The sequence below is a fragment of the Helianthus annuus genome, chromosome 2 (genome assembly GCF_002127325.2).
Source record: "Helianthus annuus cultivar XRQ/B chromosome 2, HanXRQr2.0-SUNRISE, whole genome shotgun sequence".
Lineage (NCBI taxonomy): Eukaryota > Viridiplantae > Streptophyta > Magnoliopsida > Asterales > Asteraceae > Helianthus > Helianthus annuus.
In genome coordinates, this window is record NC_035434.2 from 130,706,793 (window position 1) to 130,778,881 (window position 72,089).

General features: G+C 37.1%; 1 protein-coding gene and 1 long non-coding RNA gene across 2 annotated transcripts in view; one reads left to right on the forward strand and one right to left on the reverse strand.

Annotated features, from left to right (window-relative positions):
• Nucleotides 1–11,725: 11,725 nt before the first annotated feature.
• LOC110895447 lies at nt 11,726–33,535 on the reverse strand. The gene is made up of 8 exons (XM_022142766.2): nt 33,365–33,535; nt 33,076–33,283; nt 13,122–13,405; nt 12,836–12,975; nt 12,635–12,744; nt 12,409–12,521; nt 12,265–12,326; nt 11,726–12,200 (listed from the first exon to the last, which is right to left on the reverse strand). The coding sequence occupies exons 1-8, from the start codon at nt 33,533–33,535 to the stop codon at nt 11,726–11,728; spliced, it is 1,563 nt and encodes a 520-aa protein (XP_021998458.2).
• A 37,193-nt stretch (nt 33,536–70,728) lies between these two features.
• The window catches only part of LOC118486746, a 1,580-nt gene continuing 219 nt past the window's right edge, over nt 70,729–72,089 (forward strand). Inside the window, exons 1-2 of the long non-coding RNA XR_004879724.1 lie at nt 70,729–71,019; nt 71,695–71,774. This is a non-coding gene — a long non-coding RNA (uncharacterized LOC118486746). The remainder of the gene's footprint in view (nt 71,020–71,694; nt 71,775–72,089) is intronic.

Genomic DNA, 72,089 nt, shown 5'->3' on the forward strand with positions numbered 1-72,089 from the left:
CATTAATAGAATTTTCTTACAACAACAGCTATCATACCAATATCAATGCTGCACCATTCGAAGCACTTTATGGACGAAAGTGTCAAACTCCAGTCTGTTGGGCAGAAATTGAAGAAAAATAATTATCTGGACCTGAAATAGTACAAGAAACAATGGACAAGATTGTTCAAGTCAAGGAACGACTAAAAGCAACACACGGTCGACAGAAGAGTTATGTTGATAACCGGTGAAAGCCGTTGGAATTTCAAGTAGGAGACAAGGTGTTATTGAAAGTTTCTCCTTGGAAAGGAGTGGTAAGATTCATCAAAAGGAGAAAGCTAAACCCCAGCTATGTTGGACCTTTTGAGATTATTAGAAGAATAGGACCTGTAGCATATCAGCTACAACTGCCAGAGGAAATGGCAGGAATACATGATGTATTTCATGTATGCAATCTCAAAATGTGCTTAGCCGATGAATCACTAGTAGTACGTCTTAAGGACATAGAGGTAAATAGAAAGCTTAAGTTTGTAGAAAGGCCTCTACAAATTGAAGACAGAAAGGTCAAGAACCTCAAGCACAAGAGATTAGTTCTGGTCAAAGTAAAATGGGATTCCAAGAGAGGACCAGAATACACTTGGGAACTTGAATCTGAAATGCAGAGGAAATATCCGCACCTATTCCAGTAGACCTCAAGGACGAGTTCTAAAACAAGGTGGGGAGGATATAACAACCCTCCAAAATTATTTTCGACACCCCTAAATTATTTAGAATGTCCCTATACGTCTTAAAATACACCCCGTATACGAAAAACAGGCTCAAAATACCTTATATAATTAAAAATAAAATAAAAAACAAGAATTTGGGGTCGCTCATGGGCCGCGAAGACCTTCATGGTCTTCTACGCGGGGCGCGACAACTCGACCCCCAGGCAAGCCCCTGAGCCGCCACGTGTCCCAATCCATGTCGAAGCTAGTCTGTGACAAATCAAAGCTAGGCCCTACACCCCCTATGTCGCGGGCCGCGAAGACCCCTTAAGGATCTTACGCGGGCCGCGATAGACTGGTCGACCAGAACTATAAATAGCAACCATCGGCCTCAGTTTACAATCGTTCATTCACACAATTCTCTCTCTAAATTCTGAATAGTATGAGTAATACCCGGGCATCATATCCCTTAATTAACGAAATTCTGCCTCGTTGTAAGTATTTTAACCCCCGGTTACGTATTAGATACGCTACCTGATTGATCTAGCGCTCCGTAACGGCTATTGAGGCTTTGCCCGACGTAGTCGTTTGAGTTCTGTCTCCGGGAGGGTATAACTAATGTAAATATTGGGTTATTATACTAACGCGTGTGCATTGTGTGATTAATAGATAATCACCAGGAAACCACAAAGGAAAACCCTAAGTTAGCAACGTGAGTAATCCTCCTTTTTGCAAACCGTTTTACAAAACCTCAATGTTTTAATTTATATTTAACAATGATTGAGTATTTGTATTCTACAATTATCGTCGGTATGTTGGGGTTTTGTATACAAAATTTGTTATTACACTGTGAGTAGTAACATGACCACGAGTCGGGTTGACAGTACCGTGGGTGGTAATTAAAGTAGATGGAAACAAATGTAATTGCGAGATCGCCCTCAATACTGTAAACTGATAAAACTTGTCTTGATTAAATTGGGATTCACTCACCAGTATTTCTCATTAACAAAATGTTTTTAAACGCGTTTCAGGTAACAATATGTGAAAGTTAAATAGAAGTCAGCTTGATAACACTGAAGGCTTTGAAAAGTGGCTATAAAAGTTACCTAAATAAAGCAAAATTTGTTATTACACTGTGAGTAGTAACATGACCACAAGTCGGGTTGACAGTACCGTGGGTGGTAATTAAAGTAGATGGAAATAAATGTAATTGCGAAATCGCCCTCAATACTGTAAACTGATAAAACTTGTCTTGATTAAATTGGGATTCACTCACCAGTATTTCCCACTAACAAAATGTTTTTAAACGCGTTTCAGGTAAAAAAATGTGAAAGTTAAATAGAAGTCAGCTTGACAACACTGGATTATCAAGTATTTGAAGAAATTAAAGCGCACTCGTTTTTATGGATGAAAGGAAGGTCCAAATTCCATAATTTGGTATGGGAGAGATGGAGTGACTTCAATATCCGAGATATTATAATTTAATGTAATGTAAATCTTGTTTTCCGTTTTGTAATCTTTGTTTTAGTTTTAGTTTTTAGAGCATATGCATATGCTGACCCGTTTCTATAATCATAGAATCCTGCGGTTCAGAAAAAAAAAATATCATAACTTTTGTGGTGGAATTGTCCTTCGTGACTCTGGCTTGGAAAAAACATGTACGACGTAAGCTTCTTAAATTAATCATTTGGGCCAACAGACCCTTGGTTTATTATGCTTTATGCTACTCGGTATGACTTATGAGTGAAGCTCGTCCTTGGAGGATGATCCTTCATGTCAGCGTTACATAGGATAGGGCAAAGAGGATAGATCTAAGGAAATAGAGGATTTGCCAAAAATATATATGTATATGTTGTATGTATATGTGTGTGTGAGAAGAAGATGCAACAATTTTTGTGCTTTACCTCCCATCCCCGGCGTCCCTACCCCGACGTTCAAGATGCCGACGAGCCACCTGGAATGGTGTGAGGGGCGTCGCCGGGCCTGGACGACCCCCACACCGAGTGGTCTTAATACTTTATTTATTTACACCAATTATTCTAAATTGGATCATTTGCATAGATTTGAACCTAATACCCCCTTTTTAATTGAAAATGTACATGCCTATATCAAGCCTGCTAGCTCCACATTCATAAACCCTTTTAGTTTTATTATATAAACTTCTACGTGGAAGCATCCATTAAGGGGGTGTTTAGGATTCCTTCTCTTTTCTCCTTTTAACTTCTCTTTTTCAACTTTTTTAAGAAGTCATAAAAACTAACTTCTCCTTTTCAATTAGTTGGGCGAAACGGGTTAAGAAAAAATGTCTTATTTTCAAAGTAGACTTTGACAAAGCTTTCGACTCGGTGAATTGGAAGTACTTATGTTCTATCATGGAGCAAATGGGGATGGGGAAACGGTGGTGCGAGTGGGTTTCATCATGTTTACAATCCGGGAAAGCTTCGGTGCTAGTTAATGGTTCGCCTGCTTTGGAGTTTCCGCTAAAAAGGGGGGTTCGACAAGGCGATCCATTGTCCCCCTTTCTTTTTTTATTAGCAATGGAAGGTCTGAATGCCCTCTTGAAGGCGGCCAAGGTCAACGGTATCTTTAAAGGGGTGGGCCTACCCAATAATGGTCCCGTCATCACCAACGTCATGTTCGCCGATGATGTAGTTTTTGTGGGCGAATGGTCTTTGTCTAACATTGTGGGTCTTAAACATATCCTTAGATGTTTCAACTTGATCTCAGGCTTAAAAGTTAATTTTCAAAAAAGTCGGCTTTTTGGCGTTGGGGTGGGTGAGTACGATGTCCATTTGATGGCTTCCATTCTTAACTGTAGACATGGTAATCTCCCGTTTATGCACCTGGGCCTTCCTTTAGGGGCAAACATGAGCCTCTCTAAGCATTGGAAACCGGTCGAAAACAAGTTCCTCTCTAAACTTAGCTCGTGGAAAGCGGATAATCTATCATTTGGGGGGCGTTTGACTTTGGTTAACTCGGTTTTGGGTAGCCTCCCTTTGTACTATTTCTCTATGTTCAAGGCCCCGAGTAAAGTTATTAATAGCCTTGATAAGATTAGGCGTCAATTTTTATGGGGAGGCAATCCTCACGAGAAGAAAATTCACTGGGTTAGTTGGGATATTGTGACCAAACCGAAAGCGATCGGCGGGCTCGGGGTGTGTAATCTCAAGTTTCACAATTTAGCCCTTTTGGCTAAATGGTGGTGGAGAGCGCTTAGTGATCTTAATGCTCTTTGGAGGAACGCGATCTTGGCCATTCACAATATTCAAGTTCCAGCACCATCCAGATTGGCGTCTTGTAGTAATAGCGGAGTATGGTCTGGTATTGCGAAAATTGGGAGGGATTTCAGTAGTTTTGGTGTCGATCTGGGCGCCTTTTTCTCTAAAAACGTGGGAGATGGCCACCAAACTCTGTTCTGGAAGGATGTTTGGTATGGTAGGAGGACCCTGCAATCCTTGTTCCCGAATTTGTACGCGTTGGATAAGAAAAAGCTAAGCACAGTGGCTCAACGGGTAAAGCTAGAGGAGGGACGCATCACGGGGTTTATGTGGAACTGGACTAGGAGGAGGCTGGATCTAGTTGAGCAAACGGACATCGCTGACTTGTCTGATATGCTCGGTTCTTTTCCGTATATCTCAGGGGAGGATTTATGGGTCTGGGAGGGAGATTCGACTGGATCGTTTGTTGTTAATTCTGTTAGAAAGTTGCTAAACCAAAGGCTCTCTCATGTGGCCGATACTCGCAATTTTTTTTGGTGTAAATGGGTTCCTATCAAGATTTCTTGCTTTGTTTGGAGATTGGCTCTCAACAGGATTCCTTTATCATGCAACCTTATAAGGCGTGGAGTCCCTTTGGACTCGGATCAATGTTCTTTATGCAACGCACACACTGATTTAAGGGACCATGTTTTCGTGAATTGCGAGTTTGCTGCAGAGATTTGGAGGCGGATTTCTTGGTGGAGCGGGAGAGATTTTTACACGGCCGGCACGGTGTCAGAGTTATTAGCAAAAGCTGCAGACTGGAGGGGAAATAATGACTTCTAATCTTGGTTATGCAATTACGTATACATCTCTTTGGTCTATTTGGCTGGCTCGGAATGAAGCTTTGTTTCGAGGCATTAGGAGCTCGATTGACGACATTATGGCTTTGATTGTCTCTCAACTCTTCTCTTGGATTAAGAATAGAACCAAGCATCGTTCGATCAGGTGGACTACTTGGTGCGGGAGCCCGGACAATTGTTTTCAGTAGCTTCGTAGCTTCATGTTGTTTTCTGTCTCTTTTTGGTTTTCTGTTCTGATGTACTCTTTTCCAGCTGCGCGCTGGTTTTTTTATATATCTTTGCTTCTTGCTGGTCAAAAAAAAAAAACACAAATGCTCTTTTACAATATGTTATCCAAACACTATAAAAATAACTTATTAACTTTTATAAAATCAATAAGTTAAAAATTGTTCCAAAATAAGCTAACCCAAAATAACTTATTAACTTTTACAAATCAATAAGTTAAAAAATGTTCCAAAATAAGCTAACCTAAACACCCTCTAAGAAAAACCAATTAAGACATTCACTTGTCACACTAACGGATAGCTTTTTCCGTTTAAATACTTACACCTCCTAAGGGTTGAACTTTGGTCTTCTCACTAGAGATAATTTCTCTTGATCACTAGATGATAACCTAAGTGGTGATAACATGCTTGTTGGACAAAATATCCATCTAAATCTCATAATTTAATAGGTATTTTTTGAAGCACATTTGTAACTTTAAATATTGTAAAAATCTTAACGGAAAACATAAACAAATATTTGTTTTCCATGTGTTCCATTTTAAAGTATACAAAGCAAGAGTTAATTTGAATTATTTATCAGACTCATGGCATCTTTATATGTAAAGCAGTTTTACAAGTCTGAATATTTGTTGGTTCCACTCTTGGGAACATACAAGGCGCTGCTTGGGTGTAAAATCGTAAATAAAATGAAAGTGATGGGTAAAGCTGAATATGCGCCGAAATTCTAGTCTTCACACACATGAGGAGTTGCAGTAGCTGACCTCTGACCCACTGCTTTGCTCAAAACCCAATGACCCATACACCCCAACTTTCAATGAGTAAGATTAACTTTTTAGTTATTGTAATAAATAAAATAGTTGTTATAAAATTAGTGTTTTCTATCGTTGAAAAGAGCTACAAATTTAAATAGCTAGCCAAAAGCTAAATACAGTGTTAACTTATGGTGAAAAGTTTGAAAAGTTAAAATTGCATCACGCATATCATTAGCGCACTTGGGGCGGTCGCGTGAAACACCACCGCAAGCGGGGTGTATCACTTGGTGATGATGAAAATGGTCGTGATACATATCACGTTGGTGATGAAGTGTATCACTTGGTGATGGTGTTGGTCGTGATATATATCACGTTGGTGATGATGTGTGTTGTGTGTGGGTTTGATATTTGATGTTGAGGTGTTAAGTTGTGATTGAGCGTGATATTAATTTTGGATGTGATAGATGTTGCAAGTGTGATGAGTGAAATGTGATGGATGAGGTGTCAAATTGTGATTGGTTGTGATGGAATTTGCATGTGATGTTAGTTAGGGTGAACGGGGCGTAAGAGTGGAGTGAAATCGGTGACCCCATTCACCTAAGGGGAACACCGCCGCCATCCCTTAGGTGAGTGGGTGAGGGGAGTGAAATGGGTGGAGGTTCACCGAAGAGAGGAGAGGAGAGAGGGAGAAGGAAGGTGGGGCCAATCTAATTTCCAACCAATCAAACCTTTTCTTTTCTTTTTTTTTTCTTTTTTTTTTTGAATAAAAAAATAAGGGGAGTTAAGAGGGGAGTGCCGCCATCAATTTAGGGTGTTAGGGGAGTTTAAGAGGGGAGTTGACGTGGCACACGAGTATTGGTTGGGCGTAAGAGAGGGAACTCACCTATTAGGTGAGCACCCCCTTCACCCTTACGTGCCCCTTCCCCCCTTAGAGCATCCACAGTAAGTGGAGAAAAAACGGGTAACATGGCACGTGCGACGTACCCAACCATTTCTCTCTTATCCACTTACAACAATTTCTCCCTCTTTAAAAACAACACTTATATTCATTTCTCCTTCCACCTTCCTACACTCAGAACACATATTTTTTCTAGTTATTCCTCACAAACAAAACATCATTCTCTCTCCTTAAAAACAATTCCACCCAGTAACAAAAACAACTCCTTAAAAACCTGCTGATCTTCTGCGCGTCCATCGGAGATACCGTCGGGGTCGGAGCTCCGGCAACACCCTATTCTCATCATTCGGTGCTCAATATTAGATATTCTTAGGTGATTGTGGATCGATTTCACTGTGTGAACGAAAGCCCCATATCAATTTAGGAGAGTATAAGCTTATCTCCTTCAACTTTGTGTTAACTCGAACTAGGGTTCATGGTGATTATGTATTTGGGAACTAAGGTAACCGAAGCACGCGTGGAATTAATATTTATTTGTGTTAATTTATATTTAAAAAAAAACCATCACTGGCGATGGACATTTCCACTAAAATGTATCACTAGTGATGGAATAACGCTTGATAACATGGCAGAACTTGATTGGATATTGTGAGTGATGGAATTTCATCACTAGGGGAGCGCCCCTACCTCTTACAAGCAATGTTTTAAAAACCGGTTTTTTATTTATACCGGGTTAGGCTCTAAAATGGTTCAACCTGATCACTAGTTAACACTATAATTCCATACAATACAAATTATTCTAAAAAAACAATTCAATCTCAATTAAGATTTATATAACCGGTTATGTTTTTATCTAAAAACAATTGTTTTCTTGTAAAACGTTATGCATTTTGTAAGAGCATTTTTATTACTTATAAACAATATTACATTGGATGATGTGAGTAACAGTTTCAATAGTGATGAAATATTGTAATGGAAGGCACTAGGTTAATTACCAACAATGGAACGTCCGTGTTACCTTAATATCATTTTTTTATAATTAAAAAATCAAATTTTAAGATAATACAAACTGATTCAATGGTTTGAACCGATAGAACCGGATTTACCGGCGGTACATAAGACATACCGTATTTAGGTTTTACCGGCCTTTATCATACCGGACACGTGTCTGATATCCGGTTTAACCGGTATAACCGGCCGGTTCAGACCGGTATTTAAAACATTGCTTACAAGGATGGAATTTTTGTTCTGTTTTTATCCAATGAAATGAATCTGTTTTGATCTCCTCAATCAACCTTTGACATAGACATAGGTAAATTATTAAATATATTGTTATTTATTGTCCTAATGAACTATGTTGATGCTAAGAAAATAGAAAGAATCACAATTTTATTTGCTATTGGGACGGATACACCCGCATGCTACTTTAGGGCGTCCTCAACTGAGCTAACTGATGCTATCGAGATTTTTTACAAAGAAAGAATTTGTAGCCAAATGCTATTAGCAATGGACACAAGATTAGCAAATGGTTGGTTGATTCTTCGGGTTCTTTACAAATCACGCAAGCTGTAGATGGCGTATTAGCTTTGCGCCTCAAGAATGTTGTTTTGGACGAAAAATGGTATTGAGCCGCTTAGACCATGGGGTATGGTGGGGCGGGGGTTTGGGGGCATGAGTTGACACGTGAAGTTCGACCCCCCCCCCCCCCACACACCACCTAATGACGTGTCCGTGGGATATAGTGTTGGAAAAATAGGTGAAAATAACATTTTTCACAAATATAGGAAAATGATTTTTTACTATTTTGGACTAGAAATAAATATAATAAAATGTGCGGGTTTTATATATTTATTTGTGGGTTTGTGTTCTATGTTGGAAGAGCTTCGCAACGAACTAAACCACGTCCAAAACGGAGCTAAGATGAATGAGATATCAATGCTCAAAGTTGGGTGTTTGAAACATTGAATGCTGAAACAAAAGGGGAAGTTGCACCTTATCCCACATGGGATGAGAGATAGAACTTAAATGGGTATTTAAGTGATAACTCTCCATCCTTATTGTTTCATGGAAGCACACACTAAGCATACTCGCGAAGGGCGCGCACGTGGCGTGGACGATGAGGCGCAATGTGGCGCTTTGATGACACACGCGCGCGAGCCGCTTGAGAGCCGCCTTTGTATTTTTGACCACTTGCGCGTGGTGGATCACAGAGGCTGCAAGGACCAAGTGGTGAAGTGGCATGCAGGTTCGAGGGGCGTGACGTGGCAGTCCGCGCGCGAGTACACATGGCACGAAGGCGCGCGTATAAGCTTCCAGCATTTAATGACGCAGCAGTTTCAGTTCTGCATTCGAAACTGACGAGTCAAACAATTATAACTGCGAATTAAATGGCGTATTAAATTGCATTGAAGACGTTTAATGCAATTTAAACCTCTCCTTAATTCTTTTTGACTGTTTCGACTTAGGAGCTGTATAAATATAGCTCCATACCCAGCTGTAGAGACACTAGTAACACAACAACAACTCACTTTCTCTCTACAGCTTTTCTGATCTTTCTTTTGCAGTTTCAAGGTAACCTTCGGGTTGTAGGCCAACTCTAGCAGTACGCTGCTTCGGCTGTTGTACCCTGGGAAACAAAACGAGTACTTCTGAGAAACTCGGAATTTGTTTTAAGGGAAGCGTGTGTACACGTGTCTCAGCCACTCTGCTTCTACTCCATTCTTGTATTTTGGTTTATTTCAGTTGTAATTGTACTAGTATTTTTTTTAGCTTTCTTATTTCTGTATTGTATTCTTAATAATAAAATTTGTTTTTATTTTCTTTAATTACGCGAACGATCCCTACATATAGTGGGGCGTGGGTGAACCGCGTGGCATGGCCAACAAGCGAATAGGAGCCCACCACATAGGATCGATAGCTCGCCCCACGCCCGGCTTTAAACTCCCGCCCTTTAGACCACGACTAAACCCAAACACAACCGGGGTGGTGGCTTTAACATTTTCAACCAACCCACACCTCAATCCAAACCCATACGCTACAGTCTTACCATCCAAAACAATTCACTTTTAAAGGCGCCTATCAATTCCATTCGTTAGAGCATTCACATTCTATCCACCAAATCTTGGGAGATGGGTTTTTAAATTATAAAAAGTGGTTTAAGTGATTGTGAGTGGAGGAGAGAGAAAATGTTACTGTTCATCTGTATATTTGGGGGGACACTGTTCACCCTGTATAATTTTTTAATATATTTTGAAAGTGGTTGTGAGTAGAGGAGAGAGAAAATGTAATATATATTGAAAAGGAGAGAGAAAAAGTATTTGTTTTTAGTGGAAATATATTGATATAGGAGTTGTTTTTTAGTGGAATGTATGTATATTTTTAGTGGATTGGATGTGAATGCTCTTAGAACATCCACCATGTGAGAATCTTTTCTTCGTTCAATATGATAATTTGTGTGTGTCGGCATTGTAATAGTTTTTTTTTTTTTTTTTTTTTTTTTAATATTGGAGGTTGTTGGGCTTACTTTTCAAGCTCTAACAAGTAGGGATGGCAATGAGGCGAGTTTGGGATGACTTTAGGTAATCTCAATCCCAAACCTGAATAGATAAGCTTGTTCCAAACTCATCTCAAACCCGTCGAATTTCTATCCGGTAATTACCCGTTGAGTATCTGGTATACCCCCGGGTTTCGAGTAGACCCGCTAATTTAAAAAACTACCCATTAGGTATACCCGACCCAAAACTCGTCGGGTTTCTATCAGGTAATTATGTATCGGGTGTTGGGTATACCCTTGGGTTTCAGCTAAACCCGCTAATTTAAAAAAACTAACCATCGGGTATCCATCAAGAAACTATTAGTCAATTATATTTAGCTTTATCACTATAAAAATATATCAAATAACCACAATGTATATAAATAAAATACCAAAATGTATAAAAAGTACTCCAATAGATAACAAAAATAGGGTGTGTTAATAATATATATATACATATATATAGGGTCGGGATTTAGAGAAAACGCTCAAAAGTGTGAGAACGCTAATGAACTCTTAGATCAAAACAATCTATGGACTAGATGACGTGGTGGCATTTTCGTAAATAAAATCACTTTTATTAATCTGGCGCGCTTCATTAAGGGTAAAAGGGTCTTTTGACTTAACATAAAACGCCAAACTCACGCTATTAAAATCCGCCTCAACACACATAGCACACTTCATCATAATATAACGCCATAGATTTAAAACGCTAAACTTTGATTTTAACCGATAAAGCTGAACAAACAGTACCAAAACGACGTAATTTTGTTACTAGGATTTACTGCAATAAAAATCGCGCCTAAAAAACGCGCCAAAAACTTCCTATATAAACAAACTCTCAGAATTACTAAAATCCAAACCAAAACCACAAAAACCTATATTTCCTCTACACCATTTATCTTATAAACGCCAAAAAAAAAACCAAAATATCAAAGATTCAAATCCATGTTTCTTTGATATATACAATTTTATCAATAAACTTTCACTCTATGCAATAAGCAAGATCCTCAATATAAACGCCAAATTATACAAAAACCACAAAACTTCAAAAAAAAAGCCATTTCATGGAGATTCTGTTTTTTGTTCTCTATAAAGTTTAGCTAAACGGGATGGATAACATTGTTACACATCTTTGTTGACTGAGGATTAAAAATGTTATCCATTTCGTTCAGCAAAACATTATTGAGTTTAGCACGACCAAAAATATAAGTTTATGGAAGTTTTATTTAGTGGCGTTATTTTTTTTGGGCGTTTGATTTCCTTGCCCAATCTAATATTGTTTGTTATTTAACTTTGAAGAAGCATATTATGAACAAAGAGATAGAAAAAAGAAAAAGATGCAAAAAAAAAACGCCAAACTGAGAAATGTCTGTGTTCTATAGCATTGAAATAAAAAAACGCCAAAGTACTCTAAACTGTCTCAAAGACAACTGTATGTGATCTGTAAGAATGACAAATACAAAAAGCCAAACTACTCTTCACTGGCTCTCGAAGACCTTGTCGATCTTCTTTTAATTATGGCATGTTTGCATGTTGATGCGTAGTGTCCAAAGGCTTTGCAGTTCTGACACTATCTTTCTTTTGCCCCGGGTTTCGACTTTGATTTCTTTTTGTCAACTGTTATCTCCTGTTTAGATTTTAAGCGCTTTCGAGAATCGGAACCTTTGGATTCATAACCTACAGGGACTCTTATCGGATTCTTGTCATTTTTATATCGACCAGTTATCTTGGCAAATCTATCCCTAGAACTAGCGGGAGGAGCAACAATCTGCATATCTTGAACCTTCTTCATATAAGATTGAACATGATCCTTGTATAAGGATAGCTCCTCTTTATTACCAGATAAACGGTTCAAAGTGTATTCGGTTGAATAAATAACATCTCGTATCATACTTTGCACATCAGGATCAAGCTCGGTCATATATTCACGACTAATTGAGCATTCAGGAGAGCAGTTTGGGGAGGCCTCTTTGCGCCATCTATTCATAATGTATTGTTTTGGAAATTCCCTAATGTCCATAAGTCTCAAAACATAGAATATATGTCTACATAGCAAACCAAATTGTTCAAAACGTCTGCATGAGCAACTGCATGTGCAATCAGACTTACGGAACAACACCTGAAAAACGCCAAAAACAATATCTCTGTAACGCCATGCATAGAATGTTTGTCTAAAAAAAGAAAAGAACACATTGTATATGATAAAACGCCATTAACAGAAAACGCCATAAAAACCAAAACGCCATTATTTACCTCAAATAAGGATGTACAAAGCTGTTGGAAGTCATTTATATAAAACTTAACAAACCCACCAGGATGATCTTCGTAACGTTGATTTATGCAATCCGCAACTCCAATAAGCTCAGCTTGAACGTCACAAATATACTTTTTGTGTATATATCAACAGCTTGCCCTTCCAACACTTTGTAACTACTCTTCAACTGGGGTCTTTTGTATTGAGATTCATGATCATTTTTACGATGTGTGTGACGATGTGCTTCTACTGCAGTCTCATAATGCGTCATGAACTCAACACGAGTAGCTTTCGAATTGCACACTTGACCAAAAAAATGATTCTCGCTCTCCGACCTGGATGTTGTTCACATAAGACCAGACATAGGCTCCAATCTATAGTATGCAGGGATCCAAGATTCCCTAAGTGCAAAAAATATCAGATAGCCAATCATTATCTTCTAAATTGAATTCCGCAATAACCATTTCCCATTCTAATTCAAACTCTTCAGGTGTGAGAATATCCGTCCACACAACACCACAGATACGTTCTTTAAAATTGGTGGAATTGCATAGCCTAACACCAACCTATAAATAACACGAAAACACCACACATATAAAAAAACATAAGACAAAACTTAATTCAAAAAACAGTAACATGGTACAAAACGCCATGTATCTTAAAATGCATTGTATACTAAAATGCAAAAGGTAAAAAAGAAAAGCATAACAACCTTCAGATAAAGTTTATGCATCACATGCCACATGCATAAACGATGCCTCGTGTCAACAAATACAACAGAAATAGCCTTCTTCATCACTGGATCTTGGTCAGTGACAACAACTTTTGGTTGAGAACCAACAGCTTTAAGAAAAACTCTCAACAACCAAATATACGTGTCAGCAGTTTCCGACGCCAATAATGCTGCACCAAATGTAATATTGCAGTGATGATTGTCTATATCAGTGAACGGTACAAACACCATAGAGTATCCGCATATGAAAAACGCCATGAGAACTGAAACAATAATAAAATGCCATTGCATGTAAACTAATAAAACGCCATTGCATGTAAAATAATAAACGCCATTGCATGTAAACTAATAAAACGCCAAAAACAGAAGAAGTTGAGTTATAAAAAATTACTTGTTGGAACGATACGTGGCGTCAAACGAAATCACATCACCAAACACATGGTAATTACGTTTAACTTGATCATCACACCAAAAAAGACCCTTCAAACGATTGTCTTCGTCTGTGATGTAATCATACGAGAAATTAGGCTGGGAATGTTTTTTTTTTCATTCAAATGTTTCACAACCATATCAGCATCATATTCCCCTACGAACAAGTTTATTTGCCTCTTATAGTTCTTAAATTCAACTTTGCTTGCACCCACATCTTCAAAACCACCAAAACAAGTCTCAATAACATTAAATGCCTTGACAGGACCCAAATTCAGCTTAGACATGCTATGTGTAACATGCTTCTGGAGCTGAGTGAGGTGACGTTCAGTTGGAAGAAAATGCTTATCAAGACGTTCAACAAGTTCATGATTGTGCTCCTCGACAAACTTATACACCTTCCAAAATCCATTCTCATATTCTACACATAACAGTGCACCACAATCAGTCCTCTTGGAAAATTAAGATCGCACTACTCACTCTTTTTGATTGGGGTCCAACGTATCAACCTTCTTGTCCTTATATACCCCAGCTCTCGTAGACAAAAAATACTTAATATGTAACACACCTTTAGAGTTTGTCTTTGTAGTCCCTTTCCTAACTGAAAACCCACACTCCTTGGCATACTTAACATACATTGAATAACAATCATCAAGGCTTGAGAATAGCATGTCCTTTCTGGGCTTTAATTCTTCACTGACGTCAGGAATGATAAATGGTAATCCAGTTTTGGGGCAATGCCTTTGACTCGAGGAAGAGACTTCGTCTGAGAAAACACAGGGAGGAACAGAAAAAAAATCAGAAAAACAAAGTGATGTCTCGTAATAACATTATACATTAAAACGCCATTAATTGAAAAATAAACAAGACATAATAAACACATAATGAAAACACCAAAATTAACAAAACTAATGTTTCCACAAATTAACAAAATAGTAATAACTAATATTCACAAATACTACTAAATAAAATTCAAAACTAATCAAATAGACGAAAAACGCCAATGATCGAAAAAACATAACAAATACACAAGAACGTAAAACGACAATTAAAATTAATATCAAAAACTCCAATTGCAGTTATGAATAATAGATTAAATATCAATCAAAACGCGATTAAACTGCATAATTGAATAACGCTATGGAAAATCATACAACACATTATAAGTTAATAATATAAAAAAACGCCATAGAACAATGATAAAAGAACAAAACGCCATATCTGTTGCATGATTTGATTGAACGAAAAGAGAAAACGCCAACGAATTTTACTTTGTCGAACAGAATCCACGTTAAACCCCATAGATCTGAGAAAGCTTGCAAAGCAGGTAACAACTAACAATAAATCTTTGGAGTTTTAATTTGAAAGAGATTTATGACGCGAATAAGGAGGGAACGTATAAAAGGACAATCGTACCCCCGCATAACAATTAGGGCCCCCTGCCACGTGTTGGGCCAGGATCCGTTCTCACACTTTTCACCATTCTCTCCTGAACCCGTTTTCATATATATATATATATATATATATATATATATATATATATGGAGCCGCTAGAATGAAAACCACCCCGAGTTGTAAGAACCGCGAGAACTACACCCCACGGGTGGGCGTTCACCGTGATTTTTTTTACAACTAGATGTGTGTATTATAAACACAGCCGTAAAAAAAATTTAAACGCCGCGGCCGAGGGGGTAGTTTTTTACACCACAAGTTTGGTGAAAAAAAAAAGAAAAAAGAAAAAAAATTAAAAACACCAAACTTGTCGTGTAAAAAACTACCCCCTCGGCCGCGGCGTTTAAAATTTTTTTTTTACGGCTGTGTTTATAATACACACATCTAGTTGTAAAAAAAAATCATGGTGAACGCCCACCCGTGGGGTGTAGTTCTCGCGGTTCTTACAACTCGAGGTGGTTCTCATTCTAGCAGCCCCCTATATATATATATATATATATATATATATATATATATAGGGAGAAGATCATGCGAGAACCACCTCTTATTGTGAGAACCGCGAGAACCAATGTGAACACACCAAAAATGCCTAAAAATAGCTAAAAATCACACAAAAGTTTTTTTTAAATATTTTTTATATAAAAATCGCTACTTTTCGAAGCAAAAAAAAAATTTTTAATTTTTTTTTTGCCACTAAAAGTAGCGATTTGAGCATAAAAAATATTAAAAAAAATTAGATTTTTTTTTTAGATTTTTTTTAGATTTTTTTAGGTTTTTTGGGGGTTTAGTTTTTAGCATTTTAGCTTGAGGGGGGGGGGGGTTTAGGTTTTTGGGGGGGTGGGGGAGGGGGGCTTAGGTTTTTTTAGGGGGGGGGGGGGTTAGGTTTTTTGGGGGTTTTAGTTTTTAGCATTTAGCTTTGGGGGGGGGGGGGGTTAGGTTTTTTTTGGGTGGTGGGGGGGGTGGGGGTTAGGTTTTTTTTAGCTATTTTAGGTTGTATTCACATTGGTTTTCAAGGTTCTCACAATAAGGGTGGTTCTCGCATGAGCCCCTCCCTATATATATATATATATATATATATATATTTGTATTAAAAATACAAGAAATTATATTGGGAAAAAATGTACAGTTTATCGGGTAATCGGGTCGGGTAAACGAATATATCACCAAATTCCAAACCCGTCCCAAACACACGAAAAAAATAGTGGATAATGATGGGTTTAAACAAGTTGGTTTTTCCCTTTATCCTAGCTATACAAAATCTAGTTAGATTAGCATTGCTTGGTTAACAAGTTAGGTTAGCTTAGTTATATATATTGATGTATCGTGTTATGTTACTCCATGAACTAGTGTATCAAGTTTTGAGTTATTTTCTTGTATATCAATAAAGCTTTGGGAGTCATCCAAATTGTGTTTCGTCTTTATTGATTCTATGGACTTGAATTGGTATTAGAGCCAAGCTCAAGGAACCGAGATGTTGATACGAGCATTGATATAAAACTGATAAACATAACAGATACATGTGAACCAGAAGACAAAGAAACAAGATATGACATATGATGAGAGGCGCCAGAATTAAGAATCCACAACGATGAAAGGATACATGAGTACTAGATAAAAAGAGACCCGAACGAGACATGTAGACAAGTCAGTTGGATTAGATGTAAGAAATTGTCTACACTGTTCAAAAACCTGAGAATTTAAGGAAGACGACGGTGGTGTGGTAGCAGTAAACTACTTAGTTTCCACCAAAGGTGCAACAACAATAGTTAATTGTGGAGGATAACATGACCACGGAGTAGGACCTGAAGAGCCTGGCTGAAATGGTCTAAGTTAATATGTTTTGTTATAAAGGCCTAGTCTCATGTTTTGGTCTTCTTAAGTTACAATGGACAATGACACTTCCAACGGTTTTCTGTTTGTGAGATGCACATTTATCGAAGACAACTTTGGAGCTTGTCGAGATTGATTTAGGGTTTCTTAGGGTTATGGTGGGACAACAAGCACCACAAGAGTGGTGGATGGTGTAGACCTTATGTCTACTTGAGATATAATATGACTCTCTAATATATAGGAAAAATACAACAATCACTCCCTTCATCAAGGGGTTTAATAAAAATAAAAAAAATACACCAATTATTACCAAAAAAAATACACAAATATTCTCCTATATTATCTAATATCCCCCCTCCTCAATCTACTCGGTCAAGGACTAAGAAGAAGTTTTGCACGTAGGTGTTCAAATTGAGCAAATAGGAGACTTTTTTCGAAGATGCATGCCACCTAGAGATTGGTTGGAACAACTTGGTATACAACTTATCTGATGCAACTAGTTCCCGAATAAGATGATGGTCTAGGTCAATGTGTTTAGCTCGCTTGTGTGAAACAGGATTCTAAGTCATGAATAAAGAACTTTTGTTGTCACGTAGAAGAGTCGGACGGGCCAGTGGTAACGCATGAAGCTCTCTAAGGAGGTGAATGGCCCATACCATTTTTGCGGTCGTGTTTGCCATAGCACGATGTTTAGATTCGTAACTTGACATTGAAAAAGTAGGTTGTTTATTAGCACTCCACAAAATAAGATTACCACCAAGAAAAATGGAGTATCCATAAGTGGATCGTCTTATTTTTAAGGCATCTGGCCCAATCAGCATTAGAGTATCTAAGAATAGAATTTTTGTGCAGACGAGTGAAGGTGAGGCCAAAAGATATAGTTCACTTCACATATCTTCTTTTGACCGACTGATAATGTGTCTGAGTAGGAGCACGAAGGAACTAACTAACTTAAAGGTCAAGTAGTGCAGTGCGCCAACTACAGAACGATATAGAGTGACATCCTTGAATAAGGGTCCATCAGAAGTATATCATTTTTGTGATTTCTAAATATATATTTTCCTAGATATATACTTAGTTATTTTTATTATTGAAAATCAACCTCCAATATTTGTAATTTTTGTAACAATAATTATGGCAAATTTTATATTTAAAACCATGATCAAAAATTACTTGTAAACACTTGTTTAAAATTATTTTTCTAAGTGTTGAATTTTTACAAAAATTTTGCCATAGTTTCCCTTGAAAATGAAGGTTTCCATGCTTATTAGCATATCATTTTCTTTTAAAAAATTTATCATCAATCATCAACAATTATCCTACAACTTACCATGAGCCATAATATGCACTTTTACAAGATGGTATGAACTTGAAGTTTTGTAAAATCTTGTAGTATTTTACCATGACGTTTAACATAGTATACTAACACTAAAAACATGGTTTTTATTTCACAAAACTCATTTTTACAAGATTTCAATCTTTACAACTTGTGACACAATTTTACAAAAATTCATCTTCTTGGATTTTTCATGTTTTGCATACTTTATTGGTTCCATTTTAACACCTAAAACATATTTATTTTCTTTCAAAAACAAAGTCATGTAAATCATGAAGTAGACTTTATTTTCTTGAAACTTTTATTTTTGAAATCTTATATTTTTAAGACTTACAACTTGTAGGAATCATCATCCTACATAAAATCATGTTCATCTTCAAGTTTACACTGAACATAAAGGATGATCAACATAGATCTTTCAAGATTCATCCTCTTACTTGCTAGATCATGTTTTAAATCATCATCTAGCAAGCTTTTATGTGATGATCTACACCATACACTCAAGAAATCAACAAACATGTTCATCACACACATTAAACAACTTAGATCTTCATGATTTCAAGCTTTATGTTTATGTTTATGTTCATGTTCTTGTTTTGATGTGATTCTTTAAATCTTTAGTTACTACATACTTTAACCACTAAAATCAAGTGTAAAAACAAGATCTAGAGAGCTTACTACTAGCACAAGGGCTAGGGAAGAACAAGATGCAAGATGAAGAAGAAAAGAGGTGGGTAATAGCTCCACAAGATGGTCCTTCAAGTCTCCTTGCTTGCAACCTTCCTATGTAGCCTTGATACACCTTAGAGAATGCTTAGATTGCTTGGAAATTGACTTGAAATGGAAGTGTGTGTTTGTATGATGGAGGTCATAGGTTTGAGAAGGAGAAGGAGTTTCGTTGAGTGTTTGAATGATGATGATGATGATAAGGATTAAAGACTAAAGGTTTTTATAAACTTTTATTCAACATAACATTACACAATGGTTCATGTGTTTAGTATCTACACAACAATTATCCATATAATAATCAAGAAATGGTGACAATGGTGGGGCCCTTGTTGACCGTCCACCAGGGGGGTCTTGGTTTGATTTTGATGATTAGTTACTTAATCTAGTTCCATTTCAAGTCTTTAGTTAAGGGTTAAATGTTGTCACACCCCAACCGATGGCGGAAACATCGAGGTGCGAGCACTAGGCGTTCAGATTGATCATGAGAATTCCATAACGCTATTGTTTCGATAAAAGTTAATCGATTTCATGCAATAGTCTAACAATGTCATCACAAATATCACATTACAAACCAAATCATAAATTGTTCAAAAGACTAAATTAACTATGCGACGTTTCTAAGCATCTCCTAGCTTGATTTCCATGTTCCATCGCAACCTATCAGCCTGCAACATGTATTAAAAAATCAATACAAAAGTATTGGCGAGCATACAAGTTTGATAATAGAATAATAGATTAAAACAACTCATATCCACAATGTAAGTATAAAAATAGTTTCAGTCGTGCTAGTGTCGCAGTCTACGCAGTGATAGCCCAAGTATACTGATACTTTCGTGTTTACCCAAGACTTAAGGTAAACTAGAATCCTCCTAACAATACCCCCTGAGAATAATGGGAGAGGTGCACCCCCTATAGCGCTACTATTGTTAAGGCGGAACTACACACCCTGGATTAAACGTTGCATAGCATAAATAGAATACTAGAATGCACAAGTTTTCCCATACACATAGGATAGAGTTTAGATTGCAAAAGATTTAAGTTTATATAGAATACATGTTGCACCCCAAAGCTAAAAAATAAAAAGGGGATCGAGTATACTCACAGTGATTGCTTAACAGTCGCAACTGTTATTGGATCAAAGGGAGCTCTTTTAGAATTAGCCTGATTAGATTACAATAGGATAAGAGTCGGCAGAATACTAGGTTGAATAAAGTGTTGGAAACTGTCACTGGATCGGATGGCTGTCAGATCGGATTGCCAGTCGATTGGGTGACTTAGAGTGAAACGAATGACTGTCCGATCGGACGGCTGTTCGATCGGGTGGTCATCCGATTCAAGTGTTAAAGTTCAAGAATATAATTTAAGGGTTCTGGTTATCTTGATCGGGTGGCTGCTCGATCGGGCGCCTGCCCGATCGGGTTGCCACTCGATTGAAATCCCTAAAACTCCAAGTTTCTAAAAAAGTTACCAAGTGTTGGAAGGTTCCAAGGTTGCAAGGTATGTGTCCCTCAATCGGGTGGCTACCCGATCGGATTGATGTCCGATCGGATTGCCGCTCGATCGGGCGAAACTCGTCCCCATGAACGTTTGTAAAATTTTTATAAGTTTAACGGTGAAGGCATGGTACGTATTGTGACAATGGAGAACTCATCGTCGCACATCCGTTCTGAACGGGTAGGAACCACCCCAGTCCGATGAGTTACTGTCCGTGATAACGTTTATGTCAAACTCCGTATTCCGGCCATCATCTTCCGGTGGAAATCCATCCTTGAGCCGACTCTAGACTAATAATTAAGTCTATAGTCCGTTCAGGACCGGATCTCACCATTTAAAGTGAAACGTTGAAGAAAAGATTAAGAAACTTTAAGTTTTATCATAAAAATACTTAGATTTAGCTTGGATTTAGTGATAGATACATGGAATTCCCTTAGATCTTAGCTAGATCTCACCAAGAATGACCTCATATGATAGTTTCTACAAACCCCCATGATGACATCATCCTTAAGATCTCAGATCTGAGGGATTTCATGGTGAAAAGTGTGATTTCAAAGGTGAATCATGTAGAGGATGAAGTGTAGATCAAGAAAGTACAAGAATCTAGCTTGAAACGTACCGAAATCGCCAAGAAAATGGAGAATGTAGTGTGCGTGCGTCTGGTCAGACAGGGTTGTCACATCAGAGAATAAGGTGATGTGACAGGCCTATTTATAGTGAGGAAGGAACTTGAGGCGGTTTGGCTTGGATAGGGTGGTGGCCCGATCGGGTGGCAATCCGATCGGGTAGTAATCCGATCGGGTGGCAATCCAATCGGATTGCCACTCTGGCCAATCAAATCTTTCCGCGTTCCCATCTTTGATTCGTTTTGTGAGTTAGATTAAGTTTTCGTATTTATACAATAACTGGATTACATCATAAACATCAAAAGTTCCAAAGGTTAATAGATTCCGCCAGTGACAAGGCTCCAGTCTCTCGTTCAACCAAGAATCAAGTTTCACGAGTCTAAGGAGTCAAGCACCAAATAGATTTAGACATTCCAACATAGATTTAGACATTTCAAATATAGAATTAGGCATTCCAAACACATAGATATAGACATTCCAAAGATATAGACATTCCACACGTAGATTTAGGCATTTCAAGTATATAACATAGACTTCCACATAGATTAGGGGCTAATAATGACAAAAGACAAACTTCAGGGACTAATCTTGACAAAGTCCTAAAGTTTAGGGACGCTGGGCGTTACAGTCTCCCCTCCTTTAGGAGATTTCGTCCCCGAAATTCTTAGATGAAGACTGCTCGAAGAGCTGCGGATACTTGGCCTTCATATCACTTTTCAACTCCCAAGTGAATTCGGCGCCACGCTTTCCTTCCCATCGAACCTTAACAATGGGAATTTTGCTGCGCCTTAGACGCTTGATAGCTTGATCCATGATTTCGACCGATTTCTCCACAAATTGGACAGCTTCATTTATTTGTAAGTCTTCAAGGGGAACATGCAGTTCCTCGTAGGCTAGGCATTTACGTAGATTGGATACGTGGAACACCGGGTGCACATTGTTCAGTTCTTATGGCAAGTCGAGTCTATACGCCACCTTGCCAATCCTTTCAAGTATCATGAAAGGACCTACATCCCTTCTTACCAAATCGAACTACCCCCTTCCAGGGAGATACCTTGAGTAGAACTCGATCAACAACAGCGAATTCCAGAGGCGTGCATGTAACAACTCTCATCAAAAGTCATATTTATTAAAATAATTTGACCAATAGGAAACCCTAATTGAGACACCCAAGTAATTCTGCATAAACCCTAAAATTTCCAGAACAATCGGAATCAGGATCAGGGCCCCTAAAACTCAAGGAGGGGTAAACCCTAGTGGACGATTATCTTTAATTCTCGTTGTCAGTTAAGAATTTCTCGAATTCAGTGACTCAGCAGGCCTAGTCCCACGCGTGGCTACCCTATAGTAAATAGGTGTCCCTTACGGACCGTAAGGGATATGGCTTACGGTCCGTAAGCATGTCCCAAAAATTACTATAAATAGCAGACATTGGCATTCGATTTCTGCTGTTCAAACGACGCTCAAATTCTAAATTGACGTCGAGTTATGCCTCATCTACTGCACAACACACAAAAATTTACGAAGTGCTGCCGCAATCAGGATAATAACTCGATCGCTATTACGATACAACGTCTGATCGATTGTAACTATCCAACGATTATTTAAGTGCTGCTCAAATTGAGCTTATACTTTGTTATTCGTCGTGATTTCAACTTGAATATTTGAGTGCTGTTCGAATTCGGACTACGCTCTGTTATTCGTTGTGAATCCGTTGAATTGTTAAGTATTGCACTTATAAATCGTTGTAAGGGTTCAATCTCGTGAATTGTCGTAACTGCTAGCATTATTATTTAAATTAGGTTAATCTAGGCTAATCAGTAGGCTTATACACTGCTCGTTAAATCTGCAAGGTGAGTCATTCTCTTTTTATCAACTGTTTTACAATACCTCAAATTATTTTCAAAGGTTATAATTACAGGGATTAAGTCGTGGCTATCTTAATCACTGGCTAGTGGGGTATTGTGCACATTACTAATTTTCTCCCAGTTAGGTTCATTGACCTACTAGGGATAATCATCACTATTTAGGTTCATTGATCTAATAGTGGTATGACCATCGTCACCATTGTGACATGTCACCATTGTGACATAGCGCCAGATAAATATAAGATATAAACCATTGTAATCGCTCTTATGCTGTAATTTATAACTAAGGGTCATTTCATAAAACCTGAATGAACTCACTCGGTATTTCCCGCTGACAAAAACCTTTTTCAAACATGTTTCAGGTGATCTGTTGTGAGCTAAGAAAAGTGCCGTGGAGCACTACCAGCTTAGAAAAGTGGCTCAATGTAAATAAATAAAGAAACATGTTTTGAAAAATAAAGATTTCCCAGTGGAATCACCTTATTGTAAATTACAGGGTTTTTATCCCTAAATTATGTAAACGTGCAGTTTTAAATATAGAAAGATCCTGTTTTTAAAAGACTTCCGTTGTCGCCTAAATTAAATACCACGGGTTTTCTGTCCCGCGGCTCCTGGAACGGGTCAAACCGGGCAGGGGGCCGTGACAGAAAAAGGTGGTATCAGAGCCACTGATCAAGCCACTGATTTAAGCCAATGAAGTATTTAGAAAATACTTAATTAATTATTCTGTGATTATGTGTTTTATTATCCGATTAATTGTGAACAGTATGGGCAGATCGTTATATACTAGCCAATATAGTAATTAATGCAAATTCTTAAATAATTTGACCCATGTTTTAGCACCTTTATTATCTACAGTCTAGAAGCCTTATTCAGTAAGTAAATAAATTTATAAATAAAACCTAGGGTGTTTTAAATTTCAGTTATTTTGATAGTTACCCAGTATGAAATAATATTTAAAAGTTTTCTATCAAATTTTGTTATAAATTTTAACTTAGTAATTGTGTATATCTTAAACAGCATGAGTGACTTGTCTGATGCCCTTCAGAACTTAAATCTCTATCCAGTAAGAATAGAGGTTTCCAGAGATTTCAATAGATATATACCAGACATAGAGGAACCGATAGAATTCAACGCTTTACCTCTCGAGAAACCCAAGCCTAAGAAAATGGAAATTGGGGAAAGTTCTAGGCAAACTGAAAAGTTACCATCCCAGGAAGAGTTAAATTTTATATTAGCAAGCTATAGTACTATTAAGCCTGTTAATGAAAATGTGTTTATTCACTCTCTTGAAACACAACTACCAATTAACTTAGAACCAGCTATTTCAAACCCTTCAATCCACTCGCAACCTTTCGGAATAGACGAATGGTTAACTAATGAACTACAGTTACAAAACAATCCCTATAGGCTTTTTCCTCAGTGCAATCCAGAACCTCTACCAAAACCACCAATGAGTAACGAGAATATGGCTGAACTTCGCCACTTTGGCCAGGAACTAATGGATACTGGGAATAGGATCCAAGAGATTGGGGGACAGATCTTCTAGAAATACAGGGAACGCCGTTACTAGAATATCATCTAACAAAGGATAGGGGATTTATGGAACTGTGGTTGTGTAAAAGTAATAGTCAAAATCAGTCTGTAAAATAACTACAAATAAAACTTTGTAAGATAAAAGTGTGTATTGATGCCTACTATAAATTATAAAAATAGGAATCGAGAAATCGATAGTTTTGACTATATGTGTATTGTGAAATTTGTATGATGATTTTGTGTATAATTATTAATTATTTGCTACTAATAAATTATATATATATATACATATACATATATGAATTATCAGATGGAAAACGCAAATAATGAACCGGTTAATGAGGTTAATCAATCTGAGCAACAACCGGAGGATCAATATATGACTAGGCAGGATATAGAAAATATCGTTGCTCAAGGGATAGCAAACACTATTCCAACAATAATTGCTCAAGGGATAGCTAACGCTATTCCAGCAATCATTGCTGCTGTTAAAAATCCAATAGAACCGCAACAAATCGTTCCTAGCAAACGTATTTCTGAAGATAACTTCAGTAATAGCGTAAACAGAGGCAATGATCATGTTAATCATGATAATGAACCACGACAAGCTCCGCTCCCTAAGAAAATGAAAGTTGCAACGCCTGGTTGCACGTATAAAGAATTTCTTGCTTGTAAACCCACTGAGTTTGCAGGCAATGAAGGAGCAACTGCGGCACTGCGCTGGTTAGAGAAAACCGAGGCCGTAATTGCCATAAGTAAATGTGCTCAAGATGATCAGGTTATGTACGCGTCAAACCTTTTTAAAGAAGGGGCGCTAGAATGGTGGAATACGGTGTTACAAGCAAAAGGAAGAAGGATGGCGTATGCTATGAACTGGGAAGAATTTAAGAGCTTTGTAGAAAGAAAATTCTGTCCCGAATATGAAAAGGAGCAAATGACAAATAAGTTTTTAACCCACCGGATGGTGGATGTTGATTGTCGAAAATATACTTCAACATTCTTCGAATTTGCTCGAGTAGTACCAACCCTGGCTTCGCCAGAACCGGTACTTATTTCCCGTTATATTTGGGGATTGATTTCTGAAATCCGTAATATCGTCAAGGTGCGAAACCTCGCACGATTGATGATGCGGTGGACCTAGCCAATACTCTGACTGACGAACTAGTACGGACAAGAGAAGAAATAGAAGGAAGGAAGTAGCCCAAAAGATTACCCAAGGATTCCGTCCGGGTAACCATAATAATTTCAAGAAAGGAGGAAATGGGCAATCTTCCACTAGCCCATTTTGCGATTATTGCAAAAGAAAGCATTTTGGAAGATGCAAAGGATATTGCAATTTTTGCAAAATTCCGGGGCATCAAGAAGAAGACTGCATGAGGAAGAGATTTTCAGTCTGCTACAACTGTGGAGAAGCTGGACATCTTAGGCCAGATTGTCCAAAACTGAACAAACTATCTAACAATAAAGCCAAACCTGCAGAAGAAGCAAAAAGGAATGTAAGAGCCTTCCAACTGACTGCTCAGGAAGCAGAACTTATTCCAGATGTGATAGCCGGTACGTTCTTAGCAAAAGTATTATTTGACTCTGGTACAAACCAAAGTTTTATAAATACTTCATTCCATCAAGCTTTTAACTTACCATTAATCAAAACTTAGGTAAATCTTTACAGTCGAAACGACAAACGGGAAACCTGTTAGCATAGATAAAGTTTTGCAAAAAGGAAAATATAAAACTCCCAGGTCATAAATTCTTTGCAAATCTATTACCTATGAAATTAACTGAATATGTTAGGAATGGATTGGTTAGTAGCCAACCATGCTCGAATTCTCTGTTATAAGAACTTTATAGAAATTTAGGCAACCGTCGGAGAAGTAATTATGATTACAGAAATAAACCACGTAAGGTCACAAAGTTCATATCAGTAATGACAGTTGCTAGTTATGAACGAAAGGAATAGTATATATGATTTCAGTAAATCATTAGTACTAAGAGTAAAGAACTTAAAGAAATTCCTGTAGTTTCAGAATACCCAGATGTATTCTCAGAAGAATTATCAGGATTACCACCAGATAGGGAGATAGAATTTAGGATGCATTTAATTCCAGAAACTATACCAAAAACTAAGATACCTTATAGGTTAGCACTCACAAGAATATTAGAACTGAAAACTCAATTAGATGAATTACTAAGTGAAGGTTTCATACAACCTAGTTCATTCCCTTGGGGAAGTACCAGTGTTGTTTGTTAAGAAAAAGAAAGATGGATCGATAAGAATGTGTATCGATTATAGAAAATTAAATAAGGTTACAATTAAGAATCGATATCCATTACCTAGGATTGATGATCTTTTTGATCAACTTCAAGGCGCTAGATATTTTTCCAAAATAGACTTAAGATCTGGATATCACCAACTGAAGGTACAAGAGGAGGACATACCTAAAACTGCTTTCAGAACTAGGTATGATCATTATGAGTTTACAGTCATGCCCTTTGGATTAACAAATGCACCCGCAGCATTCATGGACATGATGAATAGGATCTGTAAACCATACTTGGATAAATTTGTGATCGTTTTTTTTCGATGATATACTTATTTGTTCCAAAAGTCAGGAGAAACATTGCAAGCACCTACATGCACTCTTAACGTTGTTAAGAAAGGAGAAACTTTACGCCCAATTTTCAAAGTGTGAAATTTTGGCTGCCAGAAGTACAATTTCTGGATCATATGGTGAATCATAAAGGTATTCACATAAATCATCATAACATTTCAGCAATTACCAAATGGAAGATTCCGTAATTCGCAATGGAAATGAGGAGTTTTGTAGGTTTAGCCAGATACTATAAGACGATTTATTAAGGATTTTTCCAAGATAGCTATATCATTAACTAAGCTAACCTGTAAAAACATTTAAGTTTACTAAAGACCTAAACAAAAAGAAGCCCTTAGGATCTTAAAGCGTAAATTAACAAATGCCCCAATTCTAGCATTACCAGAAGGAACAGAAGATTTTAAAATATAGGGTGATGCTGTGAAGCTAGGATTTGGATGTGTGTTAATGCAACGCAAAAAGGTAATTGCGTATGCATCAAGGTAATTGAAAAAGCACGAAGAAAACTATACCACTCATGACTTAGAATTAGGAGCCATAATTTTGCCCTTAAGAATTGGAAACATTATCTGTATGGAAGTGAGTTTACTATCTATACGGATCATAAGAATTTAAGATATATATTTGAGCAAAAAGAATTAAACATGAGACAAAAGAGATGGATGAAAATCCTAAGTGACTACGACTGTGATATTTAGTATCACGAAGGATAAGCTGAAAACGGCTAGAGATTGCCAGAAGAATTATACAGATAATAGACGAAAGCCATTGGAATTTCAAGTTGGAGACAAAAAGCTATTGAAAATATCTCCTTGGAAAGGAGTTGTTAGATTCGGTAAGAAAGGAAAACTAAGACCAAGGTACGTAGGACCATTTTCAATGATCAAACGTATAGGACCAGTTGCTTATCGTTTACAACTACCAGAAGAGTTAGCTGAAGTACATGAAGTATTTCATGTATCCAATCTCAAGAAATGTCTATCAGACGAATCCCTGTTAGTACCTCTTCAAGATGTAGAGGTAAATAAAAAGCTGAAATTGTAGAAAAACCACTACAAATAGAAGACAAGAAAGTCAAATTTCTCAAAACACAAACGATTAGTGTTAGTAACTTAGGAACTGAAATCAGAAAAGAAACGAAAGTATCCTCATTTATTTTCAGTAAATCTCGAGGACGAGATTTTTCTTAAGGTGGGGAGGATGTAACAACTCTCATCAAAAGTCATATTTATTAAAATAATTTGACCAATAGGAAACCCTAATTGAGACATCCAAGTAATTCTGCATAAACCCTAAAATTTCCAGAACAATCGGAATCAGGATCAGGGCCCCTAAAACTCAAGGAGGGGTAAACCCTAGTGGACGATTATCTTTAATTCTCGTTTTCAGTTAAGAATTTCTCGAATTCAATGACTCAGCAGGCCTAGTCCCACGCGTGGCTACCCTATAGTAAATAGGTGTCCCTTACGGACCGTAAGGGATATGGCTTACGGTCCGTAAGCATGTCCCAAAAATTACTATAAATAGCATACATTGGCATTCGATTTCTGCTGTTCAAACGACGCTCAAATTCTAAATTGACGTCGAGTTATACCTCATCTACTGCACAACACACACAAATTCACGAAGTGCTGCCGCAATCAGGATAATAACTCGATCGCTATTACGATACAACGTCCGATCGATTGTAACTATCCAACGATTATTTAAGTGCTGCTCAAATTGAGCTTATACTTTGTTATTCGTCGTGATTTCAACTTGAATATTTGAGTGTTGTTCGAATTCGGACTATGCTCTGTTATTCGTTGTGAATCCGTTGAATTGTTAAGTATTGCACTAATAAATAGTTGTGAGGGTTTAATCTCGTGAATTGTCGTAACTGCTATATTAGTTACTAACCCGTTTGTGTGTGTGCGTTATTATTTAAATTAGGTTAATCTAGGCTAATCAGTAGGCTTATACACTGCTCGTTAAATCTGCAAGGTGAGTCATTCTCTTTTTATCAACTGTTTTACAATACCTCAAATTATTTTCAAAGGTTATAATTACAGGGATTAAGTCGTGGCTATCTTAATCACTGGCTAGTGGGGTATTGTGCACATTACTAATTTTCTCCCAGTTAGGTTCATTGACTTACTAGGGATAATCATCACTATTTAGGTTCATTGATCTAATAGTGGTATGACCATCGTCACCATTGTGACATGTCACCATTGTGACATAGCGCCAGATAAATATAAGATATAAACCATTGTAATCACTCTTATGCTGTAATTTATAACTAAGGGTCATTTCATAAAACCTGAATGAACTCACTCAGTATTTCCCGCTGACAAAAACCTTTTTCAAACATGTTTCAGGTGATCTGTTGTGAGCTAAGAAAAGTGCCGTGGAGCACTACCAGCTTAGAAAAGTGGCTCAATGTAAATAAATAAAGAAACATGTTTTGAAAAATAAAGATTTCCCAGTGGAATCACCTTATTGTAAATTACAGGATTTTATCCCTAAATTATGTAAACGTGCAGTTTTAAATATTGAAAGATCCTGTTTTTAAAAGACTTCCGTTGTCGCCTAAATTAAATACCACGGGTTTTCTGTCCCGCGGCTCCTGGAACGGGTCAAACCGGGCCGGGGGCCGTGACAGTGCGCCTTTTATCAGCATAGCTCTTTTGTCTGCTCCTAGCCTTGATCAAGTTATCACGGATCTGAAGAATCTTATCCGTTGTCTCTTGAATAATTTCAGGACCAGTGAACTGCTTTTCCCCAACCTCATGCCAGCTGAGAGGAGATCGGCATTTTCGTCCATTCAAAGCTATGAAAGGAGCCATCTGAATACTGGAATGATAGCTATTGTTGTACGAGAATTCTATCAATGGTAAATGTACATCCCAGTTACCACCAAAGTCGATGACACAAGAACGGAGCATGTCCTCCAGGGTTTGAATAGTATGCTCGGTTTGTCCATCCGTCTGAGGATGAAAGGCTGTGCTAAGATTCAAGTGCGACCCATAGCGGACTGAAATGTTTGGCAAAGACCTGAAGTAAAACGACCATCACAGTCAGATATTATGTCAAGAGGAATGCCATGACGGCATATAATCTCATCGGTATAGATCATAGCCAGTTTCTCCACTTTATAATCTTCGCGAATAGGAAGAAAGTGGGTTGATTAAGTCAGATGGTCAATAATCACCCAAATACTATCATGACCGGCAGGTGTACGGGGTAACATAGTAATAAAGTCCATAGCCAGACTATCCCACTTCCAAATGGGGATTTTAGGCTGCTCTAAAAGTCCAGAGGAACGCTGATGTTTAGCTTTCACCTTCAGATAGGTTAGGCATTTTGAAACATACACAGCAACGTCCCTCTTCATGCCAGGCCACCAATAAGTCATACGCAGATCCTGGTACATCTTATCAGCGCCTGGATGAATAGAATAACGGGATTTGTGAGCCTCATTCATAATGAGCTCACGTAGATTATCGCGATCTGGCACCCAGACGCGATTGAGATAGTACTGAAGACCATTAGATTTAGTTTCAAGCTGATTAACGTTAGCGCCAAGAACCTTAACAGATAGACTTCCTTCATTAGCAGACGAATACTGAGCTTCATGGATACAAGCATGCAAATCACTAGATATACGAATAGCCTTGACATGAGTCTTACAACTAAGAGCGTCGACCACTACATTCGCCTTGCCAAGATGATAGCGAATTTCGCAGTCGTAGTCGTTAAGCAATTCTACCCAACGCCTCTCTCGCATGTTCTGCTCTTTTTGGTCAAAGATATGTTGAAGACTCCTGTGGTAAGTGAAAACCACGCACTTTGTACCATATAGGTAGTGCCGCCAGATCTTTAACGCAAAAATCACCGCACCAAGCTCCAGATCGTGAGTAATGTATTTTTTCTCATGCACTTTGAGTTGACGAGAGGCGTATGCAATGACCTTGTCCCGCTGCATGAGCACACAACCCAAACCTCGGTTCGAGGCATCACAATATACCACAAAATCGTCGTTCCCATCGGGTAGAGTTAAATCAGGAGCGTTATACAAAAGGTCCTTAAGGGTTTGAAAGGATTCCTCTTATTCGGGACCCCAAACAAAAGATTTCTCCTTTTGGGTTAGAGTAGTAAGAGGAACAACGATTTTTGAAAAATCTGCCAAGAACCGGCGGTAATAACCGTCCAATCCCAAGAAGGAACGTATTTCAGATACAGACTTAGGCGTACTCCAATTCTTCACTGCCTCGATCTTAGAAGGGTCGAAATGAATACCCGGACTACTAACAATATGACCAAGAAATTGCACTTCATCAATCCAAAACTCACACTTAGAAAATTTAGCATACAGACGTTCACCGCGTAAAAGTTCAAGCATAAGACGTGGATGGCGAGCATGATCGGCTTAAGACTTAGAATAAATAAGGATATCATCAATAAAGACTATAAAAAAACGATCCAAATAGGGTTTACAAACACGATTCATAAGGTCCATGAACACTGCAGGTGCGTTGGTCAAGCCAAAAGGCATGAGTACAAACTCGTAGTGCCCATATCGAGTACGAAACGCAGTTTTAGGAATATCATCTTCAAGGACACGTAGTTGATAATATCCAGATCGAAGATCGATCTTAGAGAAACAGGACACGCCTTGTAGCTGGTCAAACAAATCATCAATGCGAGGTAGCGGGTAACGATTCTTCACGGTAAGCTTGTTATGTTCACGGTAGTCGATACACATACGAAAAGAACCATCCTTCTTCTTGAAAAATAGAACGGGAGCACCCCACGGAGAGGTACTTGGACGAATAAAGCCCTTATCGAGTAATTCCTGTAGTTGGCTAGATAACTCTTGCATCTCGAAAGGTACAAGACGATAGGGAGCCCTGGCGACAGGAGACGCACCAGGTACGAGATCAATACGAAATTCGACGGCTCGAGGAGAAGGAAGACCAGGTAAATCCTCAGGAAAGACATCAGGGAAATCACACACCACCGGAACATCGTTTATGTTATTCCCCTTGCTCTTTTATTCCACCACGTGGGCCAAAAAGGCAGGGTTCTGTTTACGTAAACTTCGGTTCGCTTGTGTGCATGACATCAGCCTTAGTCCTTTCGAAGGTCGGTCTCCATAAACGTTTAGAATATCAGAAGGAAGAGGAAGACGAACGAGCTTATCATGACAAACAATCTCGGCATGGTTCAGTCCATACCGATAATAACATCAAAACTACCCAAACGCATGGGTATGAGATCAATAGAGAACACGTGATCGTTAAGAGTCAAGGAACAATCACGTATGATAGAATTAATAAGAATCGACTTACCATTGGCGACCTCAACAGAGAACGACTCAGGTAAATTAGAGCATGTATAATTTATCAAAGACTCAAATTGCATGGACACAAAGCATTTATCGGCACCAGTATCAAATAGGATCGAAGTATAAAGATTATTAACGAGAAACATACCATTCACCACATCATTGTTGTTGTGAGCCTGATTAGCATTGAGATTGAATGCTCGTCCAGGAGTTGCTGCTTGTTGTTCTTGGTTCAGCTGGGGGCAACGATTACGGAGATGCGTAGTATCTCCACACTGGAAGCATGCACGAACAACATTTACCGGCTTAGGGTTCTACAGAGGAGCTGGAGGTGCTGGTAAGGCTCCCTGAGCTGGGGCTTGTTGAGCTTGCTGGGCTGGCTAGCTTGACGGCAATAGGGAGTCATGTGACCATACCGGTTACAGTTGGTGCACAGACGACATGCAGAAGCAGTAGGATGATGAATGTTGCAAGATGCACACTTGGGATAAGACCCAGTGTATTGCTTCTTCGCTTCAGGGGCAGCAGGGTTAGCAGCAGCAGGAGTAGGAGCAGGTTTTGCAGCAGGGTTAGCAGCAGGGACAATAGCATTACATCCTGAACCCTGAGATTTCCTCTTCTTGTTCTTACTGCCACTTGGCTGCTAGGTAACTTAGTTAGCAGACTTTGAAGGAGCAGGGGTAGCAAATGCTTACCACCCACACGATTGTTGTCCAAACTTGCTGCCAGACGGTAGACTTCCTCAATAGTTTCTAACTGAGTTGCTTCAATAGAATCACGCATAGCAGGAGGTAGACCATTGATATACTTGGTTATCATCCGCTTAGGGGTCGAAACCAAGTGAGGGACGATAAGACTTGGCTGCTTAAACCGGGTAGTATAAGCCAAGTTGTCATCACCAACCTGCTTCAAATGCCAAAACTCTTCTTAAAGCTTGAGTTGTTCATGAGGAGGACAGAACTCAAGCATCATGAGTTCTCGCACCTCAGCCCACGAAAGAGCATAGGATTCTTCATTAGAACGGATGTTTCTCTTGTTCGACCACCACTCCAACGCTCTGCCTTGGAACATTCCAGTCGCACTCCTAGTTTTCAAGTGATCTGGGCACTCGCTGTTAATGAAGGTAACTTCGATGCTGTTGAACCACTCGGGCATAGCAGTTACCCCATCACTGCCCGTGAAAGGCTTAAGGTTGCAAGAGATGAAATGTTTGTAGCTGAACTTTGTCGGCTTTTGCTTTTCAGCCTTCGAATCCACAGAGGATGGAGGAGTGTTCGATCCTTGGAGCTCAGAGACGATCTTTGGCACGACTCGAGCTATCTGGTCGGCCATGAAAGACATCGTTTTTTCTGAGACTTCTCCCTGGATTTCCTGAGAGTGTCGGATAGCTTTCGAGAAGACATCCTAAAGATCCAATAAAAGGATCGTATAAGTCTAGATTATCATAGATTTACGCACGATAGACTAAGACTCAAGATTCACATAGATACCGCAAACTAACGACCTTCGCATGGCGCGTTGTACGTAGCTTGGTAACAAGTCAGAAACGCTTATATATAGGAAGTACCAGCAGCGTATCCACCACGCTTCGGGCACATCGATTTTGCCTCGTACTCGGCGTCATGTTACGTGTCGCAATTTCCAAACAATACTCTCATGCCTCGTACTCGGCGTCATGTTACGTGTCGCAATTTCCAAACAATACTCTCATTATACCCATAGACTAACTCGATAGATTTCAATAGATTAAACACCACACCCACGACCTTCAAATGGCACGTTGCACGAAGCTTGGCAGTATGTCAGAAGCGCTTATATATAGGAAGTACCAGTGGCGTATCCACCACGCTTTGGACACCATACTTCCACCTCGTACTCGATGTCATGTTACATGTCGTAATCCCCACTTATCATATATTAACATAGAATTCCATAGAATTCAATAGATTACGATAGGCTTCAAATAGTCTATAATAAACTCAATAGACTTCAATAGATTCGATAGACATTCAATAGATTACCATAGATTTCAATAGACCTTCCATAGACTTTAATAGATTAATCATAGATTTAGTATCAACAATTCTCAACTAACGAAATCCCGTATGGCACGTATTACGAAAGTTCGGCGACATGACAGAAGCACTTATATATAGGAAGTACCAGCGGCGTATCCACCATGCTTCAATCACGCTACTTCCCCCTCGTCATCGGTGTCATACTTCGCCAACCACAACATTAGGCTAATCAGAATAGATTTAATAACATAGATTGACCCAACTAATCCTCATAGATTATCCAATAGTTTATCTTAGATTAGAGTTGACAATCTATAGATTGACCCAACTAATCCTCATAGATTATCCAATAGTTTATCTTAGATTAGAGTTGACAATCTCACCACAGTCCACAATGACAGATTCCCACATGGCACGTTCTACGAAAGTTTGGCAACATGACGGAAGCACTTATATATAGGAAGTACCAGCGACGTATCCACCATGCTTCAATCATGTCACCTCCGTCTCGTCATCGGTGTCATACTTCACTAAACAAAATCCCCACCTAGGTTAACCAAATAGATTTACGTCATAGATTAACCCGAATAGATTTCACAACTTCAAAGCGAGCCTACAAACTACGAACTTCACTTAGCGCACGGTACGAAGGTTCGGTAGTATGCCAGAAACACGTATACATAGGAAGTACCAGCAGCGTATCCACCATGTTTCGGACATGCCACTTTCTCCCTCGTCTTCGGCACTAGGCTACGTTTCGTATTTTGTTTCTCAAATCACACATACGTAGCTTACACATAGACTTTACTAGAGTATATGATAGATTTCACATAGAGTACACGAATAGGCCTTCCATAGTTTTAGAATTCAACAATAGACACTAAGTTTCGCATGGCACTTGGTACGAAAGTTGGTAACATGCCAGAAACAATTATATATAGGAAGTACCAGCAGCGTATCCACCATGTTTCGGACATGCCACTTTCTCCCTCGTCTTCGGCACTAGGCAACGTTTTGTATTTTGTTTCTCAAATCACACATGCGTAGCTTACACATAGACTTTACTAGAGTATATGATAGATTTCACATAGAGTACACGAATAGGCCTTCCATAGTTTTAGAATTCAACAACAGACACTAAGTTTCGCATGGCACTTGGTACGAAAGTTGGTAACATGCCAGAAACACTTATATATAGGAAGTACCAGTGGCGTATCCACCATGTTTCGGACACGTCACTTTACCCTCGTATTCTATGCCATGTTACGTCCAGGGCCTTACAAACACATTATCACATAGATTAATCAGATAGAGTAAAGCTTCACAAATTTAGTTCGCTCTGAGATTAGAATTATCGTTTTAGGTTGCGGACGCACGTGTGAGTAGTGTAAAAGCATACCAAAATGAACGAAGAATCGAGCTTAAAACCACATACATAAAAATTCAAGATAGCATAAAAGATAGGCTCATAAAATATAGGAGTGTTCCGGGTAGAGGAACAGCGACTAACCAAAGTGTATCGAACCCCTTTCGAATTGAGGTAACGTGTCTTGACTTACTTGGACAAATACGTCATCGATGTTAGGCCTACGATATTCGTCCTTTTAGTCATTCCATTTCCTAATTGATCGGAAGTCACGAAACTTTGGCGAGACATAAAATCAAGGAGGGGGACTAGTTATCAAGATCTGAGTTTCACCTCTAACTTGACAACATCGTACCCTAAGTAGTGTTGGTACTTATCCGCAGACAAGACCTACTAGAATAATATGGAGATTTTGCCATCAAGGTTCGGATGTCACTCCTGTCTTGAGAGCAAATCTCGTGCAAAATACAAACACTGAGTAATAGTGTTGTCAAAATATAAGGTGTACATTATGTTAGCCTTAGGAAAGGCATGTAAGTTTAACAGGAATATATGCTGCTAGGAAGCAGATACGGTAGGATGCATAAGTTTTAAACAACAAATAAGAGTCAAACTTCCTAGAACTATAGACTAGGGCAAGTATTCCTACTTATCCTAATTCCCTATAGTTATGGCTCTGATACCAATCTGTCACACCCCAACCGATGGCGGAAACATCAGGGTGCAAACACTAAGCGTTCAGATTGCTCATGAGATTTCCATAACGCTATTGTTTCGATAAAAGTTAATCGATTTCATGCAATAGTCTAACAATGTCATCACAAATATCACATTACAAACCAAATCATAAATTGTTCAAAATTGTTCAAAAGACTAAATTAACTATGCGACGTTTCTAAGCATCTCCTAGCTTGATTTCCATGTTCCATCGCAACCTATCAGCCTACAACATGTATTAAAATATCAATACAAAAGTATTGGTGAGTATACAAGTTTGATAATAGAATAATAGATTAAAACAACTCATATCCACAATGTAAGTATAAAAATAGTTTCAGCCGTGCTAGTGTCGCAGTCCACGTAGTGATAGCCCAAGTATCCCGATGCTTTAGTGTTTACCCAAGACTCAAGGTAAACTTGAATCCTCCTAACAATACCCCCTAAGAATAATGGGAGAGGTGCACCCCTATAGCGCTACTATTGTTTAGGCGGAACTACACACCCAGGATTAAACGTCACATAGCACAAATAGAATACTAGAATGCACAAGTTTTCCCATACACATAGGATAGAGTTTAGATTGCAAAAGATTTAAGTTATATAGAATACATGTTACACCCCAAAGCTTAAAAGTAAAAAGGGGATCGAGTATACTCACAATGATTGCTTAACAGTCACAACTGTTATTGGATCAAAGGGAGCTCTTTTAGAATTAGCATGATTAGATTACAATAGGATACGAGTCGGCAGAATACAAGGTTGAATAAAGTGTTGGAAACTGTCACTGGATCGGATGGCTGTCCGATCGGATGGCCATCCGATCGGATTGCCAGTCGATTGGGTGACTTAGCGTGAAACGAATGACTGTCCGATCGAACGGGTGGCCTAGTATGAAGGTGGAACAAATGACTGTCCGATCGGACGGCTGTCAGATCGGGTGGTCATCCGATCGGGTGGTGATCCGATTCAAGTGTCAAAGTTCAAGAATATAATTTAAGGGTTCTGGTTATCTTAATCGGGTGGCTGCTCGATCGGGCGGCTGTCTGATCGGGTTGCCACTCGATTGAAATCCCCAAAACTCCAAGTTTCTGAAAAAGTTACCAACTGTTGGAAGGTTCTAAGGTTGCAAGGTATGTGTCCCTCAATCGGGTGGCTGCCCGATCAGATTGCTGTCCGATCGGATTGCCGCTCGATCGGGCGAACCTCGTCCCTGTGAACGTTTGTAAAAATTTTCTAAGTTTAACGGTGACGGCATGGTACGTGTTGTGACAATGGTAAACTCATCGTCGCACAACCGTTCTGATCGGGTGGGAACCACCCCAGTCCGATCAGTTACTATCTGTGATAACGTTTATGTCAAACTCCGTATTCCGGCCATCATCTTCCGGTGGAAATCCATCCTTGGGCTGACTCTAGACTAATAATCAAGTCTATAGTCCGTTCAGGACCGGATCTCACCATTTAAAGTGAAAGGTTGAAGAAAAGATGAAGAAACTGTAGGTTTTATCATTAAAATACTTAGATTTAGCTTGGATTTAGTGATAAATACATGGAGTTCCCTTAGATCTTAGCTAGATCTCACCAAGAATGACCTCATATGACAGTTTGTACAAACCCCCATGATGACCTCATCCTTAAGATCTCAGATCTGAGGGATTTCATGGTGAAAGGTGTGATTTCAAATGTGAATCACGTAGAGGATGAAGTGTAGATCAAGAAAGTACAAGAATCTAGCTTGAAACGTACCGAAATCGCCAAGAAAATGTAGTGTGTGTGCGTCTGGTCGGACAGGGCTGTCACACCAGAGAATAAGGTGATGTGACAGACCTATTTATAGTGAGGAAGGAACTTGAGGCGGTTTGGCTTGGATAGGGTGGTGGCCCGATCGGGTGGCAATCCGATCGGATTGCCACTCCGGCCAATCCAATCTTTCCGCGTTCCCATCTTTGATTCGTTTTGCGAGTTAGATTAAGCGTTGCGTATTTATAGAATAACTAGATTACATCATAAACATCAAAAGTTCCAAAGGTTAATAGATTCCGCCAGTGACAAAGCTCTAGTCTCTCGTTCAACCAAGAATCAAGTTTCACGAGTCTAAGGAGTCAAGCACCAAATAGATTTAGACATTCCAACATAGATTTAGACATTTCAAATATAGAATTAGGCATTCCAAACACATAGATATAGACATTCCAAAGATATAGACATTCCACACGTAGATTTAGGCATTTCAAGTATATAACATAGACTTCCACATAGATTAGGGGCTAATAATGACAAAAAGACAAACTTCAGGGACTAATCTTGACAAAGTCCTAAAGTTTAGGGATGCTGGGCGTTACAAATGTGTTTAGGGATTTTAAGATGTAATATGGTGTTTAGTGTTAATAACTAGCTTTATGATGTTAAAACAATGCTTCTAGTTAAATTTTGGTGTTTCGGGTAGTGCCTGGTTGTTCGTTTAGTTATCGGTTCGTAAAAGTGCTAAATTGCGCAGTTTAGTGTGTTATGAGATACCTTTTATAACAGTTTTCATTCCGACACTTTACAAGTTATTCTGGACCATTAAACCTTATTTCTGCATTATATTTTGATGTTTAAAAGCTGATTTTTGCTGAATTTTTGCAGAATTCTGCATTTATGGTGTGTTTTGGGCACTTTTTAGTGTTTAATCGTCGCTCAGAAGGGATTTTTATAACCCATACTTTCCTACATAAAGTTCTAGTATAAATCTTGGTTCTAAGCCTCAATCTGTGTCCTAACATGATGTCTGACTGAGTACTGAATTCCTGTCAGTACTTCTAGTTTATCTGATAAGTGTCTAGTTTCGTCTATGCACTAATTTAATTGTTTCAAGTTACATTTGAAAATCATAAGTAACATGCAACATGTAATTTATTTTGCAAGTCTTTGAAAGTAAATCATGAAATCATTCATTTAATAAATTCATCATACACAACCATATATTACAAGTTACTGTTCACATTGTACGGAATTTCATGGAAAAGTGCCAGTTGTCACAAAAAACCGTTCAAAGGATGAGCCTCTATGCTGGGAAACTTGGAGGAAGTTCAAAATCACTGGTTAATTTTGTTGTCTTATGTTGTTTTTTCTAGTTTGATAGGTTTGTTTAGTACGACAAATTATTTTTTACGAAAAACATTTTTTAATGACAAAATTTTTTTTACGGCAAAAATTTTTTACGGCAATTTTTTTTACGACTCGGTCTTAAACTTTCTTCACGCCCCAGTTTTTAAACTTTTTTTACGACTCGGTTTCAGAATCTTAACAAACAAACTCAACCAAAATCAAGACTCATAGATGTCTCAGATAAGTTGATACTTATCATCATCGAATGAAATATAAAAAGCAACAACAAAAATCGACTGCAAAGTGGGGTTGCGGGTCAAAAACCTACCCTTCACCATCCTTTCCATGCTATCGTCATCAATTGTCGAAAAACAAAATGTTTTGAGCTATCACTGCCAAGAACCACAATGTTATCAGCTATTACCGCATATGTGGAAAGTTCAAAATTGCAGTTGGGTCTCCATGTATGGATCTCAACACAAGCCAACACAAAACAACTGAAACAGAAGAAAAATCATAGAACAACAGTGAACAAAAAACACAGTTTCAAAATAATAAAAACCAAAGAATGGCAATTTACCGATGATATAAGAAATCGGTAACACCGGCACCACGGGGACCACCGGCACCACCGGGATAAAACAAAAAGACCACCGGCACCACCGGGACCACCGGGACCACCGACACCATCGATTGAAAAATATAAAAACCACAGGCGCCACCGGCATCACCCACCTCTGCATCCTCTCTTTCTACTGTCTCTTTTTAAACAAATTCAACAGTCAACCATACAAAGCTTCATGTTTTCTAATAGCATTAGCAATATCATTTTCCTCTCTTTTGAATCTAGAAACCCAAATTTTCAATGTAGCAGCAATTAAACCCTAGGCACTGTATGCACATCAAAACCTAAACAACTAAATCAATATTTTTTCTCAACAATCAAGTAATTTACCAGCAGAAAACAGGTACAACATGAACACTATCACCACGAGACTTCACAACACCATACTCCTCCATCGTTGCCACCGCCGCCACTGCAGCTTCCCCTTCATTCACCGCCACCATCGCCTCCGAAAAACGTCGACGTATCACCGTAATTAGGTTATAACCCCACCATCAAAAGCCCCCCTGAAACCACCAGAATTAGGCTGTAACCCCAAAACGTCGAAACCCCGCTGAAGCTACTCTTCTGGTGAGCAGAGTTTTGGTTTGGGTTTTAATTTTGGTGAGGGGGTCATGGTGGTGGATGAGACGGAGAGTGCGACTGATGGAGGTGTTGGTCGGAGTATGATCTTCGGTGACGGTGGTGGAGGAGACAGTGGTTTTGATTTTGGTGAGCAGATTTTGATTTTGGAAATGGGGTCGTGGTGGTGGATGAGACAAAGAGTGCGAGTGATAGAGGTGGTGGTCGGAGTGTGATCTCCGATGACGGTGGTGGAGGAGACAGTGGTTTCTTGATTTGGGTATGAGACAGAAAGAGATTATGATATGAGAGAGAGAGAAGGGATTTCAATTTTGGGGTGTGTGAAAAAATGACTGTGTGCAGAAGACTTTTAAATAGCTAATGTTTGACAGTTAGAGTAAATTCTTAAAAGACCCTTTAGGGTATAAAATAAAAGTGTGTAGGTGGCATAATCTGATTAATGTAGAGGAGTTCTTGCGGTTCTCGCAACTGGGGATGGTTTTCATTTGACCCGATCCTTATATATATATATATAGGAACAGGTTCAGGAGAGAACGCCTCAAAGTGTGAGAACGGTGAGAACGATTCTCAGCCACAAGATCTTAGTGGTTTATGGCTAAGATTGATGCGGTGGCATTTTTGTAAATAATAGGGGTCTTGGAACTACCAGGAGGGGTAAAATAGGAAGATCCAAACAAAGGTGCACATGCTAATCACATGCCATTTTTCCCCATCATATTTAAACGACAATAACTTTTTTATACATGATTATTTTTAGAAAAAAATTACACCATAAAACTCAGCATTTTTTTAATCTTTCCAATGAGTATACTATTGATATACTTTTCGAAAAAAAACTAACAGGGTTTTATGGAGTTTTTCTGAACTGGGTGTTTTATGGCGTTTTAGACTATGTATTTTCATGGCGTTTTTCTGAATTAGGTGTTTTACGGCGTTTTAAATAGGCATTTTCATGGCGTTTTTCTGAACTGAGTGCTTTATGGCGTTTTAAACTGAGTTTTTTCATGGCGTTTTTCTCAACTAGGTGTTTTATGGCGTTTTTAACTGGGTATTTTCATGGTGTTTTTCTGAATTGGGTGTTTTTATGGCGTTTTATTTGAATACCCAGTTCATGTAAATGGGTTTTTTTTGACAATATTACCCCTTAGTGTAATTTAGCATCAATGCCACATGTCACCACCAAAGTTGTTCTCACCGTTCTCACATTTTTCACCGTTCTCTCTAAATCCTGACCCTATATATATGTGTGTGTATATATATATATATATATAGGTAGGGGATCCTGTAAAAAGTGCTCAAAGTGTGAGAAGTGTATTATAACACTATATATAATACTATATAACACCGTATAACAATATGTAACACCATATAATACTATATAACACTATGTAACACTATATATCATTATATAAAAAATATAACACTATAGGTTGTCTGATAGCATGTCTATGATAGATGTATAGTGTTATATTTGGTATATAATGATATATAGTGCTACATAGTGTTATATGGTGTTACATATTATTATACGGTGTTTATATGATGTTATATAGTATTATATATAGTGTTATAATACACTTCTCACACTTTGAGCACTTTTTACACTATCCTTACCCTATATATATATATATATATATATATATATATATATATATATAGTTAAATTTGGTTTTTAAAATCAGTTATTTTTTTAAAAATCAGACCATTGGCAATCGGTCAAGTCAATAGGCCCACCAAAACTCGTTCGGTATTCAACGTTATTGTAATCGCAAGGGTGCAATAGCGCCCATGAAATGAAGAGGGGGCACTTGTAACGCATGCGTCCTTAGACTTTTAGCTTTTGTCACTTTTAGCCCCTAAACTATGTGATACTTGATACTTTTAATACTTGATGAATCTTATACTATGAAACTATGATTCTATGATACTTGATACTTTGGAAACTATGATTCTATGATACTTGATACTTTGGAAACTATGATTCTTGATACTTGATGCTTGGAAACTATGATTCTTGATGCTTTGGAATCTAGATTCTTGACTCTTGACACTTTGGTGCTTGACTCTTGAGGCTCGTGAAACTTGAGACTTGGTTGAACGAGGGACTGGAGTCTTGTCACTGGCGGAAACTATGGAAACTTCTGAGTTAATACTATAATCTAGTTATATTATTAGCCAATAATACGCAACGCTTAATCTAACTCACGAATCGAATCAAAGACAGGAACGCGGAAAGGATGGGATTTACCGAATGGCAATCCGATCGGATGACTAACCGATCGGATGGCCATTCGATCGAGCTGCCATCCGATCCGTGCACACCGTCTCACTCTCTCTCCCTCTGACACTATAAATAGGCCTGTCACATCATTCTCACTGATGTGACAGCCTCACTCGATCCAGACGCACGCACTCCTACTTTTTCTTCATTTCTCGGCGATTTCGGTACGCTTTACGCTAGATTCTTGTACAACTTTGATCTACACGTTATTCTCCACATGATTCTCCTTTGAAATCTCACTTTTCACCATGAAATCTCTGAGATTTGAGCCCTTGAGGGTGACGTCACCATGGCGGTTTGTACAAACTGTTGAGTGATGTCATTCCGTTCAAGATCTAGCTCGGATCTAAGGAATTTCATGTGTTTTACACTAAATCTTTACTAAATCTATACTTTTCAACTAAAACTTATGTTTATCTTCATCTTTTCTTAAAATTTTTACCTAAAACGGTGAGATGTGGATCTTGACGGACTGTAGACTTGATGATTAGTCTGGACTTGGTTTGGAGAAGTATTGTTGCTGGAGAAGATGACCGGAGTATGAATTCTGACATAAGCACCGCCACGAACGGACGACTGAACGGACTGGGGTGATTCCCATCTGATTAAATCGGCTATACACTGATGTGTTTACCGTTGTCTCAATACGTGCCATGTCATTGCCGTTTAAGCAGAAAATTAGAAACTTTACAAGGTTATGAACGGGACAAGGACAACCCAATCGAATGGCAATCCGATCGGATAGCCATCCGATCGAACAGCCATCCGATCAGGTGACACTTGCCTCGTAATCTTAAACACTTGGAATCTTTTGGAAACTTTAGGAACAAGGTCACAACGATCGAATGGCAATCCGATCGGATTGCAATCCGATCGGATTGCAATCCGATCGAACCGCCATCCGATCGAAGTGACATGTGCCTTGAAACCTTTCAACACTTAAACTTTTTCAGAAACGTGAAACTTTGGAAACCTCGATCGAATGGCAATTCGATCGGATAGCCATCCAATCGAACATCCATCCGATCAAAGGTTACCAAAACACTTGACAAACAATTGGAATCTTGACACTTGGATCGAATGACCATTCGATCGAATGGCCATTCGTACGGATGACCATCCGATCGGATGGAAATCCGTGCCATACTCACATATGTCATCACGATCGAGTGGCAATCCGACCGGACTGCCGTCCGATCGAACAACCATCCGATCCAGTGACTGATCCGACATTTTGTGAAATCTCGTTATTCTGCCCGCCTCATATCTGTTGTAATCTAATCAGGCTAACTCTAAAGAGCTCCCTTTGATCCAATAACAGTTAATCTGTTAAGCAATCACTGTGAGTATACTCGATCCTTTTTCATTTTAAACTTTGGGATGCAACATGTATTCTATTAAACTATAATACTCGAGACTTTTTTGGAAACTAACTCTATCCTATGTGTATGTGAAACTTGTGATTCTTGTATTCTATGTGCTATGTGGACGTTTAATCCAGGGTGTGTAGTTCCGCCTTAACAATAGTAGCGCTATAGGAGATGCATCTCCACATTATTCTCGGGGGGTATTGTTAGGAGGATTCTAGTTTTCCTTGAGACTTGGGAAAACAACAAAGCATCGGGATACTTGGGCTATCACTTGTTGGACTGCGAACACGAGCATGGCTGAAACTATTTTGTTAACATTTACAAGATGGATATGAGTTGTTTTAATCTATTATGCTATTACTCAAACTTGTATACTCGCCAGTACGTTTTTGTACTGACTTTATTTTAATACATGCTGCAGGCTGACAGGATGCTAGGAATCATGAAACAAGCTAGGATGGAACTTAGATACTCCACGTAGCTAAAACTAGAAACTTTGAAACAATGATCATGTTTGTTTTAGTTTGATGCTATGTCTTGGTGGTTGATGTTGTTTAGATAATTACATGAAATGAATCTAATTTATATTGAAACTATTTAGTGTTATGGATTCTCGTGAGCAATCCAAACGCTTAGTGCTCGCACCCCGATGTTTCCGCCATCGGTTGGGGTGTGACAGCACTATTGATGCAAAACATGCTGAGGTGGAGGGGGATATTGTGCAGCCTTATGTGTTGTTCTATTTAAATAGATTCGACCATGACAATAATAATACAACTTTTTGATTGGCCAAGTGTCATAATTTTGAGTAAATTACAAAACTCGCCCTTTATGTTCACACTCTATTGCAAAATGTGACCTTTATCTTCAAAAATTACAAAAAAACGTACTCGATGTTTGCAAACCCTTTCAAGTTATGACCTTTAGCCCTAACTTAGTTATTTTTTATGGTTAAATCTAACCTAGTGGTCCCCACATAAGGGTATTTTGGTCATTTTAGCCTAAACACTAAAATAAGTAATCCAAAACCAATCTTTTTCCCTTAACTCTCTCCCTCTCCAAACTCTCTCTCTCTATATATATATATACACACACAAATCATAGAACCAACTTGTGACAACTGTTAAATTTGCATGCATCCGTACAATTATTAAATAATGATTAGTGCTTAATGACTGTGTTGAATTACAATTAGTTACTTGAATTGCTTTCTGATTATTACCATATACATACATGTGCATCATATATTGCAAATGACATATCATTACTGCATGCAAACTTTGTCGATTCGAAAGATGCACGACACACCGGCATCACAGTTATCAGACAATTCAGAAAAATGCTGACGGAGTTCAGTGAATAGACAGGCACTGTATTGAAACACAGAATGAGCCAGAAACCAAGTATTACACTAGTATAGTGTGTAGGAAAATAAGGATCATAAAACTGTCTTCCTAGAGATAGTTTAAGTGCCGGAAAGTGCCTAAAACTCACATAAACTGCAGAATTCTGCAGAATATCAGCAAATTCAGCATTTAAACACACTTATATCATGTAGAAATATGGTTAAATGGTCCTGAATGCTTCCCTAAGTGTTGGGAATCAAAACTGTCATAAAAGGTAACATAAAGCACACTAAAATGCATAATTTAGCACCTTAACGCACCGGTAACCAACCGAACAACCGGACACTACCCGAAACACCAAATTTTCACTAGAAGCATTGTTTTAACATTACCAAGCTAGTTATGATCCCCGAACATCATAACACACTATATAACATACTAGTAACTAAACATCTAACCAATACACTTAGATTTCAACTATGATCTAACTAACTAGTTACAACCTAAACCTATACCCCCCACCTAGTTCACGGCCCAAGATTGGGTCCCACCTTTAATTTTATTGGTTTATAAAATTAGATCTTGTCTCACTTTTATAAACATAAGAATCCATGAAGATCTTGTGATGTTGGAGATTATAAGTAAAGACCTTTAGTTCAACACTTCATTTCTTCACAACATAACCAACACCATCTCTTCTTCCTCCTCCTTTCTACTCACGGCCAAAGACACCCACATACATCCACCCACCATTTTTCATTCATCTTCCATCCATTCCACATGTATACAAAGGTGTAAGAAGGTGTATTAGGAAGCTTGATGCCATTGGAAGTTGAAGGACCTTCACCATTTGCTTTTATCCACCTCTTTTCTTCCCTTGATCATCCCTAGCCTTGAGCTAGTAGTAAGAACACTAATCTCTTCATTTTACATCTTGTTTAAGTGGTTAAAAGATGACACATGTTGATTATCATGAAGAACACTAAGAAACAAGAAGATGAAACATGAACATAAGCTTAAAAATATAAGAAATCTTAAAGAAATCATGTTGTTTATGTGTTGTTATACTTGTTGATTGTTGTTACTTATGTAAATGATGTAGATCATCATAAGATCTTGCTAGATCATGATTAAAAACATAATCTAGCAAGATGAGAGGATGAAAATGTTAGAGATTAATAGATCATCCTCTTGAAAGACATGAACTTGAAAGAATACATTGTTTTCTTGTAAAATGATAATTAAAATAAGATTATAAGTCTTGTAGATCTAAAATTTCAAGGATGATTTTTCAAGAAACCAATTTAAAAATATAAAGTTTATTTAATCTTGGTTCTTAAATAAATAACCCTCATTTTTGGTGGTTAATAAAGTGTAGAAGCACATATGTGACAAGAAAAATCCATGAAGAAACATTTTTAGAAAATGTGATTATAAGTTGTGAAGAAATAACTTCTTCAAAAATGATGTTTTTAAAGAATCAACCGCACTTTAAAGGGTAACTATGCTTACTAAACACACTAGTAAGTTACTACAATTTTTTGTAAATTTTCAAGTTCATGAAGTGGTAGTTTATTGCTTGTTTTTGGCAAGATTGGTAAGAGTAGATTGTTTATTATTGATTATTGGTTGATTGTGTTGATTTACAAAAGAAAATGATATGCCTTCAAGGTATGGAAACCTCCATTTTTAGGGGAAACTATGGCAAAATTTTTCTAAAAATTAAACACTTAGAAAAATATTTCTAAACAAATATTTACAAGTATATTTTTAACCATGGATTTTCATGTAAAATTTGCCATGATTTTTGTTACAAAAAATACAAATATTGTAGGTTGGTTTTTATAAATAAAAGTGACTAAATATGTATTTAGGAAAATATATATTTAGATGTCACCATGTGTGTTGTTATTTGTATATTATGTGTATTAGTTATATTATTTTAGGACTTGAAATAATATAACTCATCAAAATACCAAAAAACAATACAATCCAAAATATTACCAAAATTCCAATGAATAAATATACAAAGAATACCCACATTATTGATGAAACCGAACAAAGGAATATAACTTACAAAATATTCCGGAAAATTTATTCATAAGTATATTTTGGAAACTAATATTTTGGACATCAAGTGAAGGAAAATGTGATTTTCACAATTATTACAAGTTTATATATGTGATAAAACAAGAGAGAAATAGAGAGAAACTGATTCAATCATCCTATTCCTCTAACATATGTGTGATAAAACAAGAGAGAAATAGAGAGAAACGGATTCAATCATCCCATTCATCTGACATATACATCGTATATATAAACTAGTACAATAGAATCCCTAAAAGCATAAAGTCCATAAACATTGGGTTGGGCCATAAAATGATTGCATTCATAACACTCCCCCCAGACATTTTATATTATACACTATCAGCATTATACATTGGAAGATATTGGCTCGGTTCTTCAAGACCATATTAACTGACACTTCAGGATCAGTTATACTGCCTCCTTAAAACTTTACTAAGAAAACCCAGTGGGAAAAAACTTAGTTAAGGAAAAAGAGTACATGTATATTACTCCCCCTCAATTTTACATATAGCTCTTAGTCTGTGGAATTCAATCTTTAGTAATAATCGCTTGACTTGATCTTTGATGTAGTCTTCTTTGCTTAGGCTTCTTTTGATTCAAGTTGCATTGCCTTTAAATAGTACAACTCAACTTTTTCTGATTCAGCTTGCACTGTCTTCAAATAGTACAATTCGGCTTCCTTTTATTGACTTCAGTCTTCACATGTCTTAAATGTGTTGAAATCATTGACTTCCATTAATAACATATTTAGATTGAGATTGAGCTTTGTGGGGGTCTAATAGATATTCTTCATTATCATAATCCGATAGTTGTGACTCCATATTTTCTCATGAAAAATATCATGTCTCGAATCCCATATCATTTAATACGCTTTGTAATTATGCCTCGTTAAAAACCTTGCTAGGAAAAATCCAATGGGACAAAACAGTAGCTAAGGGAAAAAGAGTGCATTGTGCATTATACATAATTAACAACATGCTCCAGGATGATGTTAAGTCGGTACTTCAGTGTCTATAAGATAAATTGATGCTATATGTTGCTTCATCAAAAACCTTACTAAGAAAATCTAATAGAAAAACTTAGTAAAGGGAAAAAGAGTGCAACATATTAAATTGGAACTGTACTCTTGCCAATACATCTATCAAGAACGCAATATAAGGTGTCGTCTTGTTTACAAGATACACCATTGTTCTGCTCGCAATTAAGTATGGTACTTCTGGACCAATTATTTATCCATCCTCTTCTTAGGGATAATAAAATCCTTTCCATATGTCAAGCAATTCGACAACCATTAGCGTACTCAACAAATGAATTTTATCCATATAACATCTTATGGATGTACTTTGATAGATGAGCAAAAATAGTACATATATATTGGAACTGCGATATACTCGAATTGTAGGTCGAGAATAACTACATTGTATAAAGATCTTTTCAGAATTTTCACTTTATAGTTTGACAGTTCCTTTCGATAGTGTTTACAACATCACTGTAAACTCCAATTACCTTGAACATTAAGAGTGAAATCTTGATAAGTATATATAGCTCATTTTATCAAACTTATACCCCCTCTTTTCAAAGTATCAACCAAGTCAATTATACCACATAGGACCAGTCCCTTTAAGATTATATAACACATATGGGGTTATTGTTCAATAATGATTTGAGCATTTTTAATCCTTCCGGGATTTTATGCAGATGTCATTTGTACTTGTCTCGTACATGTATACAGTGACGACATACATAAGTTTTATTTGAAGTCATTCTGAGATTGTGAGGCCTCTTAAACATCTAAAGATTATCGCATCCACTACAGGGGTATACGTTTCCACATAATCAACTACTAGGATTTGGGAAAAAATCTTTATGTTGAAAATCATGCCTTACATCGCAAAACTCATTCTTTACGTTTCTTTTTATTTAAAGACACCCATTTATAACCTACTGGTTTGACGTCTATGGGTGTTCGAACTGCTAGTTCGAAAACGTTTAGTTTATCAAGCGAATTTAATTGGCATTTATGTCATCTAGCCATTTTGGCTATTTCTGTGCGCACACTCTTGCACAGTTTCCATATACGTAATCTTTTTCATCGATTACATCTATTGCTATAGCATATTCAAATATATCATTTTACACGTGTTTCATTACAGTTCCATGTTATGCTTTTTTTTTGTACATAAATCATTGAGATCTCATACTTGTTTGGTAACGGAGTCTCTTCTGGAACTCCATTATCCTATATCAGAATTTCGCTATCTCCTCTAGGATTTTAACAATAACCTCTTTTAAGGTTTTCGTATCCAACCCTTTCTTGGGTTTTGTTGTAACGCCCTGTGTTTTGTACTTTCTATTTATAGCTTGTCTTACTCGTGTTGCTAATTTTGGAAGCTTTGTATCATTGTACTCGTTCCTTCTAGTACTCGTTGTAAACTCGAGATTTTGATCATGAATGAAAACTTGCATTTCCTTGTTACATACTATACATACACCATAATACGATTAATCATGAGATCATTTGATACTTCTTTGTGATACTTACAAACATATGTTGAACTTGTAAATATGTGACATATACTTGTCACTTACAAACATGTTACATACTTGTACATTACACTTTTTGCCTAGTTAAATCATGTTTTATTTCATATTTCACCTTGTTACAAGTTAGGGGAAACATTGTTGCATATTATTACACAACTTAACTAATAAAATTACTCATTATAATGTTTTAAAAAAATAAAAAACTAAAGAAACATGGCAGCCCAAATTCAGCAAAATTCAGCCCCATATAGTTGGGTTTTGTGGGCTAGTTTCAAGGTGTAACCCCTTCTAAACACTTCCAAAGCCCAACCCATTGAAACCCTAATCCTTCCCCCTATAAATACCACTTATAACCAGCCTCCCTACCACTTTTGCAACACTAAAAACTCTCAAAACATCCTCCAAACCGTAGCTGAAAGCAAAGGTTCGAGTAGATTGACACCCCTTCACGAAAATGAGCATAACTCACTCAATTCTTATCCGATTCACTCGATTCTTTTTCCTACTTGCTTGTATAATCATGGGGTTCGATTCCTAGACTTCTCCTTGGAGAAATCAGACCTGGAATTGCTCCGAAATTGACCAAAAACTTTCTGTTTTGTTTCAAACTTATGCAAACTTCATCTAACTTGTGTGAAACACATCTCAAACCAATGTCCTAATGCTTACAACCCCTCTTATGGTTGGTTAAGCTTAAAAACATGGTTGAGACATCTAAATCAGAGGTTAAAACCTCATAAACTTTCTGTTTTTAATTAGGGTTTTACCCACAAGTAATGTTCAAGTGTGAAACTTGTTGAATGTGTGATGGTTGGATTAGCTTGGGCTATCCTTCATAAGAATCCACTCATTACTTGATGTTTTGCTATAGATTAGTTGTTGTTAATACCTTGATACTTGTATGTTCATGACCCTCCTTGTTGTTTATAACAACAAGTGTAGTGGTGAACAATAGAGGTGCCTAAATGGAAGCTTGTTCTTCCTACCTCATGTATGTATTCTATGACACAAAGAGGTACCTAAATGGAGACATTAATCTCCTACCTCATGCTTGAATCTTAAGACTTGTAAACTATATAATATCTAAGTTATTCTATATGTATACATCTAAGTAACTAAGACTTGATGATGACTTAATAGTTATTTGTTAAGTGGACGTTACATCATCTATGACCATGCCCTTGTTACGACTCTAATGGATCTTAGAATCCATGAAATCATACCAACTCTTTTGAGTTTCAATAGTGTCAAGAACAAGAGTTATGTGTACAAGATGATTATTTTCACCTATGTTAGTTTCTATATTTTAAAAACCCCGAATCTATAATCTTCCGTTATACGCCAAACTCACACACCTACGTTTCCTTGTGTAGAAGGACAAGGTGCTCCGAACTAATTCATCCACAAACTTGCTCTCGGAACTTCAAGTCACCACTTGTAAACCGTGAGTATACTCGTACTTCCCCCTTTTTTTTTACTTTTACCACTTTTGGGGTGTAACATGTTTACCTATTGAAAAACTTACACATGAACACTTTATTAAACACATGAACGTTCCTATAACATGCTTGTATACGTGATGACTTGATACTTTAAACTTGGGTTATTCTTATGTGTTGAACTTATCATTAACTTCGTACGAGCCAAACCTTGACATATGTAGCGCTATAGGATTAACGACCCGCCCGTAAACTTGAGGTTATGTCTTGAGCATATTGCGTTTTCTTGGTTTGATATGTTAGACACATGCCATATTTAATGTTTATCTTGAATCATATGCTTGCCATGAGGAATTGTTCACACTTTTTATCTTATGCTATGTACGTACCAAACTTGTATACTCGCCTTTGCTTTTGCATTGAATTGTATTTTAAACATGTTACAGGTTGATGATGATGCCATAAAAGAAGTAGCGTTGATGCCTAGATACACATATAGACGTTAGGGTTGAATATGTTGTATCAAATTTTGTTATGTTATCATGTTGTATTGGTTAAACTTGTTGTATTTGGAATTTCTTGTAATGTTGACTAGTTGAAGTTATGAAATGAAACTTGGGTTATTAAATTATTGTCACAAATAGTGTTATGATGTCTCGAGCAATCTTCACACTTCGTCTCATCCCGATGTTTCCGCCATTGGTTGGGGTGTGACAGATTGGTATCAGAGCCATAACTATAGGGAATTAGGAAAATTGCCATGCTTTTGCCCTAGTCTATAGTTTTAGGAACTTTGTCTCTTATTTGTTGTTTAAAACATTTGTGCTCTATCTTACATGCTTCCTAGCTACACTTCTTGTTAATAAATTTATGTGCCTTTCCTAAGGCTAACACGAATACACTTTTGCTATTTTATACTCTTGTAACATCAACGAGACAACTTTACCAAAATAGGCGTGAAACCCACAATTTGGTAAACGACTCTCACTCTACCTTTAATCTATTTTTGCACGAAATTTCACCATTAAGCTAGGAGTGACATCCACAACTTAATGGTAATTTCCATTTCAACTCTAGTGGACCCTTGTCAAAGTGTCAAAATTTTATTTTGGCCGACAAGTACCAACCACATTTAGGGTACGAAATCGTCAAGTTAGGGGTGAAACCCGCATCTTGTCGATTAAGTCCCATTCCTTGATTTTTTTTTTATTCTCGCCAAAGTCCCGAATGTTCCAATCATTTAGAGATGTGTAGTAACCGGAAGGGTAAGATACCGTTAATCGCTTCTCGACGAGAGTATCTTACTTATAGGCCAAAGCACAATATCTCTAAATCGAAAGGACTTTCGACCCACTTTGGAATTGTCGACGTTTCTCTACCCGAAACATTCCTATGTTTTATTGAGCCTCTCTTTTATGTATCTCAATTTATATGTGATTTTATACTTGAACGTTCATTCATTTCGAAATGTCGTTTTAATCATGTCGCACATTATCGCAATCACAAACAATAATAATTCTCATGAACCAACTAAATTTATATTTTCCTATTCGCAACTTATGTGCTATACATGTTGAATGTGTGTTGGAAACTTATGCTTTATGTGAACTTTACTTGGTACTTGAACATCTACTTGCTTTGCATACACAAACCTTGTTTTCAATTAATGATCAAAGTCTCATCCTTTCCCTTCTCTTTCAAATCTTTTAGATGTCTTCTAGTTCATCCAAGAAACTCAAGTCAAAGAAGGGTTCGACCTCCTCCGCTATGTCCCAAAAGGATTGTATGAAGTTTATGGCTAAACAATTTGCAAAGGTCCTACCCGACATTGTTAGCAAGATCCAAACCGATTCACCCCATGGTTCGGTCGACTCAAAGGCCGACAAACCCAAATCGACCTTCCAATTTAAGCACTTCATGGCTTGTAAACCCTTAGAATTTACCGGCAAGAATGGCGCTACCGCCATGATGAACTGGTTTGATGCCATCGAGCTTACCTTCTTGCAAAGTGGTTGCCCTGACGAACTAAGAACCTTGAATGCAACCGGTGTGTTTCGTGAAAAGGCACTTGAGTGGTGGACAACTGAGCGTAACAAGAGAGGAAACGAGGTCGCACACGCTATGCCGTGGGACGATCTCAAACAACTTATGAAGGATCACTTTTGTCCCCCTCACGAACTCCAAAAGTTGGAAAATGAATTCTGGAACCTCACGCAAAAAGGGAGTGACATGGATGGTTTGATTACACGCTTCAAGCAGCTTAGTGTTCTATGCCCTGGTCAAGTAGAAACCGCCCCCAAAACCGTGGCCAAATTCATTCGTTGTGTTGCACCTTCCTTAACAAACCATCTTGCATCTGCCAACCCTCAAACCATTGAAGACGCGTACCGCATAGCTACCGAACTTAACAACAATTGTGTTCTTCATGGAACCTTTGACAAGGTTTCAACAAAGAATGCGCACCAAGCCACCATTGACTCTCCTAATGAGTCTAAACCCTCCCAGCAATCTAAGAGAAACCAAGGCAAGAAGCGGAAGGCTTCAAGCCAAAACTGCGCGGTCGTCACTCCGCCAAACCCACAACCCCTTCAAACTGTGCCTGCTTTCGATGGTGAACGCAAGGTTTATACTGGAACGCACCCAAAGTGCGACAAATGCCGATATCATCACCCCCCAAACGCTCATTGTCGAAAGTGTGACAAGTGTGGCCGGTATGGGCATCTCTCGCCATACTGTCGTATCCCCCCACAGGCCTACCAAAACCAAGCTCTTTTGGCTCCAAATCAAGTCGCTCCTGTGCGAGCATGCTTCACGTGTGGTGATACCAACCACATGGCCAATGTGTGTCCTCAACGATATCAACCACAACAACCTCGACAGCAACAACCACAGCCACAACCCCAACAACAACAACAGGTTCAAGAACCCGCTAGGGGTCGAGCTTTCCTTCTCACCACAGCTCAGGCTCAAAATGCAAACGACGTCATCACTGGTACGTTTCTCATTAACCATGTCTATGCTTCATGCCTATTTGATACTGGTGCCGATAAAAGTTTTGTGTCGTTAGAATTCGAGTCTTTGCTCAAGTGTAAACGCTCTAAGTTGCCAAAATCTTTCGCTGTCGAAGTTGCTAATGGTAAAACCGTCAATGTCAATTCTGTTCTCTCCAATTGTTCTCTAATCCTTAACGATCATACATTCTCAATCGATCTCATACCTATGCAAATGGGTAGTTTCGACGTCATAGTAGGTATGGACTGGCTTGGGCGAGTTCGTGCTGAAGTTGTCTGTTCTGAGAAGTTTATTCGCTTGCCTCTTCCAAATGGTGATTCTCTACACGTCTATGGTGAAAAGCCTTCTCAAGGCCTTAAGCTTATGTCATGTATCAAGGCAAACAAGTGCTTACGCAAGGGTACCTTCGCCTTTCTCGCCCACATCGTGGAAAAGAAGGATAAAGGCCCAAGCATAAGTGACGTTCCTGTTGTACGTGACTTTCCGGATGTATTTCCCGAAGACCTTCCTGGTCCTCCTCCTGCTCGTTCTGTCGATTTTCGCATCGATTTAGTGCCTGGCGCTACGCCTGTCGCTAAGTCCCCCTATCGTTTAGCACCCTCTGAGATGCAAGAGCTCTCGAGTCAACTTCAAGAGCTTCTTAACAAAGGCTTCATACGCCCTAGTACTTCTCCTTGGGGCGCTCCCGTGTTGTTCGTCAAGAAGAAAGATGGATCCTTTCGTATGTGTATTGACTATCGTGAGCTCAACAAGCTTACTATCAAGAATCGATACCCTCTTCCTCGCATTGATGACCTCTTCGATCAATTGCAAGGCGCAACCTGCTTTTCAAAGATCGATCTTCGTTCTGGGTATCATCAACTTCGAGTACTCGAAGAAGATGTGCCTAAAACCGCCTTTCGTACGCGTTATGGTCATTATGAGTTCGTGGTCATGCCCTTTGGTTTGACCAACGCACCTGCTGTCTTTATGGACTTAATGAACCGCGTGTGCAAAGCATACTTGGACCGTTTTGTGATCGTCTTCATCGACGATATCCTCATCTATTCCAAGACGCAAGCAGAGCATGAGCAACACTTGCGCCTTATTCTTGAACTCCTTCGTACTGAACACCTATATGCCAAATTCTCCAAGTGTGAATTTTGGTTACAAGAAGTTCAATTCCTTGGTCACACTGTCAACAAACTTGGTATTCACGTTGATCCCGCAAAAATCGAAGCTGTGAAAAATTGGGTCGCACCTAAATCTCCGTCCGAAATCCGTTCGTTTCTTGGTCTTGCTGGTTACTATCGTCGTTTTATCTCCAACTTTTCGAAAATCGCTGTTCCTTTGACCTCCTTGACTCAAAAAGAGAGACCTTTTGTTTGGGGTCCCGAACAAGAGGAGTCTTTTCAAACGCTCAAGGACATGCTTTGCAATGCTCCTATCCTAACGCTTCCTGATGGTAACGATGATTTCGTTGTGTATTGCGACGCTTCAAACCTTGGTCTTGGTTGTGTCCTTATGCAACGTGACAAAGTTATCGCTTACGCATCGAGGCAACTCAAAATTCATGAGAAAAACTATACTACTCACGACCTTGAACTTGGTGCGGTCGTTTTTGCATTGAAGATTTGGCGACACTACCTTTATGGTACTAAATGTGTAGTCTTCACCGACCATAAGAGCCTTCAACACATCTTCAATCAAAAGGAACTAAACATGCGTCAACGTCGTTGGGTGGAATTGTTAAACGACTATGATTGCGAAATCAAATACCACCCGGGTAAGGCGAATGTAGTAGCCGACGCCCTTAGTCGTAAAACTCACGTCCAAAGTATCCGTTGTTTCCAACTCGTCCACGATCTTCAAAATCGCATACGTAACGCCCAGTATACATCCGTTAATGAGGGTAACCTCTACAACGAAATGCAATGTGGTGCTGAGAATAGTCTCGTGTCCAAACCCGATGGTATTCTATACTATCTCAATCGCATCTGGATTCCCAATCGTGACGATCTTCGCAATTTCCTGATGAAGGAGGCCCATAACACGAAATATTCTATTCACCCTGGTGCTGATAAGATGTACCATGATATGCGTACTTCCTATTGGTGGCCTGGAATGAAGAAGGATATAGCCACCTTCGTTTCTAAATGTCTTACGTGTTCCAAAGTAAAAGCCGAACATCAACGTCCCTCTGGCTTGCTCGAACAACCAATAATTCCCGTTTGGAAGTGGGAGAGCATTGCCATGGATTTCATCACTAAGCTTCCTCGCACTACAGCTGGTCATGACAGCATATGGGTCGTCGTTGACCGATTGACCAAATCAGCTCACTTCCTCCCCATTCGTGAAGACTTCAAAGTCGAGAAATTGGCTAAGGTCTACATGAAGGAAATCATCTGTCGTCACGGGACGCCCATTGATATCATTTCTGATCGTGATGCTCGTTTTACGTCTCGTCTTTGGGAAACTTTTCAATCTGCTATGGGTACTAAGCTTAACCTTAGCACCGCCTTCCATCCTCAGACTGACGGTCAAACCGAGCGTACTATCCAAACCTTAGAGGATATGCTTCGTTCATGCGTAATAGATTTTGGTGGCAACTGGGATTCATACTTGCCCTTGGCTGAATTCTCGTACAATAACAGCTATCACACGAGTATCCAAATGGCTCCTTTCGAAGCATTGTATGGTCGCAAGTGCCGTTCGCCTATTTCTTGGCACGAGATTGGTCAAGCCCAAATCACCGGTCCCGAGCTTATACAAGAGGCTACGGACAAGATTTTACAGGTTCGAGACAACTTATTGAAAGCCAGGAACCGACAGAAGAGTTACGCTGACAAAGGACGCAAACCTATGGAATTCGAGACAGGTGACAACGTGCTTCTCAAGGTATCCCCTTGGAAAGGCGTGGTTCGATTTGGCAAGAAAGGGAAACTCGCACCTCGCTACGTTGGTCCTTTCAAGATTCTCGAAAGGATTGGCAAGGTTGCGTATAGACTGGACCTGCCTGAAGGACTCAGCAATGTACACCCTGTCTTCCATGTGTCCAACTTAAAGAAATGTCTAGCTGACGAAGGACTCCACGTTCCTCTCGAAGACCTGCAAGTCAACGAAACGCTTCATTTTATGGAAAAACCGGTCGAAATCGTGGACCAAGGAACCAAGCAATTGAGGCGCAGTCGAATTCCTATTGTCAAAGTTCGATGGGAAGGAAAACGTGGCGCTGAATTTACTTGGGAGCTCGAAAGCGAAATGAAATCGAAATATCCTCATCTTTTCCCTGAGTCTTCCTAAATTTCGGGACGAAATTTCCTAAAGGAGGGGAGACTGTAACGCCCTGTGTTTTGTACTTTCTATTTATAGCTTGTCTTACTCGTGTTGCTAATTTTGGAAGCTTTGTATCATTGTACTCGTTCCTTCTAGTACTCGTTGTAAACTCGAGATTTTGATCATGAATGAAAACTTGCATTTCCTTGTTACATACTATACATACACCATAATACGATTAATCATGAGATCATTTGATACTTCTTTGTGATACTTACAAACATATGTTGAACTTGTAAATATGTGACATATACTTGTCACTTACAAACATGTTACATACTTGTACATTACACTTTTTGCCTAGTTAAATCATGTTTTATTTCATATTTCACCTTGTTACAAGTTAGGGGAAACATTGTTGCATATTATTACACAACTTAACTAATAAAATTACTCATTATAATGTTTTAAAAAAATAAAAAACTAAAGAAACATGGCAGCCCAAATTCAGCAAAATTCAGCCCCATATAGTTGGGTTTTGTGGGCTAGTTTCAAGGTGTAACCCCTTCTAAACACTTCCAAAGCCCAACCCATTGAAACCCTAATCCTTCCCCCTATAAATACCACTTATAACCAGCCTCCCTACCACTTTTGCAACACTAAAAACTCTCAAAACATCCTCCAAACCGTAGCTGAAAGCAAAGGTTCGAGTAGATTGACACCCCTTCACGAAAATGAGCATAACTCACTCAATTCTTATCCGATTCACTCGATTCTTTTTCCTACTTGCTTGTATAATCATGGGGTTCGATTCCTAGACTTCTCCTTGGAGAAATCAGACCTGGAATTGCTCCGAAATTGACCAAAAACTTTCTGTTTTGTTTCAAACTTATGCAAACTTCATCTAACTTGTGTGAAACACATCTCAAACCAATGTCCTAATGCTTACAACCCCTCTTATGGTTGGTTAAGCTTAAAAACATGGTTGAGACATCTAAATCAGAGGTTAAAACCTCATAAACTTTCTGTTTTTAATTAGGGTTTTACCCACAAGTAATGTTCAAGTGTGAAACTTGTTGAATGTGTGATGGTTGGATTAGCTTGGGCTATCCTTCATAAGAATCCACTCATTACTTGATGTTTTGCTATAGATTAGTTGTTGTTAATACCTTGATACTTGTATGTTCATGACCCTCCTTGTTGTTTATAACAACAAGTGTAGTGGTGAACAATAGAGGTGCCTAAATGGAAGCTTGTTCTTCCTACCTCATGTATGTATTCTATGACACAAAGAGGTACCTAAATGGAGACATTAATCTCCTACCTCATGCTTGAATCTTAAGACTTGTAAACTATATAATATCTAAGTTATTCTATATGTATACATCTAAGTAACTAAGACTTGATGATGACTTAATAGTTATTTGTTAAGTGGACGTTACATCATCTATGACCATGCCCTTGTTACGACTCTAATGGATCTTAGAATCCATGAAATCATACCAACTCTTTTGAGTTTCAATAGTGTCAAGAACAAGAGTTATGTGTACAAGATGATTATTTTCACCTATGTTAGTTTCTATATTTTAAAAACCCCGAATCTATAATCTTCCGTTATACGCCAAACTCACACACCTACGTTTCCTTGTGTAGAAGGACAAGGTGCTCCGAACTAATTCATCCACAAACTTGCTCTCGGAACTTCAAGTCACCACTTGTAAACCGTGAGTATACTCGTACTTCCCCCTTTTTTTTACTTTTACCACTTTTGGGGTGTAACATGTTTACCTATTGAAAAACTTACACATGAACACTTTATTAAACACATGAACGTTCCTATAACATGCTTGTATACGTGATGACTTGATACTTTAAACTTGGGTTATTCTTATGTGTTGAACTTATCATTAACTTCGTACGAGCCAAACCTTGACATATGTAGCGCTATAGGATTAACGACCCGCCCGTAAACTTGAGGTTATGTCTTGAGCATATTGCGTTTTCTTGGTTTGATATGTTAGACACATGCCATATTTAATGTTTATCTTGAATCATATGCTTGCCATGAGGAATTGTTCACACTTTTTATCTTATGCTATGTACGTACCAAACTTGTATACTCGCCTTTGCTTTTGCATTGAATTGTATTTTAAACATGTTACAGGTTGATGATGATGCTATAAAAGAAGTAGCGTTGATGCCTAGATACACATATAGACGTTAGGGTTGAATATGTTGTATCAAATTTTGTTATGTTATCATGTTGTATTGGTTAAACTTGTTGTATTTGGAATTTCTTGTAATGTTGACTAGTTGAAGTTATGAAATGAAACTTGGGTTATTAAATTATTGTCACAAATAGTGTTATGATGTCTCGAGCAATCTTCACACTTCGTCTCATCCCGATGTTTCCGCCATTGGTTGGGGTGTGACATTTGTATACAACCACTTATGAGGTATTGTATTCTACCACTTCTGGGTTATCCTATGCAAACTCTTCTGGTTACACCAACTGTGTTACTCTGCTCTTTTTGTATTTGTGGGTTTTGTCTTTTGGAACCGATTTACCTCCCACAATATCTTGATACAGTAATCATTTTGTGATTACTTTATTTCGAGCATGTGAATTTAGTGCTGGTATACGTGCCTTTTGTCAATCTATTTGTGTTTATGAATGCATCTGGTATTTCATTTGCTATTATTTGAAAAGTCATGCCCTTTTGGACTTCAAATTAACATTGACCACTTCTGGGTTCGAGATTTAATATGATGCATTCTCTGTTTAGTTGTATTACCAGTCTTTTATTTTCCTTATCTTTTCCCCCCCTAAGACTGGAAATATTGGTTTGTTAAATGGATAGTCAGTATAGATGTTGTAAACATGTCCATTTGGTACTTACATATATCGCATAACCAAAATAACTTTTGGTTCTCTTCTAGATACCAATTGTTGTGGGGAGTGTTTATGATTAGCAGCTGGTTTTGAATTGATTTAGATAGTCGGTAAATATGAAAATTTATCTCGACTATATATGCATCTTATTATATTTCATATTGTTCCCAACAATGGTCTCTACAATTGTTTATCAAAGTTCAACATTAAACAATGTCAAAGATCAACGTTTTATACTGTCGGGCAAAATCCTTTTTCAACCATATACACTTTAAAGCATGCTAAAATATGGATGCATCACTTAAGACCAATGAATATTTACATGGTCCACATATAAGTGGGATGGTTAGTAGGAATTTTTTTGGATAGCTGAATTATTGATTCGCTAAGAAAATTCATTGCATACATAATAAGTGTTTTGGTGGCAAGACTATTAGATTACTTAGTAGTGCTCGTTAGCACTTTTAATTATTTGGCATATCATGATGCTTTGTTGATGACCTATTTAGTCATGTCATGTTGTAACCGTATAATTTTTCTAGTAACTTCTGGTTACTCACCATATTTGATTTAATGAAATATTGTTGATATAATGTATCATTCTAGTTAACTTCTAATATGGTCTTTTGGCCATATTTGCTATATGATATATCGTAGATATTTCGTATTTGGTATCATTTTTCTTTGACACTATTCCAAAGTGATGACTTTTTATGCAAACATAGTTGAAACTTAATAAATTTCTTCAAAATCAATAGTCTCTACCGAGAAAACTACAACTGGTAAAAATATTTCTTATGTTTTGTGATAGTGTTAGTTGTATTGTTGTATATTGGACGTTTGCCATCTCAATTTGTGGTTGCTCTACTGGAGCTTCTAGATACACATATGTATAATGCATGCATTCACATGAGTATGTTAAGGGTTTTTTTTTTGTATCACATTTGAAGCGAATGTTTATATTTCCCCTTCTCGTACCTGCCTCTTAGTGACTGACTCATATTATGTTTGTTTGAGCCATTGATATCATTTTTTATATTACCATGATCATCCACACGTGTGGCTTTACTATGGCCAAATAATCCTTTTTCTCCTCCGACGACATTAACCAATTATAACATTTACCTCAGGGAATGAGCTAGCACGTGTTAGTCAGATTGAATTGAATGGTATATATATATTAGCTTGATATTTTGATTTGCAATTCAAAAGATGTGATATAACCTCCGAGTATTTTGTGACATTTTCGGTATTGCTGCATCAGAAGCATGTCGGGAAAATTTATAGCAATCTTTTTAAAGGATGACCAACTTCTGGTGGTCAAACATGTTGATCGAGTACCTTCATACATCCAAAATATGTCACAAAGGAGAAATATTATAGTTTTAACCTTTGTTTGAAGGGAAAGCATGAACTAGTCAAAAAGGTTTTCTACCACTAGGCTATATGTTATCCGAAGATGAAGATGTCGAGTGTGATGAACTCAAGTTTGAATCTAACATTGAAAAAAAATGTCATGGAAACGAAACATGACTTTGTATACATTTGAGAAAACTTCGGGTATCAACAATGAATTAGGATTCATGTGAAATTCAATTTTTCCCTATAGAGGTGCTATGATCAAAAGAAGGATCTTTTGAACATTTTTCTTAAAAATTCGAATTAAAAGTGATTTATTATTAAAATAGAGTTAAATTGTATTTTAACATATACAACTTATTCCCGTGCTATAACAGAGAAAAACAATGACTTCAAAAGATGGTTCATCATCTATCCATGTAGTTTTTTTAAGCTAAGAGACCACTACCTATTTTTCATATTATTTTTTTTGTGTGAACTATTTATATCAATATCTATCAATATTTGTTTTGCAGCTATACAAAAACGATAAGAATAATCATACAACTAATATGTTGACAATGCATAGTAGTGTAACAAATTGAATGATCAAAAACTTACGATTCATTATAATTAACTAATTTACTTAACTAGGTTAAGACCAATTTATTTGTGCTAAAAGCCACAACCTACATCATTGCGCAGTAAAAATAAAATAATCATAATGATCGATAACAGATCTTACAATGTAGAGAACCCAAAAAAAATTAAGATTATGATTTATTTACTTTAATGCATTTATCAATTATATATAAAAATAGTTTATAAACCCCAGTTGACAAAACATCATACTTTTCATGGATATATCATTTATTATTATTTTAACACTTTTGATATGTATTAATTCCTTTTTAATGTAGAAGGTTAAGAATCATTTATTATTATTTTAACACTTTTGATATGTATTAATTCCTTTTTAATGTAGAAGGTTAAGAATCATTTATTATTATTTTAACACTTTTGATATGTATTAATTCTTTAATAATGTAGAAGGTTAAGAACTTAATCATAAAAGTTTGAGCTTGAAACAAATTTTAAACTGGTTGAGATAATTAATGACTTGGTTGAATTTTTGACCGAGTAAAACGGTTGCTGGGCTTTAATCATAACAACTCCTTGACCTACAACTCCATCAAATTCGGCCAACTAACGGATTCCAATGGGTTACGGTCATTTTCTCCGGAAACGATTTCCGGTTGCCGGAAAAGATAATTCTTATTTTTAGACTACATCACATAATGTAAAAATAACACTTTCTACTTTGTTTGTTCATCTACTACATAAATTATATGTGGATATTTAAGAGGGCTAATTTCTGGGGTATATTAGCTTTGTATTCATCTTCTTTACTTTTAGTTTCTAATTTACATAATACTATTGGCCGGAAACTAAAAATCAATTTACAGAACCATACCGAATAATCTATATAATGTATATCTATATATGTATGATATACGTATTGTGCAATAAATCACGGAAGTTGGTTCGATATGTTACCTCAATTGTTGTATACGGCTCTTGATCGATATCTGATTCTCAGGCAGATGTGTTTATACGCACATCAATCCAGCATTCATGAATTCTGCCACTGTCGGGTTCTCAAACACGGCGATCATGTTTTCGAATGTGACCGGTGACGTGGTTCGGTGGCCATGGTCATCGTTCGTGGGGACAAAAAAATGCAACAGATAAGCCGGTTGTTCAATAATTTGGTTGGTAATTTTCTCTATTTCACTTCGTATATTCACCTCCTATCTCCCTCAAATGAAAAGATGGTTCGGGTTGGGTTATTGAAATCATGACAAATCAGAAGGGTGGAAAGATAAAGAAAATGAATGGAAATTTGGTTACAAAATTAAGGAATTTTGGAGAGCGATGTGCTTATAACGTGTGATAAAACAAGAGAGAAATAGAGAGAAACTGATTCAGTCATCCCATTCCTCTAACATATGTGTGATAAAACAAGAGAGAAATAGAGAGAAACGGATTCAATCATCCCATTCATCTGACATATACATCGTATATATAAACTAGTACAATAAAATCCCTAAAAGCATAAAGCCCATAATCATTGGGTTGGGCCATAAAATGATTGCATTCATAACAATATCATATTTTTGACAAGAAAAAAATATATTATTTTTGGTGAATAAAAATATATTTTCTTGGAACCAATAGAGGAAATATTATTTTTGGAAGAAATATATATTTTCTCAAACAAACATCAAATATATTATTTTTGGGAGAAAAATAAGTTTATATATATTTTCCAAGTTAGACTTGAAAATGTATTATTTTTAGAACTTATATGGAAATACAAATATTCGTGCCAAAGGTAAATTATAAAGATTTTTTCTAAGTAATATTTCTTAAAATATATATTTTGGAAATATATGTTGATGAAGTTTTACTAGAAATATTAATCAGGAAGAGTTAAGTATAAAATACTTAATAAACACAATAGAAAATACGTATTCTCGTACGTATGGATACACTCCGGAATTCGACACCAATACATGGCAAAAATATACAAGTATAAGAATACAATTACAAATATACCCATCCTTGGGAAGGATATACATGTATAAATACATAAATGTAACAAGTTAAAATATATTATTTTAACTATTATTCCAAAATTTAATAAATATAATTTAAGATAAAAAATTTATTATTTTAACAAATAATTATATAACTTGGAATAATATTGAAGACATAATGAAACGTAACTCAAAGACACTAATTAATACAAAGTCAAGGCACGACCTGCTCGTCTAATAGACCTTAGTACGTTGTAGGTAGTTGTGTACACTCGAAGGAGCTTTGAGTTACAGTTGATTACGAATAACGCAAAACCGTGAGTTCATGTTCCCACTTTTCTTTTAACAGTTTTCAGTTTTCTAACTTCGGGGGTGAAGTACATGTTACGAACTGTTTAGAAACGATTATACGTGGTATGGTTAGCTAAGAAAGGGTACTGCTTGATCATGTGAGTGGTGGGTATAACGCTTAAGACCATTAATCCTCGTAGTAGGACCGATGGACATGAGTGATAGATCTATTTGGGTGTAGTGAGCCCCACCCATGTGCCCGCCGAGTGGACCATGTGGACTATGTCTTATTGCTGGAGACAAAATCTGCTAGGTTTGAGCCTTCCTGCATCATGTCACATATATTAATGTATTAGCTACACATTAATTGATCTGTTTCCTTGTTGCTTCATACCAGTTTACAAAGTACATACATACTTACAAGAGTTTTCAAGGTTTATTCGGGCACACATACTAAACACATGAACTATCTCAACTTTTGTTGATGTTTTCAAACTACATGTATTTCAGGAAGTTGGTTGTGGATCTGGCGGGCGTTCAAGATGTGACACCTCGTATTTTCAATCTTTCCATTTTTGGCAAGTCTACTTGTACTTTCTATTTTTGTAATTTGTACCTTTGTGGTATTTGGTTTTATTCCCAAATTGTACTCGAGACTTGAAATCATAATGAAAGTGCATTATTTTATTCATATTTGTGTTTGAATACTATGTATCGTCAAAACAATTAAAAATATGTTGAAACTATGTTAAACACGTAAAAACAGTGAAAATACATCTTAATCTCAGCTCTCAAATTCATCACTGCCAAGAGATTACCCTAAACCGTACAAAAATCGGGAATTTATACGTTAATTCGGTAAAAATATCAAAATTTGGGTTAAAATAATTTTTATATTATTTTATTAATATTTTAAATAAGTAAACTAATAATTAAAATTAAATAAATAAATGTTTTAAACTGAATTTTTAATGATTTTGTTGGTTTTGGTTAGTTAAACTAACTCAGTTAGTGAAAACCCAGTTAAATCAGCTAACTAGGTTAATTTTATCAAAGGGCAGCACTAACTAAGTTAGAAAACTCAGTTAGTGACTAACCCAGTTAGTCAGACTAACTGTTAGTAAAAAAAGGGGGGTTGAACCGCGCGGAACAAGGATCGAACTCGGGACGTCTCGCTTAACAAACAAACGACTAACCACTCGGCCGGGCATGCCACATCCGGCATATCTTGAACCCGAATTATATTTAACGTCAAATTAACTTCGCTGAATTTAAATAAAACCGCCAAACTGATCATCTTCTCCGACTGTTGAGTTGATGATCGGAACTCGACCTTTCATGGTCGTAACTGTCACCCTGCATTCCTTTATATATCGATCAAACCTCAACACTTGATCGTTCCTTTCACTCTCGATCCCCGAAACAAACCGAAACGAGCAACGAACGATCTTTCACGCCGGGAACCTTCGACCACCACCTTCGCCGCCGGAAACCACCACCCACCGCCGTCTGCCGCCTCCTGCCACCAGTCCGGTACCCTCTTCTTTTCCGGCTTTACGTTTTTGGATTTCGATTTCTTTGTTTTGTGTTAATATTACTATTACAGTAATATAAATATTGTTAATATTATTAATATTATTATTACCTATTAGTATTATTATTATTAATATTATTATTATTATTATTAGATATTAATATTATCAGAAATATTATTAAACAGATTTATTTCTAAATCTGAACTTTTAAAACAGAATTATTATTTCGGTTTTTTATATATAATCAGAATTTTTTTTACAAAATAAATCAGATTTACTTTTTTAGAATTATTATTTAAAGTATTATTTAAAATCTGAATTATTATTCTTTATTTAATCAGATATATTATTTTATTCAGAATTATTATAATAATCAGATTATTTTAAATATTCAGAATTATTATTTTATAATAATCAGAATTTTCATTTTATATATATATATATATAATAATCAGAATTATTATTTTACTATTTAAATCCGAATTATTAATCAGATTTATTATTTTATATAATCAGATTTATTATTTTATTTTATCTAAATCAGAATTATTATGTAATAAATAGATTTACTATTTTATTTAGATTAGAATTATTATTTTATATATAATAATCAGATTTATTATTTTAAAATCAGAATTATTAATCTATATTATTAATATTAATCAGAATTATTACTTTATATAAATCAGAATTTTAGTAATAATACTTATAATATTTTGGTAAAATCAGTAATATTATTATAATAATATATAAAAATCAGTATTTATTTTTACTCACTTATTTATAAATAAATTGACATGTATTTCATTAAATACAAAATATAAAAATGAGACATATGATTGTTATTTTAGAAATGTTAATATTATTCTATACATGCCTTATTATTTAAATAAATTCTCAATATTTAACGAATCCTCAAAATTAATAGGGTAAATCTCTTGTGCACATTCTCTTGGGCAATCTCTTGATTTAAGCTTTTCCAAGAAAAACGCAACGCAACCTAAGGTGAGTATACATGACCCATTTTCTATTTTATCACATTTTGGGTGCTGTATGCATTTCTATATCAAACACACTATGTTAAACATTTTTGCACCCTCAATCCACATTTCATGTGAATCTATTTGACTCATGTTAATCACGTTATGGTACTGTTAAACATTTATGACTGTGTGTTCATTAACTTTGTAAGCCTCCCCTAACAATGGCAGCGCTGTAGGTTGAGAAACGCCCCTCCCATAATATTATGGGTATTGTTAGGTTTATTCTATGTTACTCATGTTACCACCCTTCTAGGGTAGGCTATGTTAATTGCGTTAAACTTTGGTTTGAACACATAGATTTCATCGTTACGAGTATAACTGTTAATATGAAATCATGTAGTCACGTGGATTTGAGCATGTTAAACTATTTCAAACATATTATACTATATTCAAACTTGTATACTCGCCAACATGTTTTGTTGACTTTATTTTAAATGCATACTGCAGGATGAGGAAGTCAAGATTTGAAGAAATGAATAGGATGGCCTAGAAACCCACTTTTGAAATAAACTATGTTTAATGTTTGTTATTTCCTTTTATGACAATGTATGAAACTTTGCAATTTTAATAAATGAAATTTAATTATATTGTCACATGTAGTGTTATGATGTTTTGAGCAATTTGTTCGTCTCATCCCGATGCTTCCCTCTATTCTTTTGGACTTCTAATATACAAGCCTTTCCTAAGGCTAACACAATACACACATGGAAGCTGTGAAGACACTCATGTAACACAATCGAAATGAGTCATCAAAACAGGGGTGATTCCCATATTTGGTGATGATTTTCATTCAGCTCAAATTTGATTTTTGCACGAAACCTACCCTCAAGTTAGGAGTGACATCCAAACCTTGATGGGAGTTTCCATTTCATATTCTAGTGGACCCTCATCTTTGGATGAGTACCAACCACATCAGGGTACGATGTTATCAAGTTAGAGGTGAAACTCGCATCTTGTTAACTAGTCCCATTCCTTGATTTTCGATCTCGCCAAAGTTTCGATTTTCCCAATCGATTAAGGACGTGTAGTAACTGGAAGGACAAATATCGTTAGTCGCTCCTCGATGAGAGTATTTGTCTATTAGGCCAAAGCACGTCTCCTTAATTCGAAAAGGATTTCGATTCACTTTGGAATAGTCTTATGTTACGTTCCGTGACAATCCATGTTTTTATGATAAATCTCTTTTATGCTATCTCAATTTTCATGTGTTTTACATTTGTACGTTATATCATTTCAATTTAATACATGCATACTAATATGTTTTTATGATAAATCTCTTTTATGCTATCTTGTTAACTAAGTATGTCATGTGAATTGTTCTAAATTTTATGTTAATACTCATATTCCCAAGTTTATCATCAAGATAGGAGTGATTTCCTTACCTTGACGATTAGCTTCGCACAATTTTCAACTTCACTAATGAGCTAGGGGTGATTTCCTTACCACAGAGGTAGTTACCAACTCTTTTTTTTTTTCGTTCTCAATGAAACTTTATATTTGAGCGTTACGTCCATTTCAAGCTTGTAAACACGAATAGCACTATCTTCGCAATCTAAAACAAATAATAATAAACGAACTAAATTTATGATGCTTTCATTATCTATGTTACACTACGTGAAAACTCATATTATGCTATGTGGAATTATTTGAAAACTATATGCTATGTGAAACTATATGCTATGTGATGCGTTTACAAAAACAATTTATTTAAATAAAACATTATGATCAAGTCTCGTCTATTCTTTGTTTTAAATCGCTAGATGTCGTCATCTCGTCAACAACTTTTATTTACGCCTTCAACATACCTCACATTTCAAAATTTCCATTTTAGCCAAACAATTCAGCAAGAATGCCATTTTTTTTCTCGAAAGTCTTTCTCTTAGATTTCGAGGACGAAATCTCCTAAAGTAGGGGAGACTGTAACATTCATCAAAAACGGAAATCTAAAATCCGACCCGTTTTAAAAAGACGGATCCTAAACTTTTAAACCTCGGAAATTTTTGCGCGAAATAAATAACCATTGAAGTAGTTATTATTATTATTACTATTATTATTATTATTATTATTATTATTATTATTATTATTATTATTATTATTATTATTTTTCAATTAAAACCTATTAATTTCAATATAGTTATCCATTATCTATTTATCAAAAGAAAGAAATAGTAATATAGTAGTACATGGCACTAATAAAATGATTATAGGATATGGACGTATACACAATGAGTGTCATATTTTAAGGAAACTATTAGAAATTATTTACCAATATTATATTACTATAATATAATATAATATAATATAATATAATATAATGAGTGCCATTCATTCAAATTATATACTAACAACATAATTTCTTTTTTTTTTTGTAAAACCATTTGCCACCCAAGAAAAGTCAACATATAGTCACCCATGACCTTCGATTTGGCTGTGTTTCCCTTTTGTGAGACTAGAAGGTATGGGGGCCGGCTTGGCCCGGCGCCGGACCCCCACACCGCCCCCCTCTTCCGGCTTCCGTCACAAACGGCGACCCACAGCCGGGTCCGCCGGGCCTCCTTCTTCCTTTTCCTCTCACATATACCTATACATATATACATATATATACATAAAGGGGTTCATCCCCCACCCCACTAGGTCCATCCCCTCCAAGCCACTCCTACGTGGCGCCTATGTGGCGGCTCATCCCCTCCAACCCCATCCAAACCATACCTTCTAGTCTGAGAGCTTTCTAAATGATTTTTAGTTTCCTTCTTACCTCTGTCACGATCAACTAGCTGTGTTCCTTCTTTAATGGGATTGGCCATGATTTACGTAATGGAAGTTTCCATCTCCACGAATCATGAACCTGGACATTTTTTTTAACCAACATTTTTTTTAACCAAAGAAAACATGTACAATTTCTGTTACGAAGGTTTCCAAAAGACGAAACGCCATTATAAATACGGCATCTGGTTGGTCCGAGTAACCCACACACAATCGCAAACATCTTTTTGAATATCGTGGCACTTCGCCGGACTTCGAAACTCGTCGGAGAGCACCTTCTACGCGTAAGCTGCACATCGTCGGAGTCGGAATGTTCGCCGGAGTAATCGCGACCTCATCGGAGTAACCAAGTTCGTCGGAGTTCACAACGAAGACTGTTTGGGCATCGTTATCACCGAATTCGCAGGAGTGTCACGACGAAACCGCATAAGATCGTTTCGGTATATATTTTCTTGTTTTATTTGGTTTCGTTTAAACCTTCTAGGGATATATTTTGCCTATTCGTTTTGTTTAAATCTTCTGTAATATCCTTTTAGTATTATATATATATAATAACTATCATATTAGTCTTCTTTTTATGTCCATATCAACTTTCAAGGCATATCGATTTTGTTAGTAAAATTAGGAAGTTTATTGTTATTTAGAGCACTCATCCTTTTAAGTAAATGTTAGAAGTTAATATCATCCTTTTTTTTTCACCTTACATTTTTGTATTAAAAGAAATGAGGCTTTGTGATTTGGTTTCTTGTTTCTGTTCGGCTAGGCTTATGTTCTAGCAAAGAAGAAGACAACATTTATTTAAATTCTTTTCTTTTAGAAACCCTTTACAAACCCTAAAGTTATAAAAAAAAAAGAAATATTCTTTTCTCTTTTAAACTCTAAAAATAATTAACCTTTTCAGTTCATTTTTATAAAATGATCTCTCAATCTATTTAGGACTCAAATAACTAGCAAGTTATTTTAACCATTTTATTTTCTTTATTCACTTTATTTTATTTTATAACACTAATATTAGTAACGAGTAAATGCATAAATAACTATTATGCAAATCACAAAGATTAGGATATTTAATTAAACTTATAGTAATCACCTCTCGTGTGGTATTTCATACTTAGGTTAATCGCTCTCGTTCATTCTCTTGGAATTCTCAACTCTTTACTCGTGCGTATTTACAAGAAATCGCAATGCAACCAATGTGAGTATACATGACTCATTTTCTATTTTATCACATTTTGGGTGCTGTATGCATTTCTATATCAAACACACTATGTTAAACATTTTTGCACCCTCAATCCACATTTCATGTGAATCTATTTGACTCATGTTAATCACGTTATGCTACTGTTAAACATTTATGACTGTGTGTTCATTAACTTTGTAAGCCTCCCCTAACAATGACAGCGCTGTAGGTTGAGAAACGCCCTTCCCAAAATATTATGGGTATTGTTAGGTTTATACTATGTTACTCATTTACCACCCTTCTAGGGTTAGGCTATGTTAATTGCGTTAA

Bases quoted from the DNA above. Each gene is read 5' to 3' on its own strand.
- LOC110895447 (XM_022142766.2), bottom strand. From the start codon at position 33,535: ATGCCCGAGTGGTTCAACAGCATCGAAGTTACCTTCATTAACAGCGAG. The intron at 12,976-13,121 runs GTTGTTATGCTT...TGTTATTTATAG, and splicing joins TGCATAAACTTTATCTGAAG to GTTGGTGTTAGGCTATGCAA. The intron at 12,201-12,264 runs GTAAGTCTGATT...TTTGCTATGTAG, and splicing joins CGTTTTTCAGGTGTTGTTCC to ACATATATTCTATGTTTTGA.